At 46.8% G+C, this 58,701-nt stretch overlaps 2 protein-coding genes across 3 annotated transcripts; both read right to left on the reverse strand.

Moving 5' to 3' along the window:
- Window positions 1-1,986: 1,986 nt before the first annotated feature.
- OTOP1 (otopetrin 1) lies at window positions 1,987-37,362 on the reverse strand. The gene is made up of 6 exons (XM_031437379.2): window positions 36,621-37,362; window positions 24,547-24,683; window positions 19,690-19,748; window positions 13,157-13,287; window positions 9,194-10,122; window positions 1,987-2,572 (listed from the first exon to the last, which is right to left on the reverse strand). The coding sequence occupies exons 1-6, from the start codon at window positions 37,030-37,032 to the stop codon at window positions 2,402-2,404; spliced, it is 1,839 nt and encodes a 612-aa protein (XP_031293239.2). The 5' UTR covers window positions 37,033-37,362; the 3' UTR covers window positions 1,987-2,401.
- A 9,398-nt stretch (window positions 37,363-46,760) lies between these two features.
- Window positions 46,761-57,606, reverse strand: TMEM128 (transmembrane protein 128). 2 transcript variants are annotated; one of them, XM_010975343.3, is made up of 5 exons: window positions 57,452-57,606; window positions 55,794-55,935; window positions 51,109-51,267; window positions 48,723-48,831; window positions 46,761-47,441 (listed from the first exon to the last, which is right to left on the reverse strand). In XM_010975343.3, exons 1-4 carry the CDS (start codon window positions 57,546-57,548, stop codon window positions 48,732-48,734), a joined length of 498 nt encoding a protein of 165 aa, XP_010973645.1. In that variant the 5' UTR covers window positions 57,549-57,606; the 3' UTR covers window positions 46,761-47,441; window positions 48,723-48,731. The 2 variants fall into 2 exon arrangements, with proteins under 2 accessions (XP_010973645.1, XP_064344165.1); XM_064488095.1 differs by having other exon boundaries at window positions 46,761-47,822; window positions 48,718-48,831.
- Between the last annotated feature and the right edge of the window lie 1,095 nt (window positions 57,607-58,701).

Raw genomic sequence — 58,701 nt, forward strand, 5'->3', positions numbered from 1 at the left:
TAATAGCAACCAGAACTGGCATTCACATGCAGTCATCTCACACAGGGTCGTTTGTCAATGTGCACAAAGACCCAGCAGAAGATTCTTGTCACGGTGTCATTTATAAGAGCAAAGAACAAGCAAGGAACCACTTAAATATCTCTAAATGTCCAACATCGGGGTCTGACTAAGGAATGATGCCTCCCTCCACGGAATGTCCTTTGAAGCCATCCGGAGTCACGCTGCAGAAGAGAACACAATGTCAGGGAATGTCGTTCAGGAGTCTTAACTCGGGCCCACGGACTCCTGAGGCGAGGCTCCCGGAAGGGAGCTGGCGTCACCTGAGATGGTTAGGTAAGCACCACAGACCCCGGTCCTGCCCACTGGAAGCGGAACTTGTAGCTGGGAAGGCAGGAACTCTAACAAGCTCCCTACATGAGTCTAATGCATACTAAAGTGTGGGAATCAATGCCCTGGAGACCCTAAAATCGTTAAGAAGCATGCTGGTGTGTTCAGAGAAAAATAAAGCATGTTACATGCAAATTCAGTATTTATAGAAACGATCTCATTTGTGTGTGTGTCTGTGTGTCTGTCTGTGTGCGTACTAATAGGTACCCTGGTACCAAAAAATCAACAATTACCTCTAGATGGAAATTTCTCAGCCTCAGCACTCCTGACAGTTGGGGCTCGATAATTCTTTGCGGTGGAGGTCAGGTGGTTAGAGACTGTTTAGCAGTTTCTCTGGCCTCTACGCATTCGATGCCAGTAACGCCCCCCTAGTGGTAACAATCAAAAATGTCTCCAGATGTTGGCAAAAGTCCCCTGGAAAACAAGACGGCTTCCCTTCAGCCTTGAGAACCACAGCCCTAGATGGAAGGTATGATAGATAATGTTTTACTTTGTTTTTAGTCTGTCTGCCCATTTCTTAGCTTTTTACCTAAAATGAACATAAAGTATTTTAGTCATGTAAAAAAATGGTGTTTCTTAATGCCCCATTGCCTCTGCTGTCAAAAAAATACATGCAGATGATAAGATGTTCATGTTAGAATTTACAGGAAGTAAACTAATTTTATTATGACTTTTAAATAACTAAGAAAAAGTGTATACAAAGCCATTCCAAATGTCAATATTCCTTCAGAGGCTTTAAAATATTTCTAACCTTTGGACAGACATCCTGATTTTAAGTCTAGATCTTAGAGAAGCAATTCTAGATATAAAAATTGCCTTACATATATGGTTGATTTTTGCAGTCACTTATAAAAACAAAAAATTACACTTTAAAACCAACAACAGGAAACTAATTATGGTACTTGATAGACTATAATATAGTATTAAAATGATATTTACAAAGAGTTTATATCAGTGTGGGGGAAAGGTTTATGCCATATTGTTAAGTAAGGGGAAAACGCATACAGAATTCAACATGTTGCATCATCGCTGGCACATATAACAATAACAACATAAAAAGAATCCTATGCACCCATGTGGCTAAAAGAAACACACCAAGATTTTTTTAAAAAAATGACTGTCAAGACCCTTATCTTTAATTTTGTATCTGTATGAGATGATGATGGTCACTAAACTTATTGTGATAATCATTTCATGATGTATGTAGGTCAAACCATTATGCTGTCCACCTTAAGCTTATGCAGTGTTGTACATCAATTAAATCTCAATAAAACTGGAAGAAAAAAATGATGGTCAATTGAACAGTGACATCCTAGGTGATTTTTCTCTCTTTACTGGTCTGAAATGTCCAAATTTTCTAAAATAATCATGTATATGTTTATAGTGAGAGAAAGACAGTAAAATCTATTTTTTTAAAAACTTAAAAATGATTACAAATGAAAATGTGCCACAATTTCAGGTGAGAAACATGTCTTTATATTGATCTAGACACAAATTTCCTTCCGAATGATAAAAATACCCTTGTTCAAAAAATTAAACATATTCAGAAAGTACAGTATAAACTATATGTGATTGTAATCACATTTATCAGCTCAGGGAAGGATAAAATGTAAGGGTGATTATACAATGCAGATGGTCAGGAAAGGGTTGAATATCATAACATGAGACGAGAAAATGATGTTTATGAAAAATAAACTGGATATGTTTTTTTTTCCCAATCTAGGATCACATGCTTCTAAAAGAGAAGATCTCACTTAGGAGAGAAAGTAATTTGGGTTTGATTAGAACTAACTAACCAAGGACAGACTTCAGCCACCTCACTGATTTTAATCTGAAGTGTTTACATCCACCCGGGGTGATGGGCCACTCCAGCTCATGGGAAAAACAATTGTCACAGACAAAAGGCAGCCCTTCTCGCCTTTGTATGGCAGTATTTGCCTGACCTCCCGGTTCCCAGGTGGCTCCACTGAATTCTCTCGTGAGCTCCCTGCTCCGTCTTTGATGTGGACACAGATTATATCTTACAATAGACCTCAAAGAGGGAGGCAGCTGCGTGCATCCGGTAGAAAATAGAAAAGGGTATGGCCAGGTTGACCACAATTATCCAGGGTTCAAAGCCAAAGACAATTTCCTCCAATCCGTTGTCATACTCAGGGCGGCAGCCGAAGGCGGGTGGGATCCAGAGCTGCAAGAGAAGGAGAGTGGGTCCCAGCAGCCGCCTGGGGCCCCACACCAACCCAGGCACCGACCTGGGCTCAGGGAGACCGGGTCACACCTGTCACAGGGGTCAGCAGTCCCTGCGCCAAGTCCCCCATCAGCCCACGGAGCCCCACTCCTGTACAAACGCTCTACCTGGTTCTCTCCATCCTCGCAGCCCTCACCTTGGTCCAGCCCTTGGTCTCCCCCCGGACTGCTGCAACACCTCCCATGTCCCCCCTACTCCAGTGAGCACCTTCACTCCACCCCCATGTGGCTGCGGGGGTGGTCTTTATAAAGCACACGTCTGACCTGTCACTCCTCTGCTGGTCACTCACCAGGGCTCCAGTTGCCTTCAGGAGAAAGTCCAAATTCCCTCAGTGACCAGACCCCCGTCCACGTCCCTCATCACGCCCTTCACCCTGGCCTCCCCAGGCTGCGCTCAGCCCCTAAGTGTGCTTTTCTCTCCCCAGTCTTCAGGGCTTTGCTCCCGCTTGTTCCTCTATCAGGGTTCCCTGTCTTCCTTTTGCTAAGTACTACTTTCTTCCAAGTCCTGAGACACCTCCCCTTCCAAGAAGCCCTCCTTGATCTAAGCAGGCAGAGGGGGATCTCCCTCTGTGTTCCCACAGCCCCCAGCGTTTTCCTCCAGTGGAGGTCCCCTGTTTCCCATGCCCACCTTTACATACCAGCACAGGTGCTTGGAGAGCCCCGTCACGTGGGTCTGGGCTGGTGAGTTCTGTGGTCTTTTCTCTGGCTTGTCTTGGCTTAGAGAGGCAGCTCAGGCCCTGCCCACATCCCCCGAATCAGGGGGAGAAGCACATGCCTTGGAGCCAGCCCTGGGTTCATGCCACTGATAGACTGTAATTGAACCTCTCCAAGCCTCAGTTTCCTCATCTGTAAGATGGGGATACTGACACCTGTCTCAGAGGGCTCAGATGAGAATAAAATGGCAACTAAGTTTGCAAAACATAAAGCAATAACCTATTATTTTTGTTGCTCATGGAACCTACTCATTGGTCCTGTCCCAGCTCCTCCTTCCCCACTCCTCTTAAACTTCCGGGCTTCGAGGCCGGCCTCTCTGTCACACTGACACTTCTGCAACTTGCTCCAGCCCCACGCTGCGGCAGGCAGCCTCTCAGATGACCCCCAGTGGTCCCACCTCCTGGGAATCATGTCCTGTGGAGCCTCCTCCCCTCGAGTTGGGCTGAACCTAGCAACTCACTTCTAACCAACAGAGCATGACAAGAGTCCCATGGCACCCCTGAGATGTGGCTACAGAAGGGCTCCGGAGTCCTTCTCACTCATTCCATCTCTCAAGGGAGGAAGCAGCTGCCACTCTGTGAGCTGTCCCGTGGAGATTCCACGTGGCCAGGAACTGAGGGAGGTCTCAGGCCCGCAGCCAGCAGGGAACTCAAACCCTTGGCCCAACAACCCACTGGGAACTGAATCCTGCCAACAGCTGCATAAGCAGATTTGAAAACAGATCCCCTCCCCCTCAACTGTCAAGCCATACTTGGATTCCTGACCCAGAGAAACCGTGAAATGATAAATGTCTGTTGTTTTAAGTTGCTGTGTTTGGGGGTCATTTCTTACACAGCAAGAGATAACTGATACACATGGCTATCATTGACATCTCCATACAGAACCTTCCAAGGCTTTTATCTCCAGCCCACAGTGTTCTCTCGGTTCTGCATCCTTAGGGGTCCTCCTACAACGCCAGCTGGTCCTTCTTGCTCTCCTTGGCTAGCTCCCCCTCATTTGCTCAGTCTCTCAAGGTTGGCTGGTCCCTGCGCTCATTCATTCCCGAGTCCTCTCCCTCCCTATACCCATGACCCTTGATGATCTCACGTGGTCCTGGTTGTAAATACCAGCTATCAACCTGTGACTTCCAGATCCAAATCACTAGCCTGGAGAATTCCAGACTCCTACAGCCCACAGGCTACTTGGTGGTCTAAAACACATCTCAGACTCAACGTTCCTTCCCCACTTCCCCCTATCTCATCAGCAACATTTTCCTCCCACTCACTCAGTGAAAACTCTATGCATCATCCTGGCCTTCCCGCTTACTCTCAGAACCATCCACCTGCCATCCCATCCATCTGCGAGTCTTGACGACCGCACCTCCAAAATGACATCCTCAACCCACCCATCACTCTCTGCTCCACCTGTGCAGGCCACCACTCCCTCTCTCACCTGGACTGATGCAGCGGCCCATGCTTACACTAAACTCCACCGTCTATTCACCACTCAGAGCCAGATTAATTTCTTCCGTAAATAAGATCGTGTCCCTTCCCTGGTTAAACAGCTACAGTCTTCACTTAAAATAAAATCTTCCCCTACAGGGGGCAGCCCTCTGTGAGCTGATCCCTTCCCACTCCCAACCCACCCCCAGGATCATCTCCCACCCACCCAGCCCAGTCACATGCCTTTCCCCTCTTCTCAAAGGAGGCAAGCTCATCTCACCTGCAGTTTTGCACCAGCTGCCCCCTCTGCCTGGAGCACTCGCAGCCCCTCCTGCCATCCAGCCCTGGGCTCTAATGTGACCCCTGAAGAGCCTTTCCCACCAGCTCAACCTTCTGATCTACAGGGGCCCCCCAAGCACTGTCTGCACACCCTCCTTTCCTAGGTGCCTGCAGGACACGAGTCACTCCGGGAAGTCTCTCTTGTCTGTTTATTGCCATCTGGTTTGTCAGCCCCACAGGAGGAAGACCAGAGATCAGTCGCACTCCCACCACTCACACCAGTGCCTGGCCCTCAGTAGGCACGCGGTGGCGGCTGTATTTTCAGAAAAGGAGAGAGGGAGGGAAAACGGGAAGGAAGGAAGAAGAAAGTGTGCACCTCTTTCCTGAAATCCAGACCTTTCCATCTGCTGTTACGTTGACTGTAATTCTTGCTATTCATCCCCTTGGGAGAGGGCCCATCTGTGTCCCTTTCCCTTGAACCTGGATGGACACTGTCACTGCGTGACCCATAAAAATGGCAGAAATTGTGCCATTTCCACACCCAAGCCTTAAGAGACGGGCATGTCCAATCCCTTGGAAGCTTGGCTCTGGGGCCCTGAGCCACCAGCTGAGAAGTCCACCTGCCCCGAGACCCCCAGGCTGGAGCAGACACTGCAGCTGAGCGTCCCGGCCGAGGGCAGCCTTCCAGTCTCCCCAGCCCGAGGCACCAGCTCTTGGACTTTCCAACCCAGCCAGCCCCTCCACCAGCTTCAGTCACTGCCACGAGGGACAGAACTGTCTAGCCAAGCCCTGCCGGAATTCCGAACCCACAAGGTCATGACACTTAGTAAAATGGTTGCTATTTTTGTCATCCATTTGGGGTCGCTGGTTACACGGCAAGAGAAAACCAAAAAAAAAAAAAAAATCTGCCTGTTGGTTATGTCCTTTCGGATGTCTTCGAGACGCCACTGAACGTCCCTCCCACCTGCGCCCCCTCTCAAGCCTGCTCCCCCTCCAAGGCCCCCAATCTCCGTAAGTGGCATCCCCATCTACCCAGGAACTCGAGTCACAATCTGCAGGTCACCTTTGGCATCCCTGTCCCTTCCCACGCTACACCGTGGATGGACCTGGCGGTCCTCATGCTGCGTGAGATAAATCCTGCATGATTCCAATTAGATGAGGGACCTAGAGAGTCAGACTCACAGAGAAAAAGAGAATGGCGTTCGCCAGGGGCTGCGGTGGAGGGAAGGGAGAGCTGCTTTGTGAGTACAAGGTTTCAGTCTCTCGAGGTGAAGAAAATTTTAGAGGTTGGTGGTGGTAATAGTTGCGCAATCGTGTGAATGTTATGTGTTTCCTACCACAACTAAATTAATTTAATTTAAAAGGAAAAAAACCCATGAATCAGATCCTGTCACTCCTGGCATAAAATCCTTCCATGGTTTTCTGTTGTGTTTAGGGTTAAGTCCAGGTTAATGGCTGTGGCTTACGAGGCCCTGTGTGGTCTGCCCTGATGCCTCTCACGCCTCTGTCCCTTGCTCTCTGAATTCTAGCCACGTGGGTTGCTTTCCAGGACCTTGGGCACATCCAGCAAGCCCTGCCCTGCCCTGCATCCATGCGGTCCCCATGCCCCTGGCTCTGCCCAGACTGCCCCCACCCCACCAGCCACCCTCCCTCCAGAGGAGGCCTTCCTGACCCCCGAGGTCCCCACAGCACCGAACCTCCTCCATCATCATATCCACCTCTCTTTACTGTCCACTCCGCAGCTGCCTATTTCCCCACGTGGACACGCACACCAGCCCCTCCAGCTGCAGCCTCCGTGCCAGCCCCCAGGTCCTGGAGAACAGTCGCTGCCCCTGCCAGATGCCTCTGGGACAATAGAGAGCCAACCGCGGAGTTTCAAAGTGCTGCCCATGGGGTTGGCTCGGGTCATCCTAAGACATCAGCCTGCAATGATTTCCACCCTCTGGCTCACTCCTCAGTGAACGGAGGCAGTGCCTGGGGCCACCAGGGATGGAGCCCAAAGATGAAGGGACAACACGCAGCCTCCTCCTGGTCCAGAGCCCTGAACCCAGCCTTCGGGTCCCAGCAGACCATCAATCAATCAGCACTTGATTCCAGTACTGCAGGTGGTGCTGTCCTAGCTCAAGCTGGTCCAAAAGAGCAAGCCAAGCACGCCACCTGGTGGTGCAGCAAAGATGCAGCTCAGAGAACGAGGCTTTTCTGAACTCACTGAAAAGACAGATCTTCATACCTCGCGGTGTGTGAAAAACAATAAGCTTTAGGGGCGTTCTAGAACCAGCTCGGACTTTATAAGAATCTGAGCTGATACCCGACCCCCTCCGGGATATAAGCCCCTCAGCACGTGCAGCCCCGCCCTAGTCACTGACCTCTGTCTCTCTCTTGTTTCCCTGTTTGACTCCTTTGTTCACTGCTGTGCCCACAATGGTCCTAGCATACAGCAGGTGCTCCATAAATGTCTTTAAGATGGAAGAAGGGGGCCCACTGGAGCCAAACTCTTCTGGGACCCCTTCTCCCTTCAGAGCTCCTCATACCTGTCTGTTGACCTGGAGGGGGACCGAGGTCCCAGTGACCCAAAGCAAGAATTGGATTTGATTGTCAGACACATAGCTATTTCGGCTTCAGATGCCCCCCACCCCCGATGTCGTGACTGTAGGATGATATCAAAAGCTGCAGCCCCTGGGCATGTGCCGACTGAAATGGGAGAGGGGAGGTAAAAGCCAGTGAGCTCGTGGGGAAACAGAGCAGCCCTGATGAGACGGAGGTGGGTAGCAGAGAGGTGACCGTGATAATCGGCCAGCTCTGTGAGCGGGGCATCCCCACAGTCACTGCAGAGGCCTGTGTGGTGCCAAAGGCTGGGTCCCCCTCCCTCTTACCAAGCCCTGTCATCCCTCTCTGTCCTTCTGGAACAAACCCAACCACACACAAAGCTTTCTATTTCTCTACCTTTTCTCCATCCCCGCCGCCACTGTCTGGTGCGAGTTCGTTCCCATCATTTCCTCTCTGGGCGGCTGCAGGGCTTCTGTTCCGGGTTCCCTGACTTTGGTCTTAGTTCTCTCCATCCTTTCCACATGCCGCTGCCAAGGGATCATCCCAAAACACAAATTCCAGAGGGTCCTCTACTGTCCTCACCATGAAGACCAGACTCAGCCAGGCTTACCAAGCTCTGCTCAAGCCGGACCTGCCATCCTATCCCCGCTCTGCCGCTCTGCTTCACATGTACGGGATTCGCGCTAAGCTCCTGATGCTCGCCCAACAGGCCTCAGTGTCCTTTGCCTCTGTGTCTTTGCACACCATGTGCCCTCTGCCCCAAACTGCCCCAAGGCTTGTCCTGGCCTTGACCACGGTTGGTAAACTTCCCACCATTCCTTGAGGCTGAGGCAGACGGTGCTGAGACCGTTCATCTTCTCCCTTGTTACTTTCCATCTTAGAGTCTAGAAAGCAAACCATCCACTTCTCCATCCTCCCTTGTAGTCAGGGGTGGTCACATCACAGACACTGCCTAGCACTAGTCCTTCCCTCCTTCTTGTCTTAAACCAAGATGCAATGCCTGGTGCCACTGCAGCCATCCTATGACCATGTGGCAGTGTGCACCACATCAACCAAGGTCGAGGGCAAAGGTGAACAGTGCCTGGATCCTTTATGATAGGGTTCAGCTGCCAGGCCAACCCTGAGCAGCCTACCTCCAGAATTCTTGTCTTTAAGACTGAGGACACTGCGGGTCAAGCTTTCTATAATTTGCAGCCAAAAGCACTCCAAATTGAGATAGTGTCTCACTTCAAGCATTCCCTACTCATTGAAATTCATCCTGAAGCCGTGCTCCCATGACACCTTGCACATGACCCTGTCCCAGCACTGGCCACACTCACTGCATTATATTTTTTCCTTGTTTTCCTCTCCCACTAACGCTGTGACCTTTTTGAGGAAAAAGATTGAGCCCTCCCACTTTTCATTCTTAGTTCCCAGCCCAGCCTCTGGCACACAGCAAATACTCGGTAAACGGATTTGCAGAATATGAGCCTAGGTTCCTATTTTCTCCTTACACTTAAATGATTTTGATTACAAGCTGCCTCGATTCCTTATTTGAAAAAGGCAAAGAAAATAGCTTAATTGATTTTTTTTAAATAAAGAAATAACTTGAGGCAGATTACCGAAATATTGCAGAGGAACAGAAAGGCCGCAATATTCCTTAAGACTCTTCTCTGGGCGTTGCCCTGCAGGAAATGGGGACAGAGGGCCGGGGCCGGGACCCCTTCGCAGCTTCTCTCCTCTTCCTCTTTGCTGCCAACCTCGCTCAGACACATATTTCCATTGGCCACAGGTGGCAGCTTGCTGCCCTGGGGAGCCCCGGCCCCAGCCGCAGGTCCGCTCTTGGGGCAGGAAGAAGCAAAGGGCGTGGTATCGCCGTTGCAGACCGTGACCACCCGCAGGGTTCTGATGTCCTCGGAGAGCTTCTCGGGCTCTCGGTGGACGGACTCGATGATGAAGAGGTTCTGGATGTACTTCTCGAGCACCACCAGGATGGAGTAGGGCAGGTTGTACCAGGTGTACGGGGGGCGGGACTCGGCACAGAGGATGGCCAAGATGGAGCCCCAGGAGATGAGCCAGGAGCCGGAGGCAGTGCCCACCAGCAGGTCTGCGTCCAGTTTGCGGGCTGGGTTTTTGGACTCATCCAGGGACTGCTCATCTACCCTATAGATCCAGATCCCAACCAGCCCTGCCGCTGCCATGAGCATCAGCAAGACGATGGCGTAGAGGTAGAACATGATGAGGGCCGACTCGCTCTTGGTTTTGGAGCGCCCGATCCGAATCAGATACACCACCACCACCCCAATCGTGGTGGCCAGCGCCGTCAGGCCCAGGGCCGAGCCTGGCGTGACCCCGTGAAACCGGAACCGCATCTCCTGGTGCTGGTGACTGTCCACTTTGCGCCCGACGTTCTTCCACAGGACGTAGAGCATTGTGGAGGCCAGGATCTGGTACTCTATGTTGAAAGGGTAGAGGTAGTAGATCCCCTGCGAGATGGCAGAGCAGAGCGCCGGGGGCGTGCAGTTACACGGAGGCGTGTGGTCATCTAAGACTAGGGGACAGAGGCAGATCGCAAGGGAGGGTGATTAGCATGTTCAGTGGCCACACGGCAAACCACAAAGAAATACCCTTCCTGTGGATTCATGCTTGGGTTTGCCTGCTGAGTTAAAAGCTCATGTGTTTCATGGCGTATTATCACATTTAATATTATGGCTAAATTGACAGCCAGGAATATCCCCCAAAGAGGACTAATTACGTGAATTACATCTTATCCAGACATCAGATTATTGCCCAGCCATTGAAAATCGTATTGCAGAAATTTCCTGGACAACATATAAGGATGTTCACAAGATACTGTTGAACAAAAGCAGTTTCCCAAAGAGGATAGAGTATGAATTTGTTCTTCCAAGTAGATACACAGACGATACATAACTTTATGTAGATAGAGAGAGAGGCAGACAGACAGAAGAAAATCTGGACGGGCATAAACTAAAATGTTACCAATGGTTCTCTCTGGGTGGGGAAAATGGCAGGTGATTTTTCTTTGTTTTTTTCAGTAAAAGAAATGTCTAGAATGTCTTTTTTCCCAGCTTTATTGAGATGTAACTGACATACGATGCTGTAAGTTTACGGTGCACAGTGTGTCATTTTCCTCTAGATTTTGCTTTGTTGTATTTCCTAAACCTTCTATATGAATAGGATTTACATGTGTGATTTTTAAGTTATTTTTAAAAAACAACTTTGTGAGGGAAAACGTCCCGTCTTGTCAGCAAAGATTTTCCTCTTGAGAACATCCGAAGCTAGCCAGTGTGGCATGAGCCGGAACCACCTTCCGGAAGACACCTGGCGATGGTGCCAAGGGCCGTTTCATAACTAGGAGGGGAAATTTTGTAAATTAATCATGAAATAAACAACAAAAACCTTAAGGATGATATAAAGTCTCTGGCCTATGATTCCAATCTATTCTGAGGGAAAAGTCAAAAATATAATCAAAGCATTAGGTAAAATTTTGTTGTGTGTGGGGCTTTTTTTGTTTTGTTTTTCGGTTTTTTGTTGTTGTTGTGGGTTTTTGAGAAAGAAAAACACCTTAACAGTTTAGAAAGTGTGAAGTGAATTTTGATATCCCCTTACAATAGAATCGTAGGCAGCCATTAAAAGTTAAAATCAAGTTGTGTTTTAATGACACAAGAAAAGAATCATGTTACAATACAATGGGAAAAAAATAAGAACAAATTTTATATCCAGTATTTTTAAATGCACATCACAACCTGGAACTCAGTTGTGAAATCAACTTAGAGAGAAGCAATCAATATTTTTTAATGGAATTGTAATGGAATAAAATGGGATTGAATGAACAGAATCAAATATAATATAAATTTAAGAGTGTCTCTGATATAGTAAGATTATTATTTCATGACATACACACATGCACATACATGCAGGGATGTGTGCATTTGGGTTGCAGTGTAAAATCTGTTTCTTATTGTAGGTTGTAGAAAAAAAAAACATTGAATATTTGCAGTATAATCTCAACTATAAATGAATAAAAAGTAACTCTCTACCAAAAATCACTAGATGTTAACAGCACTTGACTGCACTCCCGGGTAGGTGACACGGTGGGTTTGTTTCTTTACACTTTGTAAAACAGTGGTTTTAATTTATGATATGATATGCATATACTACTTACAAAATCAGACAAAAGCTCTTTGTGGCAGCATTAATAGCTCTGTGGTAGCGCCTTTGCAGAACACTACAATGTTCAGTTCCTAAGGAGTTCCCCGCCACTTATGACCCAGTACAATATGATGCAAAAGATAAGGGAAGAAATCAGAGGAAAACGTTCAGATTAACAGAATGTTAGTGCTGATGGACTCCTTTTTTAAATAAATTAATCTCATCTCATCTTTCGCAGAGGTTTCTGAAGCCAGATTGCTAGGATTCAAACCCTGGCTCAATCACCTACTCACTGTGCAACCTTGGGTTACTTACTTAACTTTGTGGCTCAATGGCTTCATCTGTATGATGCGGTCATTGTAGCCTACCTCAGAGTACTGGGGCAGAATTTAATGTCCCAGCCACTCAAAAAATGCTTAATAAAACTCTATTTTTGTTATTCTTGTCCTTGCTGTTACTGGTTTTGATACCAAGAGAGTGGCCATCCCAAGAGCGGGCTGCCAGCTGGGGTTGGTGAAGACACATCACGTGCACCCCTGCTGTTGTCTTTCCCACCCCACTGGTGAGGAAACGGGTTTAAAGTTCTCTCCGTGACTGCCCTGGCATTGAATAAAGTACAGAGATGCAGTACACAAAAGCTGGAAGGACTCGTGGAAAGTCCATGGTTCAGGTGCCCTCACTTTATGAATGAGAAAAGGAAGGCTCAGAGAGGTCGAATGGTTTCCAAAGGTCACACAGCTTGTACGTGATGGGAACAGGACCCAAACCCGAGACACCCAGTTCTAGTATACTGCTCCTTCCTCTACCCCTCCCCTCCCTGCCTTTTTCTCAACCCCAGTGTCCTAATAGAAAAGTGACAGATCACAAATGCTAAAGAACTTTGAAAGAAAATAAAAAGATTAGCGCTACAGAAACAGGGGGAAATAAAGATGGAAAATGGCCAACCAAGCAGAGTTGAATAAAACCTTCAAATGAACGAAAACCAATTAACCACAACATACCATTAGCCTTGTATGGATTTTTCAAAGCTACACTTTTAATAGAAAGTATTAGTAACAGAGGTTTCATTAAAAACACAAACAGAAACAACCACCCGTCTTCCACGGTTGTAGACAAAGACCTTCGTTTCCACACCAAACTGGACCGTGAGAAACGGCGCTCAAAATGATGGCCCTTGGGTCTGACATGTCCCTGAGTCGTGGGAGAAACCTTTCATTATGCTCAGGGCACCCTACTTAAGGAGGCAGGATGAGAGACTTGGGAGGTTTTGAAAGATTTTCAACAACAGAGGATTGTCTGACTGATGTTGAGCTGGACGGACCCTGAAACCCGTCCCTCGAGCTCTGAACAGCCTGGTCTCTGCAGGTTCCCAGACATTCCCACGTGGCGGCAAGGCCACTGCTACCACTCACCTATGGTTATGTTCCCGAAGCCCAGGGTGATGAGCCGTTCCTTGTGCTCGTTGAGTTGGTGCTTTGACTCATTCAGGACGCTGTTGGCCCACAGAAGCAGGTTGGTGAACACCGAGTGGATCACCCCAAACCTGAAAAACACAAGGATTTATTTCTGGAGCAGCCCTGGGAAGCTCCAAGCCCCTTGGGGTGAGATAGAGACATTAAACACATGCGCGCGCGCGCGCACACACACACACACACGCCTCCTTCTTAGCCGTGATTGTGGTTTTGTCTGGCATCTCAGGCTCTGGGTGGGTCCCCTCCCTGCCTGCCTGGGAGAAGCAGTTCTCTGGAAACTTCCAAAACCATAGTCTTGGCACTCGACCTTAATCTTGAACTTGCCAGTGTTCAACTCATTGTCTATGGGACAAAAACGTACTGGGTCTTGGAAGCAGGGATACAGGCATGGAAGTTTCCTCAAAGCAGGCTACCAACCCCACCATACCCTAAACCCTTTCTCCCAGAAAGGAAGAGGAGAGAATGATGAAGAAAAGATGAAAGGGCTACACTGAGAATCTGGAGAGTTGGGTACGCCCTTACTGTTGGTTGGCCAACCGCATGATTATTATCCACCCCCTCAGTCTTACCAGTTACTTCTGAAGACACCAAAACAAACCAGAGACACACTATCTGGTCTCCTTGCAGTTAGGCATGGCCATTCTGACCAGTAAGGTGAAATCTGCTGTGAACTACTGAAAAGCTTTTGCTTTCTTGATGAAAGAGGTAAGAATGAGAAAAGCCTATTTACTGTGCTTCTCCCCATTTTTTCCAGCCTTGAACGTAGACATGAAGGCTGGAGTTGCGGCAGCTACCTTGTGACCACAAAGCAACCAGCATGGGCTGAAACCCTCACCCACTGAGGATGGCAGAGTGGAAACATAGAAAGAGCCTGTTCTGTGATGACACCGCGGAGATGCTGAAGTCTGATAGGCTCGGGAGTTAGGCCATAGTCACAAACAGAATAAGTAACCACATTTGGGGTTTGAAAGTTAGCAAGCAACAAGGTTGTTCTAGTCCGACCCCAGGGTTCTGTCCCTGTGTATGTGCCACGCTGCCTCTTGAGGAAGGAGAAAAAGAATGACGTGGAGAGTGGACTCTGGACTGTGGGAAACAGAGACGGGATCTGGGGGGATATGGTTCCAATGAGGTCACTGTCTGTTCCAAACCTCTGAAGTCTCCCCGTGGCTGCCAGCTGAGGACGTGTTCACATCAGCAGCGTCCAGGGTACTTAACGAAGGGCCTTGCATGGAGCAGGTGCAGCAAAGGCAGGTGATTTGAGAGACGCATTCCTTGAAACTTGTGTGTAACTGATCGCTTTCCAGTTGGAAAGCAGAGGCCGGAGGCTGCAACCAGGACACACTTGTCCACCACCTGCCTAAGGGAAAATGGTGCAGCTGGGTACTCAACCCTGACCCTGCCTCTCCTCTGGATTTCAACCCCAGAAGACTCCTCTGGGGCTCCCATCAGCACCCTCAGGCAAAGCCTTTCCTCATTTGAATTCTAGCTTCCTTTGGCCGCTTCCCAATGTCCAGGCACAAGTGGAGGAGGAAACGGCCACCTGCAGCGGGGGCGGGTCTGAGTCAGGCGCTTACCTGTCTTCTTGCGCCTGGCGCTTGCCCAGTTACTATAGACCGTGGCCAGCCTCCCCCTCTGGCATTGGGGAGGCATTGTATAGAGCCTTTGACAAACGCAGACAATGCTGTTTGCCTCAGGCCAGCTGGCTTTTCTTTTACTTATAATGCACACAGCTCCCCCCTTTCTTCTCTTTCCTGCTCCAAACGGAGCTATCTAATCCCAGACCCTCTGCACCCAGGCAGGTGAGACCGCTGCCGCCCACAGCTGCTGCCTGTTCTGCCACGCATGCTCCCCGCGAGCTGGCAGCCTCCTGTGGGTTGGAGCTGGAAGCTGTCCTGCTAACTAAAGGCAGGCATCCCTTCCTCATGCCAGACTGCCTCTCCCCTACTTGGATCCCATAACCCCAGAGCACAATCAAGAGAAGGCTTTTGTGAGACATCGCTGACCTCATCTTTTTGTATCCAGCCCTCCTTTTGGAACTGCTGTTCCTCTAAACTTCACTCTTGAGAAAAGAAAAGGACTCAAACCAGTAAAGGGACTTCCCACATCAGGAGAAAAGTCCCTGTAGGTACTAAAAGCATGGATACTGGAATATTGGCTTGAAAGACCAGAAAGAAAAGAGTAAGTCCAGGAGTGTTGAGTTCTGAAAGCTCCAGGGCCTGGCAGACAACATCAGTGAATGAAGTGGGTGACGTTAGGGGGTGGTGGGGACTGTAGCTAACTAAGGGGCCAGACTCTATCTGGAGGGAACAATTCCAACTCTAGCTCTTTGTTGCCAGGCACATGTGGGATGGTCAAATCTTCCATTTTTTTTTTTAAGAAAAGTCTAATTCTAAAACCTAAAGGAGGTAAGTAACTCAAAAATGGTTAACACTTTGCCTGACAATCAAAACAAGCTAAATCAAGCTATAAGCATAGCAGGTTCAAACCACTCACTGTCCAGTTTAGGAAAGAGGCCCAGAGACAAGAAAGTGACTTGTCTCCAGTCACTCAAGAAGCAAGGTCAAGGCAGGACTGTGTCCCAGTCCTTCAGGGTTCCCTCAGATGAAAAGTTCTCATGGGAAATGTCTAGGTACGTGGCTTAGGGCAGCACTGTCCAAAAAAAGATAATGCAAGACACTGATGCAAGCCACATAAGTCATTTTCCGTTTCCTAGTAGCCACAGTAAAAGAATAGCAAAAAGGAACAGGAAAAAACAATTTTAATCATATTTTGTTAAACCCACTATATCTAACATACCACCATGTCAACATAGAATCAATACTAAAACAGTCATCACTGAGATACTTTACATTCTGTTTTTTATTTTAATCTCCAAAACCCAGTGTGTCATGTACACTCATGGCACATCTCAGTGCAAACCAGCCACAGTTCAAGTGCTCCATAGCCACGTGTGGCTGGCGGCTGCTATATCGGACAGCACAGACCTAGAAAGCAAGCCGAAGACCCTTTTCTGCATAGAGGGAAATGGGCCCAAGTGTCCTTGAGGCTCTGATTGAATAGTGACTAAAGCAAAGAGAAAGACTTCACTCAGCAAACCCCGCTGGCCACCTCAGCTGCTGCGATGCCATGGAAATAGCCGTGGATTTAAAGTCAACATTCAGGTCCCATCCAGTGATGCCCAAGTGAGCTGCCTGACCGTGGACCTTTGCTTCATTCCTCAGTTTCCTCCTCTGCTAAGTGGAATCACGATCATACCTACTGTCTCTAACTGACAGGGTTAGAGAGGTTCTCATGAGTAATACATGTAAAAGAAAATGCGTTATGAACGGGAAAGCCCACAGACTCAGCCAGGAGTTCCTGGGGACGACAGGCTGCCCAATCTGCATTTGTTGAAAACATCTCACCCTTGATGCCAGCAACTCTGCTTGTAGGGGTTTAAGCTAAGAAAGTAATCAGAGCTGTCCAAAAATATTGTTCATTGAAAAATGTTCATTAGAGCACAATTTATAACAACAACAAAAGCTTTCAGACAAATTAGATGTCCAACAAGAGGTGTATGGACTGGATGTGTCCCCTCAAAACTTACATGCTGAAGACCCACCCCCAGTGTGACTGTGTCGGGTAGTTAGATAAGCGGGGCACGGGCAGCTAAGGTGCGGGAGGGGGAGCGTGGTCCGGAAGATGGCGGTTTGCCTGCTGCGGCATAAAGGGGCTTTACCTCCTCCAAATGAGCGCCAGCAAGCAACCGATTAGAACCCGAGGGCTGCAACTGCACAGCAGTGACAGGGACCTAACTGGACGGGACCCAGTGCCCTTTGTAATGTAATTAGCATGGCGGTTTAGGCTCCCCCATGGGCTTTCCTATGTGCATCATGGGTCAGAACATGCACAAAACGGGACGAGCATGACCAAGCACTCCAGGGGCAAGAGCTGTCAATCAATCAAGAGACCACCTCTAAGCAAGGGTATAAGAGAAGGGGGCAAACAAAGACCACTGCCACCTGCCCCTGGATCAGCCCGCCTCCTGTTCTTGGAGGGGTACTTGCCCTTTGCTAATAAACCCTTTAAAGTCTTTCGCTACACAATGCTCCCATCTCCCACCTGAATTCTTGTCTTTCCAGTAAGACAAGAACTGGGATCTTTTTCCTACCCCCCTTTGGGGTAACAACTGTACTTAGAGACATTTAGGGTATAAATGGGTATAAAGGTTAAATGAGGTCATAAGGGTGGGGCCCTGATCCAGTAGGACTGGCGTTCTTCTAAGAGGAGGAAGAGACACCAGAGAGCTCTCTCACTCTGCCCAGAGACAGCCTCACCAGAAACCAACCTGCTGGCACTTTGACCTGGAACTTGGAGCCTCTGGAACTGTGAGAAGATAAGTTTTTGTTGTTAAGTCCCCCAGCGTGCGGCCCGAGCTGACTAACACAACAAGGTACCGGTTCCATAAACCACAGCAATGGCAAAATGTGCAACTAGCAAAGATCACGGTGTAGAAAAAGACCAACGAGGGAGATGTTAACAACAAAAGGAAAAGGGAAAACAGAGCAAGAAGAGCAGGACCACAACTGTAAAAAGGAAAAAGAAAAAATATATCTCTAGTCACAAAAAAAGACTGGAAAGAAACAGACCACAATGTAACTAGTTACTGCTGGGTGGCAGCTGTCTCAGCTCTGGCTGCTAGAATAAAACAACAGGTGTTTATTTCTCACAGTTCCAGAGGCTCAAAGTCCGAGATCCAGGTGCACGCAGAGTTGATTTCTGGTGATGCTTCTCTTCGTGGCTGGCAGGCGGCTGCCTGTCACTGTGTCCTCACATGGCCTTTCCTCTGGGTGCTCTCGGAGAGAGAGAGAGCTCTCGTGTCTCTTCCTCTTCTAATCTAAGGGCACTAATGCTATTGTAGGGGCTGCACCCTCATGACCTCATGACCTATCACTTCCCAAAGGCACCATCTAATACCATCACATTGGAGGTTAGGGCTTCAACATACGCATTTAGGGGCAGACACAAACATTCAGTCCATAACAATGGCATTATGGTGATTTTTAAATTCTATTATATCCTTACAAGTTTTATCAGGGGAAAAAAGTACATTTTTTAAAGAATGTCTCTGGAGTAGATGAAGCAAAGCCCACGTCCCAGAACAAAATCAGTAAGTTCTCTCCAAGCTGCGAGAAGAGCCCAGCCTCACTGATGGAAGGAGGGGGAAGCAACACACACATACTCCTCGCTGCCCAGCACATGAAATGGGAGAAACTGGATGGAAATTCCGGGCTGGCCACTTGTACTCTGGAGACCCAGGTAAGTTCCCTAACCTGCTGGAACCCACTGCCACACCATTTAACGCAGAGAAGCATAGTTACCATAGTCACCCTGACAGAGCCCAGATTAAATGTGAGGATGGATGTGGAAGTCTTTGTCCTGCTCTAAGGGACAAGTTAAGCTGCCTTTGCTATATCCTTGGGGCCTGGACTTCATTTGTCCCTGACTTGTCCATTAGACCCCATTTGTCCATTTCTCTCCCCTAGGGGCAGAAGAATTGGCGCCCACATCCTGCCCCTCCTCTGCCAGGAGGCGTGGCTTCTCAAGTTAAGACTGGGGTTGAAGCCCAGGGCAAAGGCTTGGGCCGCACAGGCGAGACCGCAGGCTGCACACTCCCAGGATGATGCTCGGGGTACCTCAGCCCATTACCACTGCACATCACCAGGCAGCAGGCTCTGCACACAGCAAGAGCTCAAGAGATGCTTCACTTCTCGTTGAAGCTGATCCTTTTTGCATAATAAGTTTGGTGAAAGTTATTTCTAGTTCAATAATCTATTAAAATAGTTCCAGCTGGTGGTTGTATACAATCTTTTAAATATTAGTTTTCATTTCAGATGGTCCTGGGGGAGTTTTCTGTTCCTCATTGACCGTTTCTACCATGAGGCATCTTTCTATAAAGCCAGTACTGATGACTTGCTTCCTCTGTATGTGAGCACACAGAGCTTCTTACACAATAACAATCCTTGCATTTAGGTAACTCACTCCATTATCCTGCAGGTTCTCTTCCTTGATCCTCACAATCATCGAGAGAGAGGTTGGACAGAGGTAATAACAGACCCCACACTTACTTCGTCCTTGTTCCATGCCAGGCACAAGCTTCACACCAATGAGTTCCTTCATTCCTTCAACCAATGAGGTTGACAATGCTATTATCCCCATTTTGCAGAGGAGGAAAACCGAGGCTTATAAAGGGGGAGATATCTAAGAGAGCAGAGTTGACATTCAACCCACATCACTCTACTTCCAGGGCTGTCCTGGAAGAGACGGAAGGCAGAGGGTCCCCTCCCCCGGCCACGACTAAAGGTTTTGCTTGTCAGGATGGAGAGGAGAGTTGGTCCCATATTTAAAACCCAAGCAAGGTGGCAGTGATGAGTTCTGTTCATTCTAAATGAACACAAAATTCAACACAGAAAGCAATTACCCACAAGTTTTACCTTTCCAGTGTTTTGAAAGATTGGATGATATCCTTTGCATGCCCCCAGAGAAAATACACCTAGATGAAAATAAAGAAAGAAAAGAACGATGCATCAGGAGGAAAACCATCACTGTACTTACACACTTGGGATGCTACAAGACTTAAGGGAAGGGTGTAGGACACATCGGGAACGTCAGTGACCTCCAGCCCCAGAAACAGCAGGTCACTATCCTCAGCTCAGCTGGCAGTGCCGTTCCCGGGGGAGACAGCGCTCCAGGGACACTGCTGTGAGAATCAGACGGAGGCCTCCTGTGTCGGAGGAAGTGGTGCTGTGATCGATGCAGGTGTCTGCCATGGGCAGGGTTTGGGGAGGGGCAGCCCACCTGTCACAACCCCTGTTCACCTGTTCATATCACCCATGTTGGGCTTCATTCGAGAAAGATCCACTAAACAGGTACTATGCCAGTGGCCAGAAACCAAATTTCAAGTGCTTTAAATGAAGAACAGAACTGATTCATGATGGGTTTTATTTTTAATTGAAGCAATTTACAATGTTGTGTTAGTTTCTGGTATATAACATAGTGATTCAGTTATACATATATATTCTTTTGCGTATTCTTTCTCATTATAGGTTATTACAAGCTATTGAATGTAGTTTCCTGTGCTACACAGTCTCTTATTTCACAGTCCCCCAGCCACAGGGTCACCAGAAGCAACTCACGATGGGGGCTGAACACAACGGGGGCGGTATCGGACCTGTGTGCAAATCCTAGCTCCCTTCATCCTGGGTAAGTCTGTTTTCCCACCTGTGAAATGGGGATGATATGGAAGCTACCTTGGAGGGTGTTGTGAAAAGTGAAATATGATAAATCGTGTCAACTACTTGGAACAGCGCGTGGAGTGGGAACATTTTCAGTAAATCTCTCACCTGTCAGTTTACTCATTTGCGGACATCGGATGAGCACCCCTGATGCCCTAGGCACCATCTGAGCTCCTAAAGCATTTGGGGCCTTAGTTAGACACAAAAATGTGTTGAGCACCTACTATGTGCCAAACAGAGCTGAGCACTTTGTACAGTTGCCTTCATTCTGCAATTAAGTGCTATACAAAGAAAATCAGACAACACTCCACAAAAAGCACTTACACATCCCCTCTCCTCCACATTGTTTTACCTTAGATCTACTCTCCTGCCCTGAAAGACACTTTCAGGGCATGATTCTTGAAACATCTGGCAATTTTTTTAAACTTTTTTTAAAAAATTAAAGTATAGCTGATTTACAATATTGTGTTAGTTTCAGGTGTACTGCAAAGTGACTTGGTTATTTGTTTCCAGATTATTTTCCATTATAGGTTATTACATGATATTGAACATAGTTCCCTGTCCTCTACAGTAAATCCCTGTTGTTAACCTATTTTATGTATGGTGGTTTGTATCTGTTAATCCCATATTCCTAATTTATCCCTCCCCCACCTGCCTTGCATCATGGTAACCATAAGTTTGTTTTCTATGTCTGTGAGTCTGTTTCTGTTTTATATACAATTCATTTGTATCATTCTTTTTAGATTCCACATATAAGTGATACCATATGTCTTTCTCTTTCTTAATTCACTTGGTATGATAATCTCAAGGTCCATGCATGTTGCCACAAATGGCAGTATTTCATTCTTTTTTATGGCTGAGTAATATTTCATTATATATACATATCTCACCTCTTCTTTATCCATTCATCTATTGATGAACACTTGGGTTGCTTCCACATCTTGGCTCTTATAACTAGTACTCTATGAACATTTGGGGTGCATATATCTTTTGAAGTTAGAGTTTTCACCTTTTCTGGATATATGCCCAGGAATGGACTTGTTGGATCATATGGTAGCCTTATTTTTAGTTTTTTAAGGAAATTTCGTACTGTTTTCCATAACGGCTGCACCAGTTTACATTCCCACTAATAATATAGGAGGGTTCCCTTCGCTCCACACCCTCTCCAGCATTTATTGTTTGTAGACGTTTTGATGATGGTCATTCTGATCAATGCAAGGTGATACCTCATTGTGATTTTCATTGGCATTTCTCTAATAATTAGGAAGAAACATCCAACAATTTACAAAACAGGTAGCAGTGACTTCTGATAAAGATGACATTTAGCCTACCAATATGGAAACAGAGGAGCAAATTAGTATTTATCCATGAATTCTAAGTTAGATGGCTACTTAACTAACACTTTTATAAGGACTACATAGCAACACAAAAAAAGTTTATTATTTTTAAAGTGTAAAACTCTAAACAGAAAATTCTGCACCTTGCATGTAAAATATTGACAAGAATGTACACTTGAGTACAAAGAATGAAAGGAACACATAAAAACAACAAATATTTCAGTTGATGGACTTACAGATGAATTCTTAGTCTCTTTTTCACTTTTTTCAGTAAAGATATACTATATTTTTAAATTACCATATAATCCAGCAATCTCACTTCTGGGTATATAGCCAAAAGAATTGAAAGCAGGGTCTCAAAAAGGTATTTGTACCCCCATGTTCATGACAACGCTATTCACAATGGCCAAAAGATGGAAGCAACCCGCATATTCATCAATGGATGAATAAACAAAATATGGTCCATCAATACAATGGAAGAGTATTCAGCCTTAAAAAAGGAAGGAAATTCTGACACCTGTTACAATGTGAATGAACCCTGAGGACATGATGTTGAGTGAAACAGGCCCATCACAGAAGGACGAATCCTGTATGATTCCACTTGTCTGATTCAGGGACAGAAAGTAGTCAAATTCACAGAGACAGAAAGTTGAATGATGGTTGCCAGGAGCTGGCGGTGGTAGGAATCAGGAGTTAGTGTTGAATGGGCACAGAATTTGATTTTTTGCAAAATGAAAGTGTTCCAGAAGCTGGTTACACGACAATGTAACTATACTTAGCTCTACTGAAATGTACACTTAAAAATGGCTAAGATGGCAAATGTTATGTGTATTTTACCACAATCTAAAAATAAATCTATTTCTAAAATAATATTTTTCACTTTCCCATCATTGAATGTAGCAAATGCATGTAGGGCGTGTCCAATAGGTATAGAAAGATGGATTGATTGACTGACTGACTGATTGATACAATGCCTTAAATTAGGAAGAAAAGAGATCGCCAGCGCACCAAGCAACGGAGTGATATTCTGAAAACTCAAATCTGTTCAGGCCATTCTTCTGCCTGGAGCCTTCAGTGGCTCCCCATTGCCCTCAAGGTAAAGTTGAAGCTCCTAGGCGGCTGTCAGTCTAGACAAAGCACTCACTGCAAAATGCTTCAAACACATCAGCGCCTTCATCCTCACAACAACCCCACAGAGGAGGTGCTTTACAGATGAGACCCGATGAGGCCCAGAGAGGTTAAGTAATTTGCCCAAGGTCACACTGCTGGTATGAGCTGGAGCCAGGTCGTCTGACCAGAGTTCATGCTTATAAGCCCTACACTAAACCATGGCTCCAGTCCATCCCAGCTTACAGCCCCCTACAGCTCACATGTCTTCTCATTTAGCCTTAATTCTCTCTGTCAAGACCCTGTCTCCAAACGCAGTCACATTCTGAGGTCCTGGAGGTTAGCACTTCAACATATGAATGCGGGGGACCCCATTCAGCCTGTAACAACTCTCAGAATGCAAGGTGACCCCTTCAAACCAGTCTCCCTGGAAGCTGCTGCCCAGTTCCACCAGGGCTCCCACAGAGGCCAGATGACGCAAGCCTACCTGGCACAGCCCCCAAGGAGCTCCACTTGCGAGAATGTGTTTGACCTCAAGAAGCACCCTAAAGTCACCAAGACCCGACAGGCAGTCACCTGTACAGAGGTACACAGAGTGGAGACCACTTTTTATAAAGGACAGAGGTTAAAAATGGCATCGTTGGTGTTTGGAGATGAGAAATAGGTCCTGAAGGACGTTCCCAAACTGAGAATCCAGAAATATTTTGAGCAATAGCAGTACCACTGGACCAAGTCCATGGTCTTCCGGGGTGACTTGCATGGAGAGGAACTGTGTCTTGACTGTGACCTTGGGCAAGTCATTTGTCCTCTCTGACCTCCAACTTCTTCCTTAGGATTGTGTGTGACAATCCAACAGCTGTTCCTGTGGAGTTGCTGGGAGCCTTACACGAAGTGATGAATGAAAAGCACTTTGCCTATTCTAAAGTCCTAGAGAAGTACTAAGTATTTCCTTTATTATTATCTCAACTCTGAGTGCCATCTCCAGGGATTTCTGGAAACTACACTGGAGGCCCATCTAAGATTTTTTTTCAAACATGAGATTTTTCTGATTCTAAGCTATAGATTTAAATTATATATCAAATCCTCGCTTTTTAGCCAAACCATGTTGACCAATGCTGAGAAAGAACCTCTCATACATTTCTAAAGATTTTAATCCACAAGTAGGCAAACAAAAAGAAGTGTTTCAATGACTCAGAGGCATGACTGTAATGGCTCACAAAGTCTCTTAGGGGTGATGACAATGTTCTAAAATTGATCGTGGTGAGGATTGCACAACCCTATGAAATACTAACCCGCTGAATTGTACACTTTTAAATGAGTAAATTGTATGGCAGGTGAATTTTATCTCAATAAAACCGTTGATTAAATTCCCCCAAGCCTTTTCTGTTTGCCTCTGACTTGGCAGAATTTCCCGACTCTTCATCAGTGTAAGTTCTGCTTCATAAGATTCCCCTTAAAATGGCCAAGAGGACACGCAGTCCCATTTTACAGCGGAGGAAGCTAAAAGGACTGAGCCTCGCCTCACACTGCCCCGCCAAGTATCCTGTTTTGCATACCCTGGGATACGCTTAACAGAAACCAAGGCAACATAAGCAAAGACCACGTGGTTTACCTGCAACAGAGTGTGGACTGCATGTGTGACAGGGAAAACTCCTTCAGTGGCTGATAAACATTCAGAAAATCCAACGAAGTACCCAATTTTAAGGCATCCCAGGATGATGGTAATGGCTGCAAACAATGTGATGCTACCTAAATTAGGGGAACGGGTGTTAGAAACACACACATGTAAGTGTTACCATGCACTGATATCATTTCAAAATAAATTATATTAAATCCTCACACGTAGGGTCAAATGATTTTTGACCAGAGTGCCAAGACATTTCAATGGGGAAAGGATATTTGTTTCAACAACCAGTGCTGGGAAACTGGGTATCCATATGTAAAATAATGAAGCTAGAGGGTAGGGGCGGAGCTCAGCAGTAAAGTGCATGCTTAGCATGCACAAAGTCCTGGGTTCAAGCCTCAGTACCTCCATTAAAAAAAACAAAATGCAGGTGGGGGTACAGCTCAGCAGTAGAGCATATGTGAGGTCCTGGATACAATCCCCAGTAGCTCTATTTAAAAATTTTTTTTTTTAATTTTTTAATTGAAGTCCAATCAATTACAATGTGTCAATTCCTGTTGTACAGCACAATGTCCCAGTCATGCATATACATACATTTGTCTTAATATAAAAAAATTTTAATGAAATAAAATTTATTTTTTAAAAATGAAGCTGGACCCTTACTTTACAGTATATTCAAAAATTAACTCAAAAGGAGTCAAGGACTTCAATGTAAAACCTAAAACTATAAAACTCTTAGAAGAAAACATAAGGGGAAAGCTTTACAATGTTGGATTTGGCAATGATTTGTTGGATTTGACACCAAAAGCACAAGCCACAAACGTAAAAAATAGGTAAACTGGGCTACATCAAATGAAAAAAAAAATTGTGTATCAGAGAATAGTATTGACCCACACAACAGGACAAAATATTTTCCAATCATATATCTAATAAGATGTTAATATCCAGAGTCTATAAAGAACTACAATTTAACCAAAAAAGTTTTTTGCAAAAAATGGGCAAAGGACTTGAATAGATATTTTTCCAGAGAACATATGGAAATGGATAATTAACACATGAAAAGATGCTCAACATCCCTAATTAGGGAAAGGAAAATCACAGAGATGCTGCCTCACATGTGGTGGGATGGCCACTGCTCAAACAAGGGAAGGCGGGTGGTGGGGGGCAGGGAGGGAAGGAAGGAAGGAAGGAAGATAACAAATGTTGCCCAGGATGTGGAGAAATTGGAAACCTTTACTCTTGATGGGAATGTAAAATGGTGTGGCCACTGTGGAAAACAGTATGGCAGTTTCTCAAAATATTAAAATCAGTAACTCCCCATGGTCCAGCAATTCCATATCTGGGTTTATACACAAAAGGGGACACAAAGGGCTATCTGTGCACCCGCATTCATGGCAGCATTATTCACAACAGCCAAAAGGTGGAAGCAATCCTAGTGTCCATCGATGGACGAATGGATAAACAAAGGGTGGTATATCCATACAATGGACTATAATTCAGCTTTTAAAAACAAGACACGCGCTACAACGTGGATGAACTTGGAGGACATCATGCCAAGTGAAACAAGCCAGTCCCAAGAAGACAAAGGCTGTATGATTCCACCAAATGAGATTCCTTAGAGTAGTTAAATTCATAGGGACAAAAAAGTAAAATGGTGGTTGCGGAGGGCTGGGGTGAGGGAGAAACGGGGAGGTATTTAATAATACAGACTTTGCATTTTACAAGATGGAAGAGTGCTGGAGACTAATTGTAATTAACTCACAATATGAATGCATTTAACCCTACTGAACAGTACAAGTAAATGACTATGTTGGAAAGCTGTCTGATCTGTATATTTTATCACAATTTAAAAATTTTTAAATATGTACAAAACAAATTGTACTATTGGCTTGGTGAGCTGAATCTAGAAGGTAAAACCATGTCCTATTTTTCATTGTACCTACCCTGTGTATATCTCAGAGTCTGACAAGAGATATACATTCAACAAAGTTGCCAAAGCAGCAGAAGACCTCTAGAAGATTTCCACCCAAAATGATCAACCTAGGAGTGTCACTGCTCTGTTCAAAAATCTCGGTTCTCTTATCCTAAAATCCTGCTCTCTAAAGAATAAAAGTCAGGAGTATACAGGTGTCCAGGAACTTTCTGTCCTATCTTTGCATCTCTTCTGTAAAATAGAAAGTTCAGTTTTTTTTAACTATAGGGCGGGGTCTATAGCAGCCATAGAAAGGGCAGTGCTAGGTGAAGTGAAGAAAAGGAACATTCTTTGACAGTATATCCAGCACGGTTGACAAAAAATATGAAAACGTACTAAAAATAGGCATGTGAATAAGACTGGGAAGGAGTACACAAAATACATTAAAAAGAAACTTGTAACCAAATGAAGAAATCAGCCAGAAAAAAGCATCGATCACGGGGACTTGATCAACATCAAAGTCCCTAATTCCGCTCCTGGACCAACAGGCACCACCACACACACGCCCTCTCCCAGTAACGCGAGGAAACCGGCTCGTGTGTGGGATGCGTCACGGCCCCAGAGAAGGCCCTGAGCCTGACGGGGAGCTATAAACTTACAGCCCCCACCTAAGAAGCCTGCAGTGAGTAATGCAATCGCCTGGCTCCTTTCCATTGCTCAAAGTCTTATAGAAACAACTCTAAGTCACTTTTTTTTTACATCCTGGAAAACCCCCAGTGAAATAAGAATGCTTATAAGAGTGGACATTCAATCCCCATGCTTTGAAATGGTTTGACAAATGCGTGGTTCATTTTGATGACAAAGAGAAGTAACCAGATGCGTTGAGGCAGCCTGGTGGGGTTGGCAAGACCACAGCTGTAACTATAAGAACCTGGCTGTGCCACTGATGGAAGGTGTGAGTTCAGGCAGGTCACTCCCCTGCTCCAAGCCTCAGTTTTCTCATCTATAAAATGGGATGGGTCTCCAGCAGTGGTTCTCAAACTTGAGCCTGCGTCAGAATCACCAGGAGGGCTTGTTAAAACCTAGAGAGCTGGGCCCCACCCACCGAGTTTCTAATTCAGTAGGTCTGGGGTGGGGCCCCCAAATTTGCACCTCTGACAAGTTCCCAGGTCGGGGTGAGGCTGTGGGTCTGGGACCCCCGCCTTGAGAAGAACAGCATCTCTAGGAGCATCTCTCTCATTCACATTTCAAGAGTTGTGATGAATACATCATATGTCTTCTCACACTCTTGGAATCCTTCCATCCTTCCTTCATCCATCCTCCCATCCATTTATTTATACAGCAAATATTTGGGGAATCCTACTATCCATGAGGCATTTTGCCAGGGGCTCAAAGGTATACAAATAAGATTGCTGGAGAGACAAAAATACTCACGTATAACATTGCATAAATTGGGGTGTGCACAAAATACAGAGGCATGAGCTAGTACCAGACTTCTCATCTGCATCATGGGGAATCTGGAAGCCAGTGGAAAAGAAGCTAAGATGAACCACAAGAAAAGGGCTGCATCTCAATAACCCTGTTCCCAGCCAAGATGTCACCCAGTTGTCAAGGCAAAAGTCAGAAAGATGGTTAAGGAGACGCCAAATATCATTGACAGTTATTTGTTGAGCTCCAGCTACGGTCCAGGCACTTGGGATAGAAAATTGTCAATAAAATAAAGTATCTGCCCTTGGTGAGTTTAACATTCTAGTGGGGAAGTCAGAAAAATAAGCAAATAAATAATAAACATAGAAGAAACACCAGGAAGTGCCGAGTGCCTGGATAAGAGTAAAGCTGGGAGGACTGAGGGTGAGGGTGGGTGGTCAGAAAAGAATTTTCTGAGAAGGTGACAGAGAAAAAAGAAATGGAGGGAAAATGTCACCCACATAACTCGCCTGACAAAGGGCTTTAACCAAACCGCCAGTGAACTAGGAGAGAGTCCTCAAAGTAAGAGATGAAGAGGAGGGGGAACAAGAGTGAGCAATAAACTTTGCAATAGATTGAAGATGTAGATGAATGTGTAATGGAAGGAAGAAGAAAAAGGAGGAAGAGAGGGAGGGTGTAAAATGGGTGGATGGTGGATGGATGGATGATGGATGGATAGAGGACGGATGGGTGGATGGATGGATGGATGGAGGATGGATGGATGGATGGATGGATGATGGATGGATGGATGGAGGAAAGATGAATGGAGGATGGATGGGAGGATGGGTGAATGAGTCTGGTAGACAGATGAACAAATTAATAGAAAAGAAAACAGATAAGAGAAGTTAAATCCAAATGGAAGATAACTTGTCTGGAAATGTCTAATTTACACACTCTGTAACGATTTGTGACATAGAATAAAGTTGAGGATGGACTGAATGAGGAGCAGAGATGAAAAACCTTTCAAAGTTCTCAAGGCAGAGATGGGTACCAGGGGGAAAAGGGAAACAAATGTATTCTAAAAGTCTTATCTCACTGGAATAGAAAGGAAATGGGAGTGTCTTGGAGCAAGCAATGTGTCTTGCCAGGGGAGATATGGAGTATTTGGGCTTCCAGATAAGAATGAAGTAATGTGCATCTGATTATGAGAATGAGGAAAAGGAAGCTAGCCATCAACGGAATAGAAACACACAATAAAATGTTCAAGGGCTCCAAAAACAAGCATGTGGAAAAGAAAAATGTGGGAACAGTATATAAAATAAATCATTACAATCACTTAAAAATGGAAACAATAAAGTCCACTACACAAATTGTTACAGTAAATTAGAATGATCTAAATCCCTCATTAATTAATAAACAAGGATGAGAATATTGAATTAAAAATAAAACCTAGCTATATGTTCTTCATATGAATCACACTTTTAACTAAGTGATAACAGAGGGAAATAGAGTGCTGGACTAAGAGGAAGTAGGCGACACAAACAAAAAGACGGGAGAAACAGGACCATTAATATCAGACCACGTGGGACTTAGGGTTCAATGTAAAAAATAGGACAAGGAAGTCCCCCACCTTTATTATTACACAGGAAAAAAATAAATAAATAACCATGACATATGAGGAAGATACAATAGCCACACGTGTGCCCAAGTAGATTAGTTTTTGCTTTGTATATCTAACTGCTACTTAAAACAAAAAAAGAGTGGAAGATTTCAGAACTAAACAGATCTAGTAGACATAAGACAGGACACTCAATCAATAAGCCTGGTTTTATAATATCACCTTGCATACTGACAAAAATCTCTTATATAAAAAGACTGTACATAGAGTGTAGTGGTAGGAGCCGACTACCTGGCTTCATATTGTTTTTCTACCACATACTATAGTTTATGACATTGAGAATTACTTAACTTCTCTGTGCCTCAGCTTCCCCATCTGTCAAATGTGGATAATAAGAAGACTGACTATCTCTGAGGGATGTAGAGGAGATGAAATGAGTCACTACATGAAGAGCACCTAGAAGAAAATTCTATAAAGGGAATGTTATTGTCATCACTACCATCACAAAGAAACACCCAACAAATTAGAACTAATTAGAAAGTTTACCAGCCACATTGCTTGAGAATAATCCTGAAATGTGTAGTATTAGGAGAGGGGAGAACCCTCGTCTGTGTTAGGAACCCAAATCCCTCCTGGGAGTCTAGAACCTTAGAGGTGGAAGGGCCCACAAAGCTTGTCTGCATCTCCCATCTCAAGGAAGGGTGCTTCCCAGTACCTCATGACCAGCAGCCGTCTGGTCCCCACCTGGAAGGACATGCCCAGGGCCGGGAGGTTGGCCGTCCCGGTGCGCCCTTCTTTCACCAGCTGGTGCTTATATTAGGATGCTCGTCCTTACACTGAACTGCGGTCAGTCTCCCAGACCTGCCATCCTCTTCGCTGGAGGTTCTGCCGTCACTCTCATTCGTCCATCCACTCATTCAGTTGATGATTTAGTAAATACCAGTTGGCACTTATTACAGGTTGGGCACTGTGCCAGGAGCTCAGGTTATAGTGGGAAGCACATTCACACAAGGTCTCTGCCCTCAAGAGCTCACAGTCTGGTCAGATCAACAAACAAAGTAACACAATCTCCCGCTCAGTAAGCACTAAGAAGAAAACGAACAGGGTACTATGAGAACATTCAGCCCAGAAGCCGCATCTGGTCTGAAGCCATCAGGAAGGGCTTCCCTGGAGAAGTGGCTCTGGTTTGCTGTGAGCAGAAGGATGGCCTGGAGCTGACGGGAGCTGGGCTGCGGCACTTTCTTCCCCACCAGCTCACGTCCTCTCTGTTTCAGACTGAACATCCTTTTGTTCCGCCCTCCTATAGGTGCTCACAATGCTCAAAGGGGGACATGACACTCCATGCGCAGCCTGACTTCCTTTCCAATCAGTGCCCAGCCAGCATCATCTTGTTGATGCTGCAGTCCTGACATTAGGTCTGTATTTTCTATAGTAGACCAGAAATCCCACCCCAGCACACCAAATATGGAAGAAAATTCAAGGAGTTAGGCAAGACTCTCTCTCTCACAGTGACCGCAGGCTGGGCCTTGGGAGCACTGCTCCCCTTCCTGAAGTAACCGTTCAAAACCCCTTGTATCTTTCTCTGCTCCAGAATTTTGCTGGATGTCACTGTCACACTCTGTTTTCTATATTCTGTGTGTTCTCTGATCATTATTTAAATTCAGGGTAGCTTTCTCATTAGTCAGTTCCTTACTGATCACCCAGCCTCCTGCTTACTCCTCTGAAAACCAGGCCTCACCCTGCAGACAGAATGGCCATTCTGAAATACAAATCTAATCACATCACTTCCTTCTTTTAAAAACTTCAATGGCTCCCCACTGCCCACTAGACAAAGCCAAGGTCTGATGCCTGCATGAAGGGTTCTAGACTCACTTTCAGACTCCAGCAAAAGCAGAAGGTCCTCCTCTGGGACCTCTCCCTAAAGTTTTAACCCTTGCCCCAGGCTACCCTTCTATCCACCCACCCACCCTGGGCCCTGAATTGTTTATTTCATCATAATAATCGATGTCCCTTACTATATGCCAGGGGCTCCTCTAAGCATTCTATAGGTACTAACTCACTGATTCTCATACAACCCTGTGGGGTAGGGGCCATGATCATCTCCATTAAACAGATGAGGAAGCTGAGGCAGAGAAGGGGGGCTACATGCCCTGCCAGGGGCAGGGGGCTCCTAGCCATCATGCTCTGCTGCTCCTCACTGCCCCACCCTCGCCCTCTCCTGAAGCCCTCCGTGCAGGGCCGCCTCCATCATCCTGCCGTCCCAGAGCCCAGCCAGTGCTTGGCACAGAAAGGGAGCTCAGTTCAGGCTGTCGAACAAAACAGGACCACAGTTTCCACCCAGCCACCACCAAAGTCACCCCCAGGCTGTGGGCTTGGCTGCCTTCCCCATTCCTCTCTGCAGGTTCCAGAGATCCCTCTGCATGACGGAGAAGACAAGCAAAACGCATGTAAAGGGTTTCACCTTCTCCACCTCCTGTTAGCATCGCCCCACGGCACCGAAGCAAGGAGCATGTCCTCCTTCTCTTTCTCACTCTGTTCGAATATTTCCAGTGATTTCCACTGTTGAATATTTCCAGTGACCAGGGCTCAAACCTGCCCCCGAAGCCCTTTCAGCTTCCTGGTCTGGAAAATGGTGGTGATAACGCCCACCTCCAGGACGGCCATGAGATTGAAAACATATGCTAAGTGAAAGAAGCCAGTTGCCAAGATGAGATCCATTTATAAAAATGTCCAGACCAGGCAAATCTAGAGACAGAGAGTCCTGGGAGGGCCTGGGGTGGTGGGTAAGAGGTATAGGGGGATGACATCTAAAGGACACAGGGTTTCTTTTTTGCAACAATAAAATGTTCTAAAATTGACCGTGGTGATGGTTACACCTGTCTGTGAATATTCTGCAAACTGGTGGCTCATGCACACTTTAAATGGGTGAATTGTACAGTATGCGGGCTATATCTCAAGAAAATCATTGTAGAAGAAGAAGAAGAAGAAAGAAGAAGAAGAAGAGAAGAAGAAGAAGAAGAAGAAGAAAAGAAGAAGAAAAGAAGAAGAAGAAGAAGAAGATGAAGAAGAAGAAGAAGAAGAAGAAGAAGAAGAAGAAGAAGAAGAAGAAGAAGTAAGAAGAAGAAGAAGAAGAAGAAGAAGAAGAAGAAGAAGAAGAAGAAGAAGAAGAAGAAGAAGAAGAAGAAGAAGAAGGGAAGAAGGGGAAGAAGGGGAAGAAGGGAAGAAGGAGGGAAGGGGAAGAATTATTTCTGGGACACTGATACGGGCTGGCGTTACCCACAGCAGGGACAGAAGCCAAAGAAACAAGGCGTGTCTGGGCAGGGCTGTGTCTGCAGCAGAGCAAAGCTATCAGACTGAGATGAGCATGCATTGTGAGGAGGGAGACAAAGTGAAGCCCAGACCAGAGTTCATGAACTGTCTGCATCTGCCGGGAAGTTACCGGGGTGGGCTGGGATCCCACGGGGACCCACCCTGACCGCTCCCTCCTCCACCACACCAGACTGCACACCAGGTTTTGCAAACCTGTCAATCATCCCCTAGGGGTTTCTGTGAGTCCTGGTGTGCAACAAGACTGTGGGCTCCCTGAGAGCAGGAACAGTTGCATCTTGACATCCTGCAGCCTTCATCCCTCCCCTCTCGGCCCTCCCCTGCTCTCTGCCACCATCCCCTGCAGCGCCCCGCCCCTCTTCGCACAGGTCCTTGGAATCATCTCTTTTTGCAACCTTCACTTTCTCACACGTGGAAATGGTTTCCAAAATCCATCATTGTGTCCTGAACTTTTTATCTCTACCACCTGTATGGCCACCTCCCCTGGGCTGATCTTACGTAAGCAGCTTACTTCTAGTCCCTTAGGGACAAAAAGCACAGTGCCCTTTTCCAGGGATGGCAGGCTAGACTGAGATGCAGTGTGTTGTATACACAGATATGCCTCATTTGAAATAAGAAGCACAAAAAAGAAAGAAAGAAAAAGCACATTGTAAAAATCTGATCTCATAAAAGGAGTAGATTTGGGAGTGATTATTCCCATGTGCAGAGAAAGAATTGCCGTGACCAACAGCTGGGACAGTGCCTCTAAAGTACCTGCGCTCTGAATGCACTCAGGAAACCTAGTTATTAGCCTTATTGTCGTCATTGTCATGATTTTGTGTTAATAATGCTTCTCTGGGCTTGAGACAGGCCAGAAACAAGGAAGAAACCTGCCTTCACTGCGGTAGTCTTTTAAGAGACGAGAAACAAGACCCTGGTGATTAACTGGATGAAACAGCTATTCACTAGGTTTTCACGTCCCCGCACACCCTGGGCTGGTGCAAGGTGCCCCAGCTGCTGCCACTCCTTCCAGAAGAAATCAATCTCTGTACTTAGCAAATACACGGTCTAGATGAATAATTCATCATTTCTACTGATTTTTTTTTTAAATAGGTCAATATTTTTGTTCCAAAAAAAGTCTTCACTTTCTCACACCCAGTAGGTGGAGCCGACTGTTTCCTGCTCAAAGAAATGCCTCACAGCCCACATCACGATGCAAAAACAATCTCTGGAAAACCTCAGTGCCCAGACCTCCGCAGACGGGCCCTCTCTCTCAGAGCCCCAGATCTTGAAGACTGTCACAGAAGCCAGGGCAGAGCTAATTCAAACCTGTCTTGCTGGCTATGATTCCAGAGAAAACCTCAGTTCCTGCCGGGGCTGAAGGCACTTTCCTTGGCCCCATGGCCTCCTGAAAGCCTTTGGGATAATTACCCTCCTGCTTCTTTGATAAGCTGTGTTTTATCAAAACTTTGCAAACTGCATTCACTCAACATCTCCCAGCTCCTCCCTAAGAGGTGGCCGGAATTCTTATTTTACTGGTGAGGAAACCAGGACTCAGGAAAGCGAAGGCGACAGAGCTGAGACATCAAGCCACGCCCTCCAGGGCTAGCAGCGTTCCGTTATCCACGTATCTCCCTTGAGAGCTATGTTATTCTGGGGCAACTTGCTGAGAGTCTAAACAGTCACATCATTTACTGAGCACCTACTATGTGCTCTTTCTAACTTGCCTCATTTACTCCAGCTCTACCTGATGTCTAACTGCCATCGCAAATGTCACACGTCCATGAGAGGGACCCTGATTCTGCAGTCCCACCCCTATTCCTCCATCTGGCTTCCCAATTTGGGGAACTGGCACCTCCATTCATCCACTGACTCAGGCCACAGTGCTTCGAGGTTTCCTGGAAGGAGGGAGAGAGGAGGGAAGAGTGAGGAAGAATAGGGTTGGGGGAGGGAGAGAAGAAGGAGAGATGAGAGGAGGGAGGGAGAAAGAAAAGGAAGGAAGGAGGGAAAGAGGGACAGAGGACAGAGAAATGAGGAGGGAACTGGGAGGGTGAAGATGAAAGGAAGGGATGGTCAAGGATGGGGGAAGACAGGAAGGAGGGAAGGAAAAAGGAAGGACAGAAGCATGGTGGGGAGGAAGTGAGGAAGGAACAAAGGAAGGACCCTGCCACTATGGGAAAGCAGAGTCCAGAAGCCTGTGTGTGTGATAGTTTACCTATTTAAGTCAATAGCCTCAAAATAACATTTCATCCTTGTCTGTTTGTTTGATAGGGCCCTGGACTCATTGTCATTCACAGAGTCATAAAACTACGAACCTCCCTTAAACAACCATTTTCAGAGCAGGCATTTGCGCCAGCCTGGAGCTGTGTGCAGTTTTTCCCAAGGCAAGAGGAACCTAAGAACCCTGAGCCTAAGAAACCTGAAATCCTCCGGGTCACAAGGCTCACATCCAGCTAGTCACAAGACAAGGCAGAAATTGACAAGGACCAAAAGAGTGCTACACAGAGGGAGCCTCGGTGACCCGTGGGAGTGAGGGGTCATTTCTGCCAGGTGGGTGGAGAAAGTTGCATTGAGGCCAAGCCTTTGCTGAGACTGTGGGTGGGAGGGAAAACGAACGCGTGCTGGGAGCCCACCCTGTACCCAGCAGTCCCTGATCCTACAGAGTGTTTGAGTCTCATTCTGCACTTGCCAAAACTAAGGGTTGGGGAGATTAAGTAATTTGCCCAACATCCCGCAAGGAAAGTGACAGCAATGGTCTTAAATTCAGGTCTAACTTGAGATTCAAACAGGGAAGTGTGACGTGTCTGGACCACACGGAGTGAAACGTAGCTGGCCCCTCCCATGAAGTTTTCTCAGACAGCGGCTTTCTCCACAATCAGACTTCCCACAGCCTCCTCCCTCTGACCTGTATCATGTCTATCTCCCTTTCAAGAGCAGAAGCTCCTTGAGGAGAGGAGTGTTCCTATCTGACAATGTTTCAATCGATGTGTTGTGAGTGACTAGCAAGTGCTTCTGTCCCCACTGCCTGAACGTTTATCCACTTATTCATTACATCATTCATTTCCAACTGCACTCTCTTAGCAGTGGGTGGCTTGGTTCGGTGCTAGAAGGTAGCACTGAAGAGTCCTCAGTTGTGGTGGAGAGGACAGAAGTGTTAACAGGAAGAACAGTGCCTACCTAGGGTGCAGTGAGGGGAAAAGGAGTGTGGTCAGAACCACAAAGTGATGGGTTGGTGGTAGAGGTGGGGGTTGATGTCGGAAAAGCACCACTGGAGGGAGATAGGGTGGGACCTGAGCCCTGTCTTTGAAAGCAAAGCAGGTGGGAGGCATTCCAAGAGGTGGGAACAGAATATACTAAGGCATGGAAACATGAGATTTTGTGATGGGAACTGAAAGCCTTTGAGACTGGCGCACAGAATGAGGCAAAGGAGGGGCTAAAATGGAAGAGGCTATCCGGGGCCAGATCTTAGAAGGCCTTGAATGCCAGGACGGCGAGTGTGGCCTCCATCATGGGGTCAGTGCAACCACAGCAGGGTTTTAAGCCAAGGAAACGTGTGAACAGGTTTGTGTAACTGTGGCTCCAACGATGGAATGTAAGGCAAGAGTCTGGAGGCAGAGAGAGGAGGCTGCTTGAATAATAAAGGCTTAACAAAGAAAAAGAGAGAAGGAAAGGCAGGAGGTGGGGTGGGGGAGCCAGCAGAGGTGCACGAGAAGAAAAGACTAAAGGGAAAAGTCGAGGAGGGAAGGGCTCAGAGGCGCGGCCGGGCTGCAGGGAGCGGGCGAGCAGGCCCGCCCGCCGGTTCGCGGACGGGAGACTCACCGCGGAGCCAGCGCGCGCCGGCGTGCGTGTCCTTGGGGCGGATGAGGCGGCGGTGCGCGGAGCTGCGGCCCACGTACCACAGCATCCAGAGCAGCTGCAGCAGCATGAGCGCGCTGAGGAAGCACAGCAGGTCGCTCTTGCCCACGCCCGAGGCGTGCACGGCCCAGGCCAGCAGGAACAGCAGCCCCGCCACGAACACGTTCAGCCCGTACTGGCTGCTCAGCGCCTCCGCCAGCTTCTGCGGGAAACTGGCGCGGACAGCGCCCCGCCGAGGGGCGGGGGACGCCGGGGACGTCGGGGACCCCGAGGCCAGGAGCTGGGGCGGCAGACAGGCCGTGGGCCCCGACGTCACCCTGTCGGGGCCGCCCTGAGCGGCCTGGGGAGATGCAGGCGGCCCCTGGCCCTCGTGCATCCTTGAGCGACCCTCACTGCGTCTAGTCCCCGGGGTGGCTGCGACCTGGGCCCCACCTGCTGCTCCTGTCCCCTGCCCTAGCCCCGACGCCCTCTGCCTTGTCCTGATCACCCTCGGACGCCTAGTCTCCCGCCTTCTGCCCCTCTGCCCTCGGTCAAGGTACCCGCCCGATCGACTTACCACCGCCCCCACCCCGCTGACCTGGGCTAACCCGGGCTGGCCTCGGCTTCTTCGCGCTCCCCAGTGCGCACTGCCCACTTCCCCTCACTCCGCAAAGTCCGGGACAGCCCTCCCGCCCACTCTAGACCCACGCGGGCCTCTCCCCGCCCCCGATGCCTTGGCCCCGGGCCAGCCCTGCCCCGACGTCCTCCCGCTCCCGTATCCGCGCGTCCCGACCCCGCCCGCTATCCGCAGCTCCGTCTCCTGAACCGATGCCGGCTTACCCAGCCCTGCCCGCGCGCCTCCCTCGGGCTCCTGGGGTGGAGGTGGGGGGCGGTGGGCTCGCCCTGAGCCGCCCGAGAGGGTGGGCGCGGGAGGCGTGGCTGCGACGGAGCTGGGCGCCGGGGGCTCCGAAGGTGCGCGCTCTGCTCGGATGTCCCTGAGCGTCTGCGTTGCGGACCGAAGAGCCCTAGGTGAGCCTGAAAGTGTCCGTGTGCCTGAGTCTGTCTGTCTGTCCTCGTCCCCGCGTGTTTCCGCAGTATGTTTCCTCCGGGCAGGTCTCTGTGTCTGGCCATCGGTTCAGGTGTGTCTGTTTGGAGCCGGCAGTTGGGAGAGGGTGGCAGCGCCAGTCCCTAGATTTTTGAACAGGGAGACAGGGTATCTTTTTTGTTTGTGTCTGTGTTTGTCTCTACATCTGTGCACCTGTGTGTCTGCCAGGGGGTCCCCAATGTAGATAAGGCAGGAGACACTTCCCAAGAAAAAATATCCTCTCTTCCTCCTCCAGGGGAATGGAGAGCTTCTTCTGGACTGAGTGGCGCTGGCACTGGGGGCTGCCTGAGGTCCTTCCTCCCTGCAACTGTGCTGGCCTGAGCGCCTCCCTCAGCTACCCCAGCCCACCTGAAGCTGACCTTGGCCACCAGGGTGCCCATCTCAGGAGGTCCCAAGGTTGGGCATGGCTGAGATCAGGGCTGGAGGGGGGAGCTGGGAGGGAGCTGCTGGGGGATGCAGCCTGGGAAGCCGGGGCGGGCAGGCAGGCAGGCCTCACAGCCACCCACCTGTGCAGTAACGTAGGGCTGGGTGCCCAGGAGATCCCCTCTACCCCTCGGTTCAACATCCCGCTGTTGCCCTTCCAAAATTCTTAATATTTGAACAAGGGGACTCACATCTTTATTTTTCAGTGGATTTGGCAAATTACATAGCTGGTTCTGACTGTCAGAGGCACCTGGCTGTGGGGGAGCCCTGGGCTGGGAGGGAGTCAACCTGAGGACCTTGCCTGGCCGTCATTCATGCTTTCAGTTTGTTCATTCATGTATGTAGTCAACTCTCATCCATCCTACACTGAATCATTTGCCAGGCTCTGTTCTAGGCACCGGGGATTCAGGTACAAAGGACCGCCCTGATGGAGCCGACCTTCTGATGGAAACACACTCAATGGACAAGTATTTAACTCACTGGGAAGCTGGAGGGTATCAGATGTGAGACTCCGCCCTGCCTTCAAGGAGCTCCTACGCAGTGGGGGAGACTGAGCAAGCAGTCCGGCCAGCAGGGCTGCCTGGATGGGAGAGTTGGGTGAGCCCAGAGTCTGCCAGGAAGGCTGAGAGGCTCCGGGAGGAGGCATCACCTGCGCAGCCTTGATAGGAGAAGGAGCCGGCCAAGCGACATAGGCAGGGTAGGGAGGGCGTTCTAGAGGAGGGTGGACCGTGTGCATGGAAATGAGTGTGGAAAGGCAGGTGGTGACCAGGGAACATGGCCATCAATACAAAGCTTAGACTGTGCCCTTCAGCGGGGTATCCCCAGAGCCAAGCCTGGTGGACACTCAGTAAATAAACCAAGGAGTTAATGAACACACAAGCGGATGAAGGCTGTGTGAAGGAGGAAGCAAGGTGCCACCTCCTCATCAGATCATTCGGGTGTGGGACTTGGGATGTGTCTTCCCCACTGTGCTCTAGCCCCTGACCTTGCTTCGTCTTCCTTCTTAGCACGCAGCGCTGCCTGGAACGTGTGTATATGAAATGTGTGTATATCTGTGGCTCGATCAGACATCAGCTCAAGTCAACGTGAATTTATAGAGAAAGGCAACATCAAGTGGTGGTGAGGGGGTGAGTTGTAAAGCCAGGCTGCAAGGTTTGATTCCTGGCTCCATCACTTAATGCTGTGTGACCCTGGACAAGTTACTCAGCCTCACTGTGCCTCAATTTCCTCATCTGTGACATGGAGCTCTTAAGAGTAATCATTCTTAGAAGTTTCCATGAGGATAAAATGAGTTGATATATGAAGCACTTTCTCACTTCCCTGATTAAATGTACTCTTTGGAACTTGGGGAATCCTGGGAGACTAAAGTTTGTCTACAGACAAGAGGCAGGCAGAGGACATTGTTGGTGGTCTGTACCAGGAAGGCCCTATAGGGTCCTGCTTGGTTACAGAACGATGGTGAGACCTGCTGCCCTGAAACATGGGCTCCGCAGTTTCAGTGAGGATGACAGGGTTCCAGAAAGGCAAAGGCCAACTGGCAGTGCTTCACTCCCTCAGGTAACACGAGCACCGTCACCTCGACGGGCAACAGGACCCGAGTCAATTAGATTTTGCCCCCAGTTATCTTTGCCAGTGGCTGTATAATCCCAGAGTTTCTAAGAATAAGAGGGGAGCAGTGTAGCAGCTTCCTAGAGTGCTGGAACCTTGTGCCACCAACTGGGCAGCTTAAAACAACAGAAATGTATTGGGTCACAGTTCTGGAGCCTGGAAGCTGGAAATCAAGGTGTCTGCAGGGACCTGCTCCCTCTGAGGGATCTCGGGAGGATCCTTCCTGGCCCCTTCCAGCTTCCAGTGTTGCCGGCCATCCTGGCCTTCCTTAGCTTACAGCTGCACAGCTCTGATCTCTGCCCTCTTTGTCACATGGCCATATTCCCTCTGTCTGCATCTCTCTCTGTCCCTCTTTTTTTTTTTTTCCAAAAAAAAACTTTATTGTGGTATAATTTCTGTAGAGTAAATTACACATATTTCAGATGTACAATTTGATGAATTCTGATAGATGTATACGGCTATGAAACCATGGCCACAATCAAGATAGCTAACATTTCCATCACTTCCCAAGAGGTACAAATTTCGAACTCCCAATTTATCCCTTCCTACCCACCTTTACCCCCTGGTAAACCGTAAGTCTGTTCTCTGTGTCTATGAGTCTGTTTCTGTTTTGTGAATAAGTTCATCTGTGTCTTTTTTTTTTTATTATTCCACTGAGTGATATCATGGTATTTTTCTTTCTTTCTGGCTTACTTTACTTAGAATGATGATTTCCAGGTCCACCCATGTTGCTGCAAATGGCATTATTTTATTTTTTATGACTGAGTAGTATTCCTTTGTATATATGTACCACATCTTCTTTATCCAGTCATCTGTCGATGGATGTTTTTTCTTATAAGGACACCAATCATACTGGACTAAGGGCCAACCCTCCTTCACTATGACCTCATCTCAACTTACATTATAATTACATCTGCAAAGAATTTTCCAAATAAGGTCACATTCACAACTACTGGGGTTAGGACTTCAACGTATCTTTTGGGCGGCACAATTTAATTCACATCAGGCAGCCAATTAAAGTGTTATTGGATCCATAGAGCTGGAAAATCTCTAGGGAAAGTAAAGAGAGACCTATCTTGAATCATAAGAGATAGTCCAAAAACTCTCACTCAATTCCCACTCATGAGCCAGTTTGCAGACCCAGAGCTCTTGAATGAAGAGAGGGCTGGGTCTCCTTGAGAAGAGCCTTGTCAACCTGCTACAAATATACTGTGGACCTTCCTCCAAGGCTGCCCCAAAGGACATACTGCATTACAGCATGGTGACCATTCTCTTGGGAGAGGTCCAAACCAAAGATTTTTCTTAATCTTTTCTCTTCAAATAATATTAAATCTACAGAAGTGTTGCAAAGATAGCATAAACATTCCTACCTGTCTCCCCTTCCCCAGCTTCCCCTGATACTTTCTACATCTTGGTACCTTTGTCAAAATGAAGAAATTAACATTGATGTAAATCTGTCAGCTAAAGTACAGATCTGATTTGAACTTAGCTACTTTTCCCACTAATGTCATTTTTTTTTTTATACACAGATCTTTTGGGAAACACTAGATGTGGGCTCTGAGCGGATGCTAAGTCCTGGGCATTGGTGGAGTCTCTGGTCACTTCTTTTGCTGGGAAATAAATTGCTAGATTGGAAGCTATGTTGCGTGGAATACCCTGACAATGCTAAGACTCTCCCTGAGTGTGCAGATGGGAACGCCAGGAGGAGCGTTATGGGAGGGAAAGACAAATACATCTTCAGAAGGTGTGTCTTATCCAGGGAGGACGAGCTTCCCCTCCCTCCATGCTGGAAGGAGTCCCATACAATCAATCGCCCAGCAGGCAGTTCTCCCCAGGGGAAGTTTTGCATCAGCAGCTGAGCGTCTCTGCTACTGGCAGCGGTTCAATTGCAGCATAGAAACTACCCAACTGAGTGGTACATAACCACCACCATCTTGTTGTGCTCATGGATCTCGTGGGTCAGGATTTGCAGAGCACACAGCGGGGATCATTTTCCATCTGGTCTACAATGTCTAGGGCCCTGGCTGGGAAGCCGAGCAGCTGGGGGCGACTCAACGGTCAGGGCTGGGACCATCTGAAGGTTTTTCCACTCACATTCTGGTGCCTGGAATCGGATAGCCTGAAGACTGGGCTCCACTGGGACTGCTGACCAGAGCACCTCCACGTGGCCTCTTGAAGTGGCTTGAACCTCTCACAGCCTTGCCCCTGGGCTTTGAGAGGGAGCATGTCAGGGGAGAACCTCTGGAGAGCAGGCATTCCAAGAGAACTCACCAGGGCTGTATGGTCTTTCTGACTTCACCTGAGTCGCCACTAGCATCATTAATGGCATCCCATACTGGTGAGAGCAGTCATGAGCCCACCGGGATTCAAGGGAGGGCAAAAAGTTTTCCCCTCTCAATGGAAAACGTTTCCAAAAATTTTCTTTTTTTCAACTCGTCACTGCAGGTTCTGCACTCAGCACCAGTGTTAACCGGGTCAGCCTTGGAGAGGGGACTTCTGTGTTGTCGAGCGCATCCACAGCCTCTATCCCTGCCATCATGTACCTTGTATGTGGGCCCACTGAGCAGGCACCGGGGTGGGCAGGCAATGGGGCTGACGGACATCCACAGAACATGTTATTTCATCCCCAGCGTCCCAGGGGTCACTGCTGGTGAGCATTCTCATAAGATGCAAATCTTCATACTCTGAATTCATCCTGAAACATCCATCCACATCCTTCTTCCTCCAGCCTCCTTGTACCCAGTCATGGAGTTCTTTCTTTCCCAAGTCACTGAGCATCTAGCCACATAGGTAGCCGGTTAGCGACCACCCATGAGTTCATGCAGATTTCTACTCTGGATGTCTCTCAGTCCAGACAAAGTGGACAAATGTCCCACTCAGCACTCTGCCCACTGGGGAGATTTTCCTTCACCACCTCCCCTCGGGGATCCCTGGGTGGGGCTGCAATGCTGCAGCTGTCCACGTGGTTGGACATCTTCACATCACGATGGCTGGTGTTATCATATCACATAGAGCCAGCCGTACACTAAGCCTCAGCTTTTTCTCCTCAGTCACGAAAAACTCCCCCCTGAGACCCCAGGTGTGGATCAGAGGGGACAATGCAGCAGGAGTTGGTCCCAGAGAACCTGAGGCACCTGCACGTGCAACTTACTCAGTTTCCAACCTGCTCAAGGTCAAGTCTTGTATTCCATTTCTACTCAACAGTATGTTACTGCTGTACGGGCCCAACCTGGTGGTTCAGTGGATCAGGTGACATCGAGTTCACACCATCAACTGGTGTTCAGTCTCCACCAGGGCCTGCTAACAAGTGAGAAGTTGTTTTTCAAAAGGGAAATAATTATCTGCAGAAGACGGTATGGATTTGCTTTAAATCCTTGTGGTCTGTATACCGGGAGTCTCCAAATCGTTCGTGCCAGTGTCTCCTGACAAGACCACTATCGGCCACAGACACTTCAAGTGCCATTGGCTTTGTCAGGTTATAAGACCGAAGAGATGGAACAGTGTGTCCTACAGCCTGGAAATGGCTCCGAGCCTTCCCCTGCTCCAATACCCACGCAAACTGGCCGACTCGCGGGTTCCTCAGGAAGGAGGTCCAGGTAACACACTTAGACGTGGAGACGTTGCCTCCAACATCTGGAAATCCCCGTAAGTATTTGCTTCCTTTTTAAGTGCAGTACCAGGCACAGCAGCCCCCGTGTCATCTTGGAGGTGATATATTAACCTCAGTCCTACAGCCGCAAGGGACTGAATTCTGCCCACAGCCTGTAAGAACAGGGACAGGGGTTCTCCCCTAAGAGCCTCCAGAAAGGAATGTAGCCCTGCCGAGACATTGATTTTAAGCCAAGACCCAGACCAGACTTCTAACCACGGAACTGTGAAATCATCCATTTCTGTCGTTTCCAGCACTGTTTGTGGCAATTTGTTCCAGCAGCAACAGAAAACTAATATAAATGCCCACCTTTGGACCCCTATCTCCTCTGCAGTGAGGAAACCCAAGCTGCCCCATGGAGAGGTCCACGTGGAGCAAAATCGGCGGCCAGAGCCATCTCACCAATCACAAAGGAACAACCTTGGAAGTGGACCATCCAGCCTCATTGAGTCACCCCACATGGAGGGGAAACCAGTTGTTCCTGCAAATTCCTGCTCCAATTTCAGATGCGTGAGCAAAATAAATGGGGGCAGTGGTTTTAAGCCACTTACGTTTGGTGTGCTTTGTCACATGGCAATAGATGAAACAGGAACGTACAGATAGATGCATGTGGGAGTGAGCCCAGGGGGTGAGGGGTGCCCCGGGAGAACCAGGCTTTGTGGTGGCACCATGACAGGGGTAGAGGGGTTATGAAAGGAGTTCTGATGGGCCTGAGAGAGGGTGGCGATCAGGCTGAGGGGTGGGGGTTGGGGAGAGGGGAGCGAGGGAAGCAATGACCTGAACTCTGGGGCCCACTCCTGCCCCTGGGGGTGAGGGCTGGGAGGAACCAAGTTCCTGAGGTCCTTTTTGACTCTTCTTTATTGTATATAGAAGGGAGCACTATACGCACCCTTTTGCATCCATGTCTTCATATAATTTTTTTAAACAATCAAAAGGATCCTTTACTGTAAAAGTAGATAATACTGTAATTCATCAAAATGATTTATTTGTAATAGTTAACTGCCTCTTAAATATAATCTTAAAAATGATGACTTCTGAAGCTAAAAGTAGCACACATACACTATGCTGTACACCAGAAATTAACACGTAAATCGACTTTACTTCAGTAAAAAAAAGTAATGTGGATTCAATCAGTTCATTTAAAATGATCTATTTAGAACATGGTAATAAAATTTTTTTTAATTAACCATCCCCTATGTAGTCTTCTTAGAAAGGAAATCAGGACAAGTTTCTGATCAGATAAATGCTACAAAGGGGATTAAAAAGAAGGATAAATTGGAATAGACATGTCAATTTCCTGGGCTTTGTCACCATACAATTTTTTTAACACGAGGAACATAATTGGGTATCACGAGCATAGAGAACTCTTTGGTGGAGTTTTGCTGTAAAGGGGACCAAATAAAGTGGTTAATAGCCCTGGGGGCATGAGAGAACCCTATTTTAGGTGTATTCATTTGAAGACGGGAAATAGTAGACATGTTTGTATGCTGATAGGAGTGATGCAGCTCAAGGCATGAAGAATATTCCAATTGAGGTATGAAAGTCTGTAAGAGCTGCAGCTCTACTGAAAGCTAGCTGCTCACATCGCTTGAGAAATAAAGCAGCTACACAGTGATTTCTGCCAAACTGGGAAAATCCTCATCCTCACCTTCAGCGCTGAATCTGTGAGACTTAGATGAGATCTCTGTGGCGTAACTTACTCTTCTTTCTGTCCAGCCCCCAGTCTCCCCTCCACCCAGAGCCCACAATTCTGCTTCTTTAAAGTGAGCCCTTGGTGTGTACAAAATATTCCCGATTGCTATTTTATTTAACTATTTTTATGAATTCCATGGAAACAATTCCTAAATTCCACCAAAACTCTTTACCATTTCAAGAAATATTGAGCTGAATCAAAATCTTAAAATACTTTTAAATGGAAGGCAGGCAGTTATCCTAACTGTGGCCACAGAAGGGGGCACCTAGTAACAGCTCCTAAGACCTCGACCCCCCTTCGCCCCTGAAAGTACCCCTCTTACAAGGATGTGGCTCTTAGCCTTTCCCTTGACTCCTTTCCAACGCATTTCTCTCTTGCTTAGCCAGAGACTTTTTGTTGTTGTTGCATAAAACCGAAGAACCCTGAAACAGCCAGGATCCTAAATCCTATTAGTCTCCTAGAAAGACCACTGCCCCTAAGCTAGGTCCCAGACACAGGGTGCGGGGAGACTCAATCTGGTTTTTACCCTGAGCTACGTTAGATTCTTCTATCTCTGTGCTCCCCCAAAATTCAAACATTCTAGCTTCTGCAAAGACATCTCTGCCCTAAGTGAATGTAACAGGATAGTTCTGGACCCAGGGTGCACATTAAAACCCTTCACAAAAAAGCCTTGTCACCAGCTGCGTCGGAGCCTGGGCCCCCAGCGTGCAACTCAGGTTGAAGGCTTGGTCTTGACTGATACTGAGCAGGACCCTGTGGGGGTCCCCCTGATACAGATCTGTGTTCTCCGTTTCTTGTTTGTAGGAAATAGACTTCATTCAGCCTCCCTGACTCTCCCTGTGTTCCAAAGAGCAGATTCAAGCAGTTGCTAATCAGGGAAGGGAGGGAAGACAGAAATTGGGAGGAACAATCAAGAAACAAGAGCACAGCCATAAAGCAGGGTCCCGGTTCCTCCTGAGTTCCCTGCCGAGGGTCTGAACCAATGCCCTCTCTAATCCTGCCCGGGGGTTTGCAACCTTGACCTTGCACTGGACCCTCTCATCACTGACTGACGCGGCCACCTAATTCTGACCTTAGCTCAACTTTGCTCCTTACTTTACGACTCCCTCTCCACACCCTCACTTGTGTGTGTACACGAACCGGGCTCGATTCTGCTCACGGATCACACCTGCCTCTTCCCTTTCTGGATCTTGGATCTTCTTTGTCTTTCATTCCCTCCCCATTACCACTTACTGAGTGAGCACCTACTGTGTGCCAGGCATCGAAACAGGTGTTTCATAGATGTTATGCCTGTCACCCACGACCCTACAGCCCAGATACTGCTCCTGCCTCACAGCTGGAGAGAGATTAGCTACCACTGCAGCGTGGGTGCAGGTGTGACCTGAGCCAGACCACAAGTGGTGACGGAAACAGATCACGGCCTGAAGTCCCCTGGGGTGGGGAGTGGAAATGAAGTAAGGTACTTCATGTGTCATGATGCTTACGATGTTGAGGTTTAATGTAAACATATTTGTATCTGAAAGTTCGAATACAGTCTTCCAGAGGTCTCTGAAAAGCAGAGTAGCCTTCTCTACGATGAAGCCTTATTTCTGTAGTTAACCCCAAGTGCTAGTAGCTGAAAACAGAAACTACTCCAAAACCCACAAGAAAGTTATAAAAATAGTTTATTTAAATGTTAAGAAAAAAATTCTACATACTTAGAATGATTAAAAGTTCGTAAGTTAAACAAGTGTTAAAAACTCAGTAATTTACAGTGATAAAATCTTGAGTGATGGGAAAACATAAAATTCTTTCAATTGGTCCTCTCACCTAACGAAACTATTATACAAATGAAATTATATCGTAATTGTTGAGGTTGGGTTAAAGGCACATGACACGGTCATTCCTTTATATACACAGCTATCTAGTTACACATATAAGCATACAATAACCTGTCTTATACAATAAACTGCTATCCCTCACGTGGAAGAGTGAACAATTTCTCAACAACACTGGCAGTACCTTATCCACCTATAATGAAACTTTAAATTTTTACAACAAACTTTCTCTAATGATCCAAAAGGATTGACACTGCAAATAAGCTATTTCTGTTTTGAACGGAATATCTCTACTTTGAATCTGAAAAACTCAGTGATCACCTGAGTTGAAGAATATGCAAAAGAAATATAATTTATTCTGATTTCAACCTCAGAGGTATAAAGTTACAATTTTTCCAAGGAAACCATTCACCTTGTAGATGCAAAATCAGTGTAGCTTTCCATTCTGTCTGTGATGCTCCCAGCTAGCAGGATGCTAACCATTCACCTTAAACTGACATTGCCCTTAATCCTGAAAGAAAACCCAAGTGAGACATTCTGTCTTAAGCTGTTGGACTTAATATGAAAAAGCACAGTTCAGTCTACATGCCTGCAACACTATCTGGCTCTTTGTTACCAACTATAAATTGATGTCAGCAAATAAGCCGAAAGCTCCTGTATCGTGTGTAAAAACTCAATACCAAACAGTCAAAGATTTAAAGGAGACGGGGTCAAGAGGGAAAGTTCCTGTGGCGACACGTCGACAGGGACAGAGGGTGCGCTGTGAGGGTCCAACGTCCTAGACCAGCACGATGCCTGGAGGGGCCTCCACAGCGCAGCACGTGCGTGCTAGCAACCGCTCTCAGACTGGCAATAAGGCTGCGTCCATTTCTTCCTTACCTGGTAACAGTGACTTACCTTTAAAAGTTCAAAGGGAGAACATGCTGTCTGTGAGCTGAAATGTCAGTTTTCTTTTGTGCCTCAATAATTTAATGTATTAACTTAATTAAGTTAGTTAAGTTAATTGTGTTTTAACTTCTCTGGGCCTCCGTTTTCATACGTGTAAAGCGATGTATGGAGACTGCCTCCAAGTTCTGAGGTGAGTGACATGAGAAGGGCTGTCTTTTTCATCACGTCCCTAAGCACGCAGAGTGAGCACTCTCAACACGTGCTTATTTAATAAATGAGTTATCTGATATTCAGCAGACAGACCCCACTGTGTAAGGCGGCAGGCCCGAGGATGCAGGGGTCTGTGTGGAGGCAGAAATTCTTTAAATAACATAGCAGGAAAAGGCTGATGTGTACTCCATCAGATTTTTATAAGGCAGCCAGGAAGGTCAGAAAATGGTAGAATTTTTTTTTCTGAATTGGGTAAAATTGCCCATTCTTTCCATACTCCCACTAACAAAGAATGATCTAGCCAACAGTCATTTGTGTAGAAGTTAGTGGAGGCTGCCTGCAATAGAAAATGGACGAATGTGTGAATTTATCTAGTCGGAAGGTGCAAATACTACTGTCATCAGAACCTGGAAGGGCAAGGTGCCTTCCCTAAACAGTCGTCCCTTAGAACTAAATCATGCAGAAGGGGAGGGATCACAGTCCCTCTCATCTCAGAGTTCAATGGATGAGCAGCCCGGGTGTTCTGAAACAGTGTTATTTATTGACATAGTTACTTCAATTATAATATTTATAATAATAAATTATGCACTGAAGCGGTTCACAAGCAGTCTGCTCCTGCTGTGTCCTCTGAGAACTGCCACAGAAGCCTTTGCCAGATGAGCCCGTTAGCAGCAATACCATCCCAGAACCTTACCTTCAGACATCATCCCAGGAGTGAGATCAACATGACAACCCCCATAAACTGGGTGAACAACAGCAGCGGAGTGAAAAACGACCACACGTGCCACAGAGCAGCATTGAAGCTGAAAGGAAAAGGACAAAAAGACCGCAGGGTTGACAACCACAGCTGGACTCCATACAGACACACTACACTGCAGACTCCAGATCTGAGGAACTCACTTTTCACCCAGTCTGGGAAAGTGCGTTCAGCCAGTAACTTTCTCTATATACATCGCTCGTGTTTCTCAGACACGTGATTTAGCCCATATTGGAAATATCACAATCTCTTCACAAAACACCTGGAAGTGGAATCACTAAAGCTCTTCTCGTGAGAGCCGGCATGGCTTCACACTTACGTCTCTAGTGTCTGCACAGGAGCACAAAGTAAAATGACTACAGCCAGCTTTCACAGTCTCACACATTACCCAACTATCGTGGTGGGGGGAAAAAAAAAGATGGTTGAAAGTATTTTCCTGTTAGAAACACAATGAAAAAAGTCATCATTCATAAGCTGCTATTAAATTTGATACCAAAGAAAACACTTCTCATCACCAAGGTAAGAATAAAAGGCTTTCTAAGCGCAGATGATTTTTATGGACTGAATCTGTAAGAGCAGAAGTTAGTAAAGGAAAATTATAGTCAAGTAAGGGTTTCAGATGGCTAATGATTAAGATATAACGTCTTGATAAGTAGAAACTTAAACAGCTATAATCCTACTGTTCTGAAAAGGAACATGACATTTCTGGGATTGATGTTAGCCTTGTAAGAAATTACAGAATATCATACCTGTCTACACACATCGCTGAAGGGTTAATAACAACCACATCACAATGTAACACAGGCCAAGCATCCATAAACTTTAACTACAGAAAATAAATCACAGAAAAAATACATTTAAACTGAATAGGTACAGAGGTGTGTGGTTTTCCCAAAATGGAAATTCACTTAACATAAAGAAAGGAAAAAACCTAAAAGGCCAGACACAATGGTGTGGTTTTCTCTCTGGTTGGCAGGATCATGGGATTTCTTTTCCCTTCTTTCTTCATTTCTTTATCTTTTCTTTTCGGTAACTTACAGATTTTTCTTTAGTAAGCAAGTATACTTTTATAAACATTAAAAAAAATTTTTTTTCATTGAGAATCTATTAACTTACGAATAAGGATATTGATTGCAGCATTGTTTATAACAGTAAAAGAATAAAAAACCAGGGAGCTAGTTAAAAAAATCATGAATGTCCGTGCAGTGATAACCAGGTAACTACTAAAAAGAATCTATTAAAAAGGCACATCTAGCACAGGGAAATATATACAGGATCTTGTGGTGGCTCACAGCAAACAAAAAGTGTGACAGTGAATATATGTATGTTCATGTATAACTGAAAAATTGTGCTCTACACTGGAATTTGACACATTGTAAAATGACTATAACTCAATAAAAACATGTTAAAAAAAATGACATCTAACAGGCACCCAAATGGAAGAATTCTAAACAATATGACTCAGTCAAAAAAACCTTTTTGGGAAGCAGCCTGGCACCGTTTACTGAAGCTGGAGGTGTGCCTACGCGATGAGGCAGCAGTTTCACCTCCGGAGCTGCGTACATATACACGCGCACGGACACATACACCCAACAGAAGTGCGCCCATGCACACAAGACATACACAAGACTGTTCTAAACAGCATCACTCATATCAACCCCAGACAGGGACAATCCAGACGCTATCAACAGCAGGACGGATGAAGTGGGACTCAGTCACAGGATGGAATGCTGAACAGCAATAGAAATGATTGACTGTTACGGACGACAAGATGGATGAACCATATGTAATGCTGCATGGAAACAGCCAAACAGTCAAATGTGAAAGAATACACACTGTGAATCCACTTCTATACAGTTCAAAAAAAAGACGAAACAAAAACAGTATTTAAGAGGCGCAAAAGCAAGCAAGCACCCTGACGGTGGGGACGGTGTTTACCTGGGGCAGGAAGGAAGGTGTACTGAGTGGGAGGGGACACGGGGGCAGTTCAAGGGGTCAGCTCGGTTCTCCTTCTTGATCTGGGTGGGGTTCACACCAATGCCCATTTCACAACCATTCATTCAGCTGTACAATTTAGATTTTTCCAATTTTCTCTATGTATTACACTTCACAGCAAAAATGATTTAAAAAGCAAAATGCAGAATATATACATAGCATGTCACCACTTGTATTTTGAATAACTAAATACATGAGAAAGATGCCACTGAAAAGGGAATCAGGGAGCCTCTTTTCCCATTATTCCTTTTTTTTTTTTTTACATTTCCTACCATGTACCTGATCAAAACATTTTTCATTCCTATTAGTTATTCCAAAGTTAACTTACCAAATTCCTGCTACAATAAACGTAGCCGTGGTAATCGGTATCAGGGCTGGATACCTGACGTCATAGTCTTCGATTCCGCGGTACCACTCCAGGTAGAATATGCAGTAAAATGCAATCGATAAGCTGACAAGCAGCAAGGCACCGCCACAGGGAAACCAACTGTAGGGGCAAGAGTAACATCCTTGTTATCCTCTCACACACCCTCTCCACAGCCTAATAGCAAATAGTCTTTTTCCACGCATCTTAAATATGACACCAGCTCACACAGATGGGGGCCTACCAGTGGCAGGTATCTTGTCTTTGACAGTACAAGTATCTGGCGAAGGTTTTGTACGTTCACCTTTGAATACAGGTGATTCGAATTGTGAGACCTGCTCCTAACACGGGGTTTTGGTTTTGGTGGTCTATACTCTGTTTACTCGGCTATACCTGTGAATGGTGCCCACCAGTCACGTATGACCCAGCCCTGCTTCTAGAGAAAGGAAGCGCCTTAACCTACTGGATCAGAATTTCTAAGCCTATCTTTGGAAAGACGTTATTTCCAATTTTGCTCCAGACTGTGTTCACAGCAGACTTTGGGTCTAGACAATATAAACTACTTATAAAGGCTCTGCAGTTACCTGAAGCTGCCTAGAAATTCAGTGATTGTTAAGCAAATAGGCAGACAAAAATAAAATGGTTTAAAAAAAAAGTGCTGATTGACATCACTTAGCAAATCAGCAGATATCTTAAAGGTTTTCATCACCAGACTAAAAATCTATTTCTAAGACTACCGACTAGGGGAGGGGCACAGAGGACGCAGTTATTCAATCGCAGCTTCCAGTCTCACTCTAACAGGAGACGGGTGAGTAAAGGTGGGTGAAACGCAGGAAAGAATGAAAAAGCAAGGCTTTAAACACACACACACAGACATACTTTCATAAACGAACCACCCAAAATAGAACCCTGGTTACAGCAATGCATTTTCTTTAAAAACACAGGAAAGATAGTGGCTTTCTGGCTGTTTCTGAAGTTTTAAGTGTGAGGGTAAAGAAGACTTCAACAGGTACCATCAACTCCTCCAAGTTAAGCAGGATTCCTTAGAATACTGAAAATCCATTTGGAAGTAGTTAATTCAAATTGCCTCTCATAGAAGATTTCTAAACGAAACCCCCCCCCCCCCATTCTGAGACTATCTCTAGTTCTCTCCCAAGGGGCAATGGCTTTTTCTTCCTTCTGACTCCACCCAAGACCTGGCTCAGTGTGTGCGAGAAAACCTTACCAGCCCTTCCTTCCAGCTCCAGCTGGCCGTTGGGGGAGGCCAGATTTGGAAAATGAAGTCCCTCTCCCAGTCCCAACTCAACCCAATACCCCCCGTTAGCGTTTCCTTCTCCACGGGAAGAAGATCGACTCCACGCAGAAGGGAGAGGGGGAAGAGACAGTCAGAGCAGTCAAGTTACCCAGGCACTGCATGGACTTCCAACAACAGCCAGGACCCAGATTCCTTTAAGGCAATTCATGCGGCTGCAATTCTGGGACTCAGAATCAGGAGGCAGGAGAGTGCTGGGGTTCGGGGCACAGCCCTTGAAAACTTACCTATCTGGGTTTGAATCTCAGCTCTGCATGACTAGTTTTGTGACTCTGGACAAATTACTCAACCTTAGTGTGCTCTGAAAATATTAACAGTACAGCTCCCAGGACAGCTGTGAGAATCAGTGCTCAGTTCTTCTTACACAGCTAATCCTCAACAGTGACCACCATTATTCTACTGCTGACACCGAGGGGGAAAATATTCCCATGTTCTTCCTTAGGGGTCTTCAAAGACTGCTCTCCTGCTAGGACGTGCGTTCTCAACGGGGCGAAAATCACCCGCAAAGAGAAGAAAAAAAAAATCTTCGTTTTTTTTTTCTGTATAAAGCACAAATATTCAAGTCATATATTAGGAAAAAGATGTTTTTAAAAAAGACTTCTCAGGAGGTGATAATAAAGAAAGGTAGAGGAACACTGTGCTAGAGTTATGGGGATTCCTTCTTTGTCAGAATCCTTCCTCCTACTCATTTCAGTCTTTATCTTCACCAGGAAGCCTAGTGTGGCTTCTCTGTCCTGACGGTACAGGACATAAAGAAGGAGAAATCTGCCTGAACAAAACAGAACCACTGCAAGTCAGTGAGCATCAGCTCTGGCTGTGTATCAGTCACCTCTGCAGCTTTCTGAAGGGAAGCTATCTTGTCCCCGTCTCCAAAATTCTGAACTGGGGGTCTGAGGAAGGCCCTGAGCGCCTGGGATTGTAATTTTAGTTGTGTGTGTATGTGTGTGTGTGTGTATGCATGTGTTTTAACTCCACAGTTGATTCTGATGCCTGCAACCGGAACTCTCTAGAAAACTGATTTCTAAAGCATCACACTGTTTTGCTTTGTTTTTAATGTTGACTTATCTTTCCCACCTTTGAACATACAATCTTATAGCCTTGCATAGATTTCAAGAACCCTACGTCCTGAGCTTGCGAACTTGGGCTAATAGCAGGGTGAAAGGGAAGCAACTTCCAGCATCAGAGGAATGAACTGTCTTTGAGAAGGTGGGAGGCAGCCTCGCTGCTGGCCTCGGGGCAGGGCTTTCACGCCCGGGCTGCGGCGACTCCCTGCTTCCCTGGGTCTCAGCAAGAAGGCACGCTCCTCAAACTCCTCTGCCTCTGAGCAGGCACTTAGTCCCTTTTCCTCTAAGATGACACTCTGGAGGGCAGGCCTATGATTTCCATTTCCTTTTATTTTTATTTTTTTGGTGGTGAGGGTAAATAGGTTTATTTATTTATTCTCAGTGGAGGGACTGGGGATTGAACCCAGGACCTTGTGCATACTAAGCACGCACTCTACCGTGGAGCTATGCCCTCCCGCCCCCATTTCCTTTTCATGCCCCACAGCCCCGGTTCAGACGCTGAGTCCAGGCTCTGCCACACATCAGCAGTGAGCTCCTGGGCACGCCACTTAGCACCACAGGTGCCCCAAACATCTTACAGCGCAATGAAGTCTTCCGAACCTCGCCACTTCCTTAAACTACTCAGGTACTCACGTTCTTATAGATAAGGGCATATAAGGACACAAAGAGATAAATCCTCTCACCTCTCCCCAGCCTCAACAAGGTCTACCTCCTGAGGCTGGGCTGGACTAGGCGCCGGTTCTAGGTGCCCCCACAGCATCCGGCACAGACACTTACACAGTATGCACCTGTGACCTATTCACCTGTCTATCACAGCCTAAAATGAGCTGCTGGAGGGTGAGAAACGTGCCTTGTTCACCTGTCACCAGAACTGTACGCATCTCAGGCTCTCCTGAAATATTCAATGAACGAAGGGGCAGCTGCTGTTGGTGGTGAGGAAGTAACCATTCCCTCACTCCCCATCCCAAGTTCTAGACCAACTGGGAGAGAGAAAGGAACAGGCTAATAAAGATCAACTGTCCGCTGTTTTACCGACAGAGCTATGGGAAGAAGATGGTTTTGGTGAACGAGGACAAAGTGCTTCCTCATCCTGAAACCCAGAAATAGACAGACTTGCACACCGGGTTCCCAGTTACCGTGAAAACCTAGAGACGTCTCACATCAGGGCTGCCCCATAAAGCTACGGCACAGATGAGCAGCCTGGAATCTGCTCAGACCGCAAGCAGCTGGCTCCCAAGAGCAAGAGAGGGCTGAGCTACCCATCTGCGTCTTCATCCCAAATCCAGTCAGGAAGTCCACAACCTCCCAGAGAAGGAGCGAGTGAGGGGAAGGGCCGGGAGATGGCAGTGTTTACGGAAAGCTCCAGCTTGTGGAAACAAGGAAAGAGAGAACAAGCTTCTCCCTCCAGCAGTTTACATAAACTCCCCTGCGCTTACTTTCCCCTGCCTGCCTGCTCCCTCACTCCCGAGCCTGCCCTCCAGGACTCTCAGCTCCTCCTGATGGCCCCTGGAGGAGAAACTGTGATCACACAGTTCCTTCTGCATTTTCCAGGCGCTGCTGGTACTTCCAAACAATTACGCCTGCGTTCTAAACAAACCACCCCTTCAGATGCCAACTCTGACTTGTACCAACATCTCTCCCTCTTTTTCTGTTATCCAGCAGCCTCCAGAACACTCTTCAATGTGCAGTGAGGACTCTGAAGTATGATTAACAACCTTCCCCTCCATGTCAACTCCTGGGATTGTACTCAAGAGATTTCAATCCTCGTGAATGATGGACCATTAGACATCCTGCCTCAAGGCTCCCAACTACTCCCAGCAGTGACCTCAACTCTAATTCAATGAAGCCTGTACCTGCAGTTACCCTGGTAGCTGTAACTACTCTGAAAACAAACTCTGAGACCTGATTCTCACCCACGACAATTCTCCATCCTTCCTCTCCGTACTCCTGTACTTTGTCTTCTTAAGGACCTTCAGTCAATCCTTCCCCCTCAATGGTTTACAAATGAACTAGGTCCTTCTTAAATTCACTATCTTCCTCACCCTACAGAACATTCATGCTGAAAAGGCCCACTGAAATAATTGCCAGTCTCATCCACTCTGTTGTACATGACCAGGACACATACACTCTTTTCCAGCTTTGTATCACCAGTCCCTCCAACATGGTGACTGGCAGAAAGCAGGTGCTTACTAAGTGAGGAACTCAACGGACAAAACATAACATGAAAAATAAAACAAGCATGTTTAACTTATGAAGCAATAAAGTTTTCTTACCTGCTAGCGTGAAAGTTGTCTTTCACAGTTTTAAAGAAATCAGCGTAATAGGTCACAGCTATGGATGCCACAATCCAGAACCCAGAATGGATATTAAGTCTTGGAAGAGGTTTCTCCTTTTTCTCAACAGCTGTAGAGGCTTCTACAAAGAAGGGAGATTTCAGCTTATCAAACAGCCATTAACTTCATAGGAAAAAATTACACCTATTTTATGTCAAATAAAATAATTTCCTAGAGCTTTCTAAGAACCAGACTCTCTCCCACTATAGTACCAATTTCTTCTGTAAAACCATCAAAATAAGTTTATATTTCTAGAAATAATAGGAGCCTACTGTAAAACATGTTCAATACAGTCAACTTCTCTTCCTCTAAACGAATTGTGGAATCAAATTTACTTATACAGGCTTTTGGAAAGAATAATGCCCTCAGGCAGTAAAGGAATTTTAATGTTATGTTTCATATATCACCAAGGAAAGTGATTAGTCCTGTTAAGAAAAATGTAAATAGCAAACATTAGAACACAAAATGGACTTGGGATTTTCCAAAACTACTACTTACAACTACATACTTTAATTATTTTAAACAAATATAACCTTTTGAGGCAGCTCAAAAGTGGAAAGGGTACACTGGAGGTCTAGTCCCAGCACAGCCCTGTCAAGACAGGTGATGAACAAGTCAAATTCCTTCCATTTGGGACCCACTCTGAAAGAACAGGCTCAGTCTGTGCATTTAATAGGCCCAGTCTGAAAGAAAAGCTCCCCAGGTGACTGAAATGCCCTTTCTCTTAGTTCATGTGAGAATCACTGATATGCATCTGAGGTGCTCAACCTTTAGCTGACCATCATAATTCCTGGGAAGCATAATACAAAATCTGGGAGACACCATCAAAATTTATAAACCAGCATGCCTGGACATGATGTATTCTGTGTTCATTTTCAAAAGGTAATAAATACAGAAGGTTTACAACACACAGGAAAGAAAGATCTAAAATGAAACCTCTCTCTCCTATCCTTAACCCCAGTTCCCCAGCCCCAAAGCAACTACCAGCAACAACTTCTATGAACTTCTGCATACTCTATGTATCTATAGGTGAACACACATTACACGTTATCTGGTTTGTACCCAAACGGTAGCACACCATATTTTGTTCTGGGCCTCCCTTTTAAAATCATCCACATTGGTACATAAAAGTCGGCCTGCTGTGTCATGTAGATACATCAAAATGTATTAAACCAGCTCTCTGCTGACGGGCAATTAGATGTTTCTAGTCGTTCGCTATTACAGGCAATGCTGAGACGAAGCACTGCACACACATCCTTGTGTACAGCTACAAGTATGCTTCTTTGGTAGATTCTTAGAGCTACAACTGGTGGGTATTTTTTATTTTAATGGATATTGCCAAGTTGGTGTTAAACCAGCTCTCCTGGGACTCCTGAAGCGCAGCTGAGATGAAAATACGCAGGGCTACGTGACCTCTAAAGATCTTTTACGGCACTAAATACCCGACTTCCAAAACTACTTGGTAAGCCTGGAAAAAACGAAACCCGGTCCCTCCTGACTGGGCAGGGCTGCGGGAGGCCCGCGGGACGAGCCGTGTCCGAGTGCCTCGCCTCCGGGAACCTCGGCGCCGCTCGGAGCGCGCCCGGGGAGCGCCTCACCTGGCCCGGTGGAGCCCTGGTGGTCTGGCGGGACTTCCGCGTCAGGCAGGAACAGGTATCTTCGCCGGAGCTGCTCCCGAGCCCGAAGTGCGTCCATCTTGACACCGCTCAGAGACGGGGCGGAAGTGACGTCAAATCCACCGGAACTTCCGATATCCGTTCCCCACGGAGGGAAGGGGTTTCTTACGTGAAGGGTGGAGACTATGTTGCCTTCGTGGTTTTAGTTGGTGTGAATGTAGAGCGAGGGTGGCTTCGCCATCTCAGTGCTCAAATTCACGAACGATATGAATCTCAAAATACGAATCTTTCCCTGGCAAAGATGTCCCGTGTGTTCCGACTACGGAAGCCCAGAAGGACCGAGCTTACCGATGCCGGCCAGTGCGGGCGGGCGGGGCTGCGCGGCCCTGCGGTGTCGCCTGGTTCCTTTTGCTCTCTGCGTATGGAACTGTCCCTGGCTCCTCTGTGCCCAGAGCATCTCAGCCCCCAGTTTCTTTCCTCCTCCGCTGCCTCCTCCTCAGGAGTCGCCTAGTTAGACTTGAAAGGGTTGGAGGAGGAGATCCCAGGATGAGGAAAGGACCGCTGGGCCGGGGAGCCTGGGCCTGGCACTGATTGCTTGGGTGCGCTTGGGCAAAAAATAAACCTCTCGGGACCTGTTTCATCTTATGCAAAACAAGGGTTTTACTTGCCTCATGGGTTTGTTCTGGGGTTTAGATATGAAGCACCGATATGTGGTTTGTGTGAGCTCCCTTCTTAGGACTTGTGAGAAATTGCCCCCAGCTGAGAATGTGGGAGCTAAATTTGTACTTTACTGGTGAACCGTCATTTTCCCATCGCTCACGCTCATAAACTGAAAAGGACTGTCACTGATTCACAAATTAATTTCCTTCAATATTCCTGTTTCCTGCTCTCCTGCCTTCTCACTGTGTCGTGTGTTGAGAAATTTCGTGCTTAACCATTCAAACGTTTGCTGAGCACCTACTATCTGCTAGAAACTGTTAGGCACATGCTAGGCAGTGGAGATAAGAATAAGACCTGACGTTGCACTTGAGGAGCTCCTGGGCGGAAGATGACCACAGAGACTTACTACAGTATAGAGCAGAGTTTAGAAATCTACAGAAGTGTTTCATTAGTTCAGTCAACAAACAATCTCTGAGCAACTGCATCTGCTAAAGTGCCGAGGACAGAAGTATGTTAGAATCTAGTGGAGAAGACAATTTCAATCCAATGCTGTAACAGAGACACTGTATATG

The sequence above is a fragment of the Camelus dromedarius genome, chromosome 1 (assembly GCF_036321535.1).
Source record: "Camelus dromedarius isolate mCamDro1 chromosome 1, mCamDro1.pat, whole genome shotgun sequence".
Classification (NCBI taxonomy): domain Eukaryota; kingdom Metazoa; phylum Chordata; class Mammalia; order Artiodactyla; family Camelidae; genus Camelus; species Camelus dromedarius.

Excerpts from the sequence above, each read along its gene's own strand:
- TMEM128 (XM_010975343.3), bottom strand. The coding sequence starts at position 57,548 with ATGGACGCACTTCGGGCTCGGGAGCAGCTCCGGCGAAGATACCTGTTC. Across the intron at positions 55,936-57,451 it reads CCAGGGCTCCACCGGGCCAG|AAGCCTCTACAGCTGTTGAG; the intron begins GTGAGGCGCTCC and ends CCTTCTTTGTAG. Across the intron at positions 51,268-55,793 it reads GACAACTTTCACGCTAGCAG|TTGGTTTCCCTGTGGCGGTG; the intron begins GTAAGAAAACTT and ends TTGCCCCTACAG.
- OTOP1 (XM_031437379.2), bottom strand. The coding sequence starts at position 37,032 with ATGCACGAGGGCCAGGGGCCGCCTGCATCTCCCCAGGCCGCTCAGGGC. Across the intron at positions 24,684-36,620 it reads CGGCGCGCGCTGGCTCCGCG|GTAGCATCACATTGTTTGCA; the intron begins GTGAGTCTCCCG and ends CCCCTAATTTAG. Across the intron at positions 19,749-24,546 it reads CAGTCCACACTCTGTTGCAG|GTGTATTTTCTCTGGGGGCA; the intron begins GTAAACCACGTG and ends ATTTTCATCTAG.